The sequence below is a fragment of the Macrotis lagotis genome, chromosome 5 (assembly GCF_037893015.1).
Source record: "Macrotis lagotis isolate mMagLag1 chromosome 5, bilby.v1.9.chrom.fasta, whole genome shotgun sequence".
Classification (NCBI taxonomy): Eukaryota; Metazoa; Chordata; class Mammalia; order Peramelemorphia; family Peramelidae; genus Macrotis; species Macrotis lagotis.
This window is the reverse complement of record NC_133662.1, coordinates 191,867,445-191,939,533: the sequence shown is the minus strand read 5'-3', so window position 1 is coordinate 191,939,533 and position 72,089 is coordinate 191,867,445. Positions and strand designations below refer to the sequence as shown.

General features: G+C 37.6%; 2 protein-coding genes across 3 annotated transcripts; one reads left to right on the top strand and one right to left on the bottom strand.

Annotated features, from left to right (window-relative positions):
* The first annotated feature begins 17,004 nt into the window (after nucleotides 1–17,004).
* Nucleotides 17,005–20,682, top strand: CFAP126 (cilia and flagella associated protein 126). The gene is made up of 5 exons (XM_074188166.1): nucleotides 17,005–17,112; nucleotides 17,720–17,782; nucleotides 17,985–18,065; nucleotides 18,804–18,980; nucleotides 20,030–20,682. The coding sequence occupies exons 1-5, from the start codon at nucleotides 17,086–17,088 to the stop codon at nucleotides 20,411–20,413; spliced, it is 732 nt and encodes a 243-aa protein (XP_074044267.1). The 5' UTR covers nucleotides 17,005–17,085; the 3' UTR covers nucleotides 20,414–20,682.
* Nucleotides 20,683–21,838: 1,156 nt separating this feature from the next.
* On the bottom strand, nucleotides 21,839–65,224 carry SDHC (succinate dehydrogenase complex subunit C). 2 transcript variants are annotated; one of them, XM_074188167.1, is made up of 6 exons: nucleotides 65,150–65,224; nucleotides 48,890–48,946; nucleotides 35,585–35,686; nucleotides 33,497–33,558; nucleotides 25,707–25,870; nucleotides 21,839–23,367 (listed from the first exon to the last, which is right to left on the bottom strand). In XM_074188167.1, exons 1-6 carry the CDS (start codon nucleotides 65,167–65,169, stop codon nucleotides 23,263–23,265), a joined length of 510 nt encoding a protein of 169 aa, XP_074044268.1. In that variant the 5' UTR covers nucleotides 65,170–65,224; the 3' UTR covers nucleotides 21,839–23,262. The 2 variants fall into 2 exon arrangements, with proteins under 2 accessions (XP_074044268.1, XP_074044269.1); XM_074188168.1 differs by lacking the exons at nucleotides 48,890–48,946; nucleotides 65,150–65,224 and adding an exon at nucleotides 41,423–41,496.
* Nucleotides 65,225–72,089: the final 6,865 nt, after the last annotated feature.

Below are 72,089 nucleotides of genomic sequence, written 5' to 3'. Positions count from 1 at the left end.
TGATCTGGAGAAATTTTTAGGTACAGATTGGACTGGCTAAGACCTGATGTTCCATTCAATTCTTGAGAGTCTGTGATTCAATGTCAATCTAGTCTTTATTCATTTTTCTTAATAGTCTGTATGTGTGCATGTATTTATGGATACAACCACAATTTCTTGCTCACAGGGTTACCTTTCTCTGGGTTTATAAACTGTCTTTCTGATTGACTCTCCCTCAACCCATCTGGAATTGGGAAAAATCACTTCTCCCTTGGGATAAATTTCATCTTTTTCTTGTGTGGTTTTTGGCAAGGCAAAGGGGTTAAGTGATTTTCCCACACAGCTAGGTAATTAGTCTGAGGCCACATTTGAACTCAGGTTCTTCTTACTCTAGGGCTGGTGCTCTAACCACTGTACCACATAACTGCCCCAAACTTCATCCTTTTCAATCCCAAATGATGTACTTATATTTGGACACAGATCATGTTTAATAATGGTGAGGTACTTTAACAGCATTATTAGGGAAGTGATAACATGACTAGTAAGGGGAATGTGCAGGATCAGGGATGACAGGACAGGAGTGGGGGAGTGGGTCAGGGATACAACTACAAGGTGCTGCTGGTCTGTGGATATTTTTTCCAGGTCCTGTAGAATAGGGAAGACTTGACAAAATCTATGAACTGCTCAAGTTAATCTTCAGCTCAGAGTAAATTCTCTGATTTTGTTGGACTAGAGGTTCCAGAAATCTTTCTCAATAGTCTGGCACATAGTAGGGCCTAATAAATATTTATTGGTTTATTGACTGATGATGCCCCTCAAACCCTTAGCCCTGTCTTTTTTTTTTTTTAAGGTTTTTGCAAGGCAAATGGGGTTAAGTGGCTTGCCCAAGGCCACACAGCTAGGTAATTATTGTCTGAGACCGAATCTGAACCCAGGTCCTCCTGACTCCAAGGCCGGTGCTCTATCCACTACACCACCTAGCCGCCCCCCCCTTAGCCCTGTCTTAAGAGACATCCATAGGCCCCTCTATATGCTTCTTGTAGGGAGGAGAGGTGCAACCAAAATAGCTTAGTGTAGGCATAGATGTATAGATGACACCTGAAGTTATATAATTACAGCTACAATTAGCAGAGTTAGAGTCCAGTTGTTTTGTTTTTTTTTTACTGGCACTGCCCCCAGCTGTGGGCAATTATCCATTGTCTGTGTAAATGACTCAGCACCTTGCTTTGTTTAAAGGACCAGACCAGTCTCAGCCATAAGCAATGACACTATACAATTAAGGCACTTGATGCAATCATTGTAAGTGATCCAAATCCATTTTAGGCAGCAAGTATTATTTAGATCTTCTCCTTGAATACTGTTGTACAGATAATTAATGTCAGAAAGTATGCTTTGGAGGAGCTTGGGAAAGGTTAACTGCTTATTAACGAGTTTAAAGTATGAAGTCTTTCTGCTGCCCCTGAAGACCTCTCCCTCTCTATACAAGATACAAATGTTCCTTGTGCTGGCCTATGCTCCCTGGAAGGGATGTGTATGTTATCTTCGGTATTCCTTGACCCTTTAATAAGGATGAGTTAGGTGTAACTACCTTTTTCTTTTTTAACTATGTGACTGCCAGTAAGTCACTTAACCTCTCTGGGTCTATTTCCTATTCTGGAAAATGAAGACCTTCAGCTAGGATGTCCTCTTTAAAGTCCCTTCCAGTCCTAAATCTAGGAAGCTATGATTCAGGGCTAGTTAGAGAGAGCCTGGGGTTCACCCTTGGATTAGGCCTTTAAAAAGAGAAGGACTGGGGAAAGAGGGGCTACCGTTCAAAGGCTAACTTCCCCAGAAGCGGTAGTACAAGATTTCCTGGAGGAGGAACTACCCACAATGAAAGTCCTAGGTCAAGTCTCTGAGATACCGAGAAGGATTTTCTGGAACAGTCAGGATCTGAAGCCAAAGAGCATACAGGAACCTAGCCCTACTTTAGAACTGGGAGTTATGTAGATTAGGAGGTTTGGAATAAAAATGAAATCACTTCCCTACCAATGATAACTTCATGCTCCTTTTGGGAAAACCTTAACCAGAATAGACAGACCCCTAAATACTATATTGGTCCCTGGGAAGGCCAGGATGAGCTTGAAGGTGAGGGGTCAGCTCTAGCTACCCTGAATGTTTTTCTTTTTGCAAGGAGCTCTTTCATCCTAGGATGGTACTATATCTAGAAGACTACGTGAACAAATAAAAAGAAATTATTTTGAAAGAAGTTAGTTTCTATTGTAGTGGGATAGTCATTTGGGAATTTTTGAGGTCATCTAATGCTAGATAAGACTGAATATGCTAGAGGGGTCACTTGGACACAACCACAACTTCCTGCTCACAGATTTGTTCCTGGTTAAGTTTCTCTTGGTTCATAAACTTTAATCAGCTCTGCCTTACTCTATCCTGAACTGGGAACTGGGAAAAATCATTTCTCCCTTGGGAAAAGCCTCGTCTCTCTCAATCCCAAACAATGTACTTATATTTGGACACAAATCATATCTTAAAATAGTGATGCACTTTAACAGCATAAAACTCAAGCATTAAAACAAAGTATAAAAGAATTTACAATATGGGGGGTGGGGAATAGTTAGGTCCATTCTCTCTTCCCCTATCCCTTTCAGATCCACAGGGTAAAGGAAAAAGAAAAATGGTCTGATAGTTAGCTTCCTCAGCTATATTTAAGGAAGCAAGTTCAAGGAACAATAAGTTGTGATATGGACTTTGCTTCCACTTTGAGTTTTGCTTTCTTTCCTGCTTTCAGCTACAGGAGGCTAGTGTACCCAAGCTCCCTAGTGGACATACAGAAGCACCCAAGGAAGGACTTGTGTGTAGCTATAGCTTTCCCATTTTCTGGGCCTCCACATGGCTTCTCCATGGAAAGAAGTTCCTTCAAGGTCAAAAAGAACTTTAAACTTTGGGGAACTCAGTATAATGCCCATGTGCCGGCATATTCACATTTCCCACCCACCCACCCAATTTCCATAGCAACATCTCTGTGGGAGGTGCTATCTCCTGGGGTTGCAATGCAGTATCTTTGCAGAATAACTATTCACTTTACCAATTCTACACTGAGAAGGTTTTGGTCAGAAAGCAGGCCGTTTCCTTGTTCACTAAAATTAAAAAGCAGCTACCTCAGTATAACATAGCAGCAGAAGGTGGAGGGAAAAAAAGACTCAAGTAAGACACTGGATAATTTCATAAGAATAAATAAAGACACTGTTAACTTCTACCAAAAGCTGTTAAAACATTCATTTGTGTGTAAACATTCAACTCATACCTAATACAAATGTTTCTGTTCTTTCCAAAAGCAAGTAAAGAGAATTATGTAAAATTCTGCTCCTTCCTAGACTAGGCATATGTCTTCAAATCAAAGTTTTTAAAATGAAAGGGGAGGGCAGAGAGAGAGATAGGAACTTGGACAAAGAAAAAGGACTTTGATCATGCTCATAAGGGAGGCTCTTTGGGTAAGTACTGTATTAAGAAGGGGTCCCCACACCAATCCACATAGAAATCAATTAATCAGAGGTATAAACTAGGTGTGAACAAGGCCTAGACATCTCCATTGAATCAACAACCTATGAATCAAGTTGGGAAGCTAAAGGATGCTTCCAGATATTGGATGAAATCAAATGACCACGTAGGAAGTGTTTTAGGATTGAGGGAAGAATTGAACATGTTCTGTGTGGCTTAGATTAAAAATAACAAGTTGTTTCAGAATTTAGTGTTGCAGCAGCAGATCATCTTCAATGTAGAAAAGCTTTGATCAACCTCCTGAGAGAGGGCCCTGGTAGGGGAGGAAGAGAAAACTCCTTTCCTCCCTCACTCCTTTCTGCCACAATGACCAGAAGACCTTGCAAACTTTGCAAAGCCTAAAGACTTAGGACATCCCCTTGGCAATGGGAACAGAATGGGAGAATCTGTATCAGGAGCTAAAATGATGGACTGAATGAAACATTTATGCTTACTCTGTTCAAATCACGGGGTTAAGTGCTGGAGATACAAATAGGAAAGCAAGACATTGCTTGCTTGCTTCCAAGGAGCTCATATTCTGATGATGGAGGAAACATACAGGGAAAGTTTCAGCTGAGAGTTGGATGGAAAAATTCTATGGTCTTTAGGGGCCAGTGGCAAAGCTGATGAAAATGCTTCTCAAATGTCATTTCTACTGTTCATTTCTTATCAGTTTCTGATGTTGAACCATTTGATAGAACCAAAGACTTTGATATCAAGATGTCTCTCTGGGTCTTTTAGTTGCTCAAGTAGTTTCTAGCCTTCTCCTTAGGTGTTGCTCCCATGATGATTTCTTGGCACTGGACTACTTCCAAGATTCTTAGACTCAGAGTCCTGGGCTATACCTATTGGGGAGATAATAGCCAATGTTTTGACTTGCCTGGTCCAGGCCAGGAGGCATCCTGTATTTTCCTTGGACCCTTTGTTGAGGCTGGGTTGCCTGCCCTTTGGGTGGCAGTTGTTTGACAATTGGTGAAGATGATGGCTGGCCCCTTCTCCTCAGAAGTTGCTTCCTCAGATGATGGCTAGGCTGGAAGCAAGATTAGTGATCGGCCACCCCCACAGCTCCTGTGCCTATCTGCCTGTTGTGGCAGTTAGCCAGCAATTGGTGCTGGTGGTGATAAGCAAGGCAGGGCCTCTCTCCTCAGTGATATCTCTCCTTTATAAGGACTATAGGGAGAATGGATTGCAAGCAGGCCTCGTGACTGGTTTGCCATTTCCAAAGTTCTTGGGTGGTCTCTATTAGGGTCCAAGGGGAAATGATGGTCAACATGGTGATGGGAATTCTGTTTACTTGGTACATGCTCTCTCCTGTCTCTCTTTACTTGGTACATGCTCTCTCCTGTCTCTTTTTCATGGTGCCTTGATTTTTTATTTTTTTAGATTTTTGCAAGGCAAATGGGATTAAGTGATAGCTAGGTAATTAGTAAGTGTCCGAGGCCGGATTTGAACTCTGGGACTCCTGACTCCAGGGCCAGTGCTCTATCCACTGTGCCACCTAGCTGCACCACCTAGCTGCCCCTGCCTTGATGTTTTTTTTAAGGCAAATTAGATATCTGGAGGAAAGAGAACTTCAGGAAGGAAGGAGGGAGGGAGAGAGAAGGCCTGAAGAAGGTAAGATCTGAACTAGGTCTTTAGCCTAGCTCTGAAATAAAGGTTTTCTTTCTGGTTCAGAATAATATGAATAAAAACCTTATTGCATACATTGGCATTTTGCAAACAAATGCAAACTTGGCATTTTAAGAACTGTTTCTCCTGGTAACATAACACACATGTACCTTTCCACTCTCAGAAGCTGTCTTTCCTTACTCCTTACTCAAGAATATAGCAGGATTCCTGTTACTGAATTCTCAAACATCAAGTACCAGCTTTTCTTTTTTCTTCTTCCCAAAGCCCTTCCCACATCCTCTCCCTATGATGCAATAACCAGCACTAGAGGCAAATTTCTTGGGAAATAAAACTCTGGACTTCTCCCAATGAACCCTCACCCTCTGGGATAAATTCTAGGGAATATGTCCATTCCATTCTACATTACTCTTTGTCTGTGACTGCTCCAGTTGAGTGAGGTTTACAGTTAACACTCTAATAGTAACTCCTTTGATAGTAGTGGGATGAATATTTGTGAAGCAGAGTGCTGGATATATTATGATTATAAAAACTATGTAAGGGATCAAAGTCTTCCTTAGTGGGAAAAGTAAACTGATTTATCAACCTCAAGAAGTGGGTTGAATCAGCAACAGAATTAGAACAGAAATGAAAGGCTTTAATAGGGTATAAAATCAGGTTGTCTCTATCTTACAAACAAGGAGGGGCCAGAGGAGTGGGGCTTTGTAATAAAAATTGCTCAAAAAGATGAGAGGAATTGGACTAAAGAAAGACATCTTTAAGATGTTAGCCCAGAACGCTGTCAGCCATTTATGACTCATTTTGTGATAATGTAGAATATTTTCAAGGTTTATTTAACCAGGGCCCAAGACCTTGTTTTTCATATATTTTTATAATTATTTTAATATAATGTATTTCCTTGGTAATCCTTTGTATTTTGTGCCTTTAGAAACATTTTTCTGAGAAAACAATAGACTCAATCAACTAGGTCTGTGGCATAGAAATGTAGGAACTCTTACTTTAATGTGTTGATTTTTTTTGCTCTGGTGTAGTGGGTAAAGAGCTAATCTCAGAATGAGGAACACCTGGATTTAATTCACACTCACTGATTTATGTGACATCGGGCAAGTCATCTAACCTTTTTGTGCCTCTAGGCAATTCTCTTAAGGTTGGAAGTTGCAGAACAGAACTTTTTTTTAATTATAAAGATTTTATTTATTTTGAGTTTTACAATTTCCCCCCTAATCTTACTTCCCTCCCCCTACATTGTTTCCATGGTATAGACTGATCCAAATTGAATGTGATGAGAGAGAAATCATATCCTTGAGGAAGAAACATAAAGTATAAGAGATAGCAAGATCAGACCATAAGATATCAATTATTTTTCTAAGTTAAAAGTAATAGTCCTTGATCTTTGTTCAAACTCCACAGTTCTTTCTCCAGATACAGATGGTATTCTTCATAGCAGACAGCCCCAAATTGTCTGATTGTTGTACTGATGGAATGAACAAATCCATCAAGGATGATCATCACCCCCATGTTGCTGTTAGGGTATACAATGTTTTTCTGGTTCTACTCATTTCACTCAGCATCAGTTCATGCAAATCCCTCCAGGCTTCCCTGAATTCCCATCCCTCCTGGTTTCTAATAGAATAATTGTGTTCCATGACATACATATACCACAGTTTGCTAAGCCATTCCCCAAATGAAGGACATTTACTTGATTTTCAGTTCTTTGCCACCACAAACAGGGCTGCTCTGAATATTTTTGTACAAGTGATGTTTTTACCCTTTTTCATCATCTCTTCAGGGTATAGACCCAGTAGTGGTATTGCTGGGTCAAAGGGTATGCACATTTTTGTTGCCCTTTGGTCATAGTTCTAAATTTCTCTCCAGGGTGAGTTTACAGCTCCACCAACAGTGTAATAGTGTCCCAGATTTCCCACATCCCTTCCAACAATGATCATTATCCTTTCTGGTCATATTGACCAGTCTGAGAGGTGTGAGGTGGTACCTCAGAGAAGCTTTAATCTGCATTTCTCTGATAAGATTTAGAGTAATTTTTCATATGACTATGGATTGCTTTGATCTCCTCATCTGTAAATTGCCTTTGCATATCCTTTGACCATTTGTCAGTTGGGGAATGGCTTTTGTTTTTTAATTTGACTCAGTTCTTTGTATATTTTAGAAATGAGTCCTTTGTCAGAAACATTAGTTGTACAGTTTACTACATTTCTTTTGATCTTGGTTACATTGGTTTTATCTGTGCAAAAGCTTTTTGATGTAATGTAATCAAAATCATCTAGTTTATTTTTAGTGATGTTCTCCATCTCTTCCTTAGTCATAAACTGCTTCCCTTTCCATAGATCTGACAGGTAAACTACTCCTTGATCTAGTTTTCTTATAATATTTTTTATGTCTATATCCTATATCCATTTGGATCTTATATTGGTATATAGGGTGTGAGGTGTTGGTCTAATCTAAGTTTCTTCCATACTAACTTCCAATTTTCCCAGCAGTTTTTATTGAAGAGAGAGTTTTTATCCCAATGGCTGGACTCTTTGGGTTTATCAAACAGCAGATTGAGTGTCCAAGACCGGATTTGAACCCAGTTACTCCTGACTCCAAGGCCAGTGGTTTATCCACTATGCCACCTAGCTGCCCCTCTTCATTATCTTCTTAAGAAAATTCTAAAGGAAGAGATTGATGGAATGATGCTGGTAAACTGTCCAGATTTCACAGCCATACAATAAGTGAGATCAGCACAACAGCTCTGTAGACCTTCAGTTTGGTAGGCAATCTAATACCTCTTTTCTCCCACACTTTCCTTCAAAGCCTCCCAAACACTGAGTTAATTCTGGTAATGCATGTTTCAACCTCATTATCAATGTGTACATCCTTAAAAAGTCTACTGCCAAGGTAAGTGAACTTACCCACAGCATTTGAAATTTCTCCATTTCCTGTAACCAATAGTTCCACATATGGCTGTTGTGGTACTAGCTGGTGGGGCACCTGTGTTTTTTTGGTGTTAATTGTCAGACCAAAATTAGCATAGGCAGAACAGAATCAAACTAAGAAGAAAGAGCAAGAACAGCTGTTATAAATATTTTTTCCCAAAGCCAGGGCACATTTTTCCCTTGCACATCTCAGGTGTTTCAACCTTAAAGGACCATCTTAGTGAGATACATATGTAAGGAGTATATATATGGCAAAGGGCAGCTAGGAGGTGCAGTGGTTAGAACACAGGCCTGAGAGTCAGGAGGATTTGAGTTCAAATCCAGTTTCAGACACTTAATAATTACCTAGATGTGTGACCTTGGGCAAGTCATTTAATCCAACTCCTTGAAAAAAATCAAACTGGTGGAGTATATATGGCTAAAAAATCTCCCAACCCTGAGGATCCTCTTCTCCCTTAATGGAATCCCCAGGCATTAACTCAAGTATAGCTTTGTCTGGAGCTCTGAGAGAAGCTGGCCCTTTGTCCTTCAGGAAAGGGAATGATCCCTGAAACTGCTACCATACATAAAGATTTCATAACAAGGCAAGCCATACAGGTCTGCTTAAGAAAATTGTTAAAAGAACAATTATGAAATTAGTCAAAAGACATTATTCTGAGGAGTACATCAGCTTTACCAGCCAAAGGGATCCAAGACACAAAACAGGTGGAGAACTTCTGGTCTGAGTTCTCTAACCAGGTGGGAATATTGCTTATGCTTCCAAGCCTGGGTTTTTATTCATCAGACCATTCCTATTACACAATGAAATAAAAATAATCTGGTGTTTTGTTTCAAAGGTTCCTCTATATTATCTTCTTTCAAAGGGGAGAAGTGTGAGAAAAGCCCAGGAAAGAAGACTAAGTATAGAGCTGTATTACAGAGCTTTAAAGAACAGACTGAGGATTTTATATTTTATCCCAGAAGTTATAAGATAGGATAAAACACAAAATCACTATAAAATAGGAGGGCTGCTGAGTGGCACAGGGGAGATAATGCCAGATTAGAAGTCAGGAAGACTCATCTTTTTGAGTTGACTCTGGCCTTAGACAGCTATGTAACCGGGGCAAGTAATTTAATCCTATTTGCCTCAGTTTCTTTATCTATAAAATGAGATGAAGTATTTTTACCAAGAAAATCCCAAATAAGATCACAAAGAATGGGTATGATTGAACAACAAGAATAAGGAGATAAGAAATACTAAAGTTTTCCTTTGGACCATGGCAAAAAACACTGACTCTCTAGTTACAGGAGCTGGGCTCAAATTTTGCCACTGATAACTTATTACAGCTTTCCCTTCCTTTTTTAGCATAATTTCTTATCATCAATTTGTAGCTGAAATTTCTGCCCCAAAAAGAGTTGAACAAAATTACTTGTCCCTAAAAACTCTCTTCACCTCCTCCCCCAAACTTAACTGTGTTCTTGACTTCTTGCTATTTAAATGCTCATTATCTTTCACCACCTCCTCCCCAACATTTCTCTGAACCACATTATTGAATTTAATTGAAGTAAAAATTTTCAAGATCAAGCCTGAGAGATTTCATTTGGAGACCAGAAAAAGATTTTTTTCTCCTTGTTTTTCACTAGGGGGAGCCCCTGACTCAGAGGGAAAACAATGGAGCCCAACATAGAGTACAATGGAATTATTAATAATTAGTTTTCAGGCAACTGAGTTTGCAGATCAGGAAGTAAGGCGATGGGTTGGTGAATGCTAATGATATACAAAAAGACAGAATAGAGATAGAAGATCATTTAATGAATGACCCCCCCCCCCCAATGGACTTAAGTTGGTAGGGCTCCTAGAAGAGAAGCAAAGACCAAGCAAAGAATAAAATGGAAAGAACACTGGATATAATGATTCCTGAGTACAAATAGTGTACCTGAATAGAAATTCTAGACCTGTCCTCTAAGACTTAACCAACCATTTCTTATGGACCTTGCTTTCCTTACCTATAAAATAAATAGGTTGGATTTAGATGATACTAAGATGCTTTCATCTGAAAATTTTGTGACCCTGGAATGAGAGTAAAAGTTGTTTCTTCTTTTAAGCTTACTGAGTCATCCTGGCTTGGCGCCTAACCCTCAATGAGGCTATCTTCCCAACCTGGGATCATCCGCCAGGTACAGTCATATAATGCCTTTCAAAAAGAAGCCAGGGATAAGTGCCCTGAGGGCATGCTTGGCCCTATTACACTCATAAACTTCCTCTTTCCAGGGATACTAAAAAGAAATATTTCTCTCTAGACTTTCCATCTCCTGAGAGAAATACCTCTCTCTTTTTGTCTGCTTCAAATCAATTACTAATGATTCTTTAGGGTCAAGAGAAAAGGTTTATTGAAGAGAAGTTCAGGGAAAAAGTAACATGAGACAAAAATGAAAACAAAGAAAAATCAATATGAACCAGAACAATATTTCATTTGCTACAAAACTTTGGAGCAGTGATTTGTGAGAATGAGAAGCAGGATGATGGAAAGAACTGAAGGTGCAGAAAATGAGGAAGCTGCCACAATGGATTGAGAATCAGTGAGTGGACAAGAATTTATTAAATGCTTGCTATGGGTCAATCACTGTACTAAATTTAGCATTTACAATGAAAGGTAAAAAATCCCACAGGAAGTCCCAAACCAAGGTATCATGTCATCAAAGCACCTTCTGCAAGAGACAGGAAGCAGCATGCATTAAGCAGATCAATCACCACTGCTGGTTTGACCACTCTTTCCTCCCTACCTCCCCTGGGGGACCCTGAACCTAAAAGCCTTGAGAATGCTCTGCTTCAGTATCACTGTCCACAGCTACCATCTTGGAAAGCAACACCAGGGGAGATGAAGCCCACAGGTGTTCCATTCACATATGTTGAAGATTCAGAAAAGAAGTTCTTGTCACCAGTCTTTGATATCATCAAATGGTTCAAATATCAAAAAGAGATATAATTTTATTAATGGAAATGTCATTAAAGATGAATAAAACTGGCCTCAATTAGCATTTCCCATAGGGAAGGAAAAAATCAGAACCTATGTCTCTAAGAACCTGTTTTATTTTTCTTGAAAGCATTCCAAAAAGGAAAATCTGTTTGGATTTTTTATTTATTTATGTTTCTCTACAATGACATTATTCTTGGGAAGGGAGAGGAATTCAAATCAGCCACATTTCCATGATCTCAAATGAATGAACAGCCTTTGAGGAAGTTTTATGTCCTACTTTGGATATTATTGTTCCTTATGTTCTCAGGGATGGAGGAAACCTTGTTTTAAAAAGATGAATAAAAATGACAACAAAAATGAAATCTTATTCTAAGCATTTCTTTTTTTTATTCTAAGCATTTCAATAACTTTTTGTGCATCTCTACTTGGCTCTAAAATATGTATTGTTTTTTTTTCTTTTTTTCCCCAAAGCAAATGGGGTTAAGTGGCTTGCCCAAGGCCACACAGCTAGGTAATTATTAAGTGTCTGAGACTAGATTTGAACCCAGGTACTCCTGACTCCAAGGCCAGTGCTTTATCCACTATACCACCTAACCACCCCTGTATTGGTTTTTAAAAGATGCTTAAAAGACCAAAGATAAAAGGGTTTTCTTCTTCCCACCCCTTCTTTCCTTTTTTTTTTCTATGTCCCAGGAAATTGATGTTTTGGAATTTTGTTTGTTTTTTTTAAAGAAAAAAATTAACAGGCCTATCTGTGTACATATGAAACTTGTTGTCCCACAACAAACTGTAATTTCATTTTGCTGAATTGTTCTTTTTAAAAAAGAACTGAAAAATTATGTGTATCAATGTTTAAATATATTATGTTAGATTAAAAAAAAACCTTGGAGAGAGGAGAGCTAATCAACTGAGTTTCCAATTCTGCTGGCTTTGAGGCTTATTTCAGAAGAGAGAAAAGTTTTGGCTTTATTTTAACAATTTCCCAGAACGGAGAAAATACATTCACTAGAGTTCTTCTGAGCATTAAAATGAAGCAATAAAAGTTGTAGATACACTGGTTTGGATTATCAGACAGGAAAAGTTAGAAAGGAAATTGCCCCATAGGAGAGAGGAGCCAAGAGAGGAGCTGGAGGAAAAGTCACAGTCCAACAGAAGAGTGAAGCCTGGGGAAGTCTTACCTATACAAATATGGGGTAGGGAATAAAATAACAAACTCCTCTGCTTGTCTATTCCGCAAGTCACCATTTTCAGTTGTGTCTGATTTTTTGTGACACCATGTGGAGTTTTTTAGCAAAGATGTTGACATAATTTTCCATTCCTTCTTCAGCTCATTTTACAGATGAGGAAACTCAGGCAAACAGGGCTAAGTAACTTGCCCAGGGTCACACAGCTAGTGTCACTCATGAAGATGAATCTTCCTGATTCCAAGTGCAGTGCTGTATGTACTCTGCCATCTATCCACCCTAGTTCCCCAGGCAATATTATTTACAAAGAGGATATTCACTGTGAGTTCCCAAGAGCTCAAAAGCCCATGACATTCTCTCTTTTATTCCAGTCCTTTATGAAGGGGTGGCCTTTTGCTGTCTAATCTTTAGTCTACTTACCTAATGGTTCCTTCCTAGTTGCCTACAAAAACACCCAGGTCTCTTCCATCCTTACAAACGAACAGCCTGACTTGATCCTACCATCTCCTTAAGCTATCTTCCATTTTAAATCTCTTCCCATTGCTTCCACTTTCTCTCCTCTCATTTATCTCTTAACAAGTCTTTGAATTTTACTTTCAGTTCCAAAACATGTATAACTAGGCAAAACAAATTCCTACATTTTCTATTCCCTTCCCCCAAAGCTCCTCAATTTAAATCACGACCATTACCTCTTTATCTGGAATTGGATAGCATGTTTCATCACGAGGTTTTATATATATACATATATGATTCTATTAAATGCAATAAAATGTTAAGTTCTTTGAAGGCAAGAAATGATTTTGTTTTTGTTTTGTTTTGTTTTGTATCCTTAGATCTAGCACAGGGTCCGGCAATATTTTTTTTGTTTTTACCTGAACTGGACCAGTTATTTGTGCAGGGAGCTCCGATTGGGGCTCTAGGAAATTTAAGCCACTTTTCCAGGTTTATTCTCCTGCCCCCCCCCCCCCCCCATGTAGCAGGTCTTCCTGACTTTTAAGTCACTTCTCCAACCATTATCGGGTACACAGTATAAAAATTAATTTGATCCATATTAATTATTTGATGAATTAATTGATCCAAACACAGTTGGTGGGAATCCCAGGTGATACACAAGGTGCTTCAACAGCAGTTCAACACTGGGCTGTGGCCTGCCTTTTTTAAGTCTGCAAAAAGGATGAAAAAGCTTATCGGTGAACTTGCAAGAAAATGTAATTTTTAATTCTTTCCAGTAGGTGGTGGCCTATTCCAGTCTTCATTACACAGCAGTCCTTTGGACACAAAAGATTTTATGTACAATCCAGCTTCAAAGAGCTAAGGCTCCATCACTGCATTGAACTAGCACATCACATGGCTCAGGATTAGTAAAGCATAGAAATATCGATGGGCCACCCCCAACCCTGCTTGTCTGGAAAGATTTCCTAGCTTGGTGTCAACCATCTCTATTGATGTTATTACACAGGACACTTTGGTGACCACCAAGGCTTATTAGCCATACACAGTAAAATGCCTGGGAGGTTTTTAAGTGCTTGCCCATCACATCCCCCCAAAATTCCTTCTACAACCTCCCCAGGATGTGTGCAGGGTCTAATCTGTGTCAATTCTGGAGGTCAAAGACTTCACCAAATGGAAAGCAATGAAAGGTGGGAAAAGGTGATTCCTTTAACAGATGGGAGTACTCTCTTTTCCTCTCTCTCTCTCTCTCTCTCTCTCTCTCTCTCTCTCTCTCTCTCTTTATCCTTCTTCCTGTCTCTGTCTCTCTCTGCCCATCTCTCTTCTGTCTCTATCTCTCTGTCCCTCTGTCTGTCTCTTTCTCTCCGTCTCTCTCCCCCCTCCCCCCCAGGAATGGTAATCAGAAACTAGGTTATCAATGAGAACAGGAAGGACCAATGTTATGCTTTTTTCTTCCATAGTTATGGTGGGGAATAAATTGGGGCAGAGAACCATTATTTTTAGATGGCCTATAAACACTGTGACTGTTGGAATTCTTCAATGACCAGTGAATGATTATATTAATAAACCATATCAATATTGACATTCTTCCTTTAAATGAAACCAGAAGACAAAAGAAAATTATAGCTAAAGGGAAAGATAGCTCATAAGTTATCCTTCAAACATCAAATAAAGGAGTCAGCAGAGTTGTTTTTACCATTTCTCCAAAGAAAACAAAAGGCATCATTTCATAGGATGTCATCTCTTATTGCAGTGCTTTTATGAGAAGCATTTGAAAAAGACCATCAAGAAAATATTTGTAGAAAAAGCTTCTACATTTCTTGCAGAGGATGAGATAGGAAATGCTACAAAGAACTCAGTAAAACTTCCAAATTAATCCAGCATATACTGTTCTTTTAATTCTTGGTGACGTCATGATAGAGGTAGGCACAGGGTACAATAGTGAAAAATATACTGACTCATATGACTCAGGATTAAGAAATAAAAGAGGCTCATAGACTTAAAAGAAATCACCTATATATCATGAATATTTTCAAGAGGAGAATTTGGAGATAGTGAAAAGATGAGCATTGAGTAATATCATATAAAAAATTAAACTGACTATATCTGTTTTAACAGATAGGAAATGACTATTTACCAACATGGGAATAATTTTCAAGTTGGCTATGTACAGACAATTAATTCTTGTTAGAATACATGTAAAAATGAATGCCAAATTAAAAGAAAAAATACAAATGATATATTGCATTAAATTAAAGTAGCTTCAAAGGGACCTGAACAAAATCTTTTTTTAATGTTCTTTTATTTTTTCCAATTACATGCAAAGATAGCTTTCAACATTCATCTTTCTGTAAGCTTTTGAGTTCCACATTTTTCTACTTCCCTCCCTTCCCTCCCCCTTCCCCACGGCAGTGAGGAATCTGATATAGGTTAATCATGTACAATCATGCTGAACAAAATCTTGAGGCTAAAAGCTTGGAAATGGATGAAAGAACAAACATTTATATAAATTAGTACTATTTTCTATATTAATCCTATCTGAGAAAGAAGAAATCCTTAGTTGAGTGAAAGTAAAAAAAAAAAGCATGAGTCAATTCAAGTGACAGTGGTATATAAAACAGTAGAGTTAGGGGCTGGATTCATCATTTACCAATGCAGTCTGACATTGCAATTTATATCTTGGAGTTTCCCTAGAGGGTAAATGAGGAACAGGATTTCCTGACTTTAAAGTGAGCTCTCCATTCACCAAACCATGCTACCTCTCCAGAATGTTTGGTTAGGTGTATCTAACTCTTCACGACAATGTGGGCCATACTGTCCATGGGGTTTTCTTGGTGAAGACAGTAGAATGGTTTCATTCCTCAGTTTTATGTAGGGAGTGGTTAAGTGACTTAGCCAGGATCACACAGCTAGTACCTATCTGAGCTCATATTTGAACTCAGGTCTTTCTGGATCCAGGCCCAGTGCTCTATTGACTTTGCCACCTAGCTGCTCCCTCATCAAGAATAGCAGCCCACTAACAATGGCAGGAGTCTTCCAGGCAGTTCTACCCCTAAATGTCTGGCTATTGTCAAAAGGATGACCAAGGATTTTTTTTCAAGGGAGAATTCAAGTCTTTTTTTTTTTAAGTTTTTTTTGCAAGGCAAATGGGGTTAAGTGGCTTGCCCAAGGCCACACAGCTAGGTTAATTATTAAGTGTCTGAGACAGAATTTGAACCCAGGTACTCCTGACTCCAAGGCCGGTGCTTTATCCACTGCACCACCTAGCCGCCCGGAATTCAAGTCTTCTTAAAAAGAAGTGTGCATCACTTTTATCTCTTGAGATTATATATGAATGCTAACTCAGAAAGGAAAACAAGTTTACAATATACAAAAATCCGAACAAAGTCTTGAAAAAAAAGGTCTCAATTATGAAAACAGTTAAGTATAATTGTATATATGTTTTCTAGCAAGAAACAATATCAACCAAAATTCACCCGAGGGAAGATGACATTTGCAGTTCTAAAGAAGCAAACATTCTTATAAAGAAGTCACAGAAGCCTAAACTATGAAATAAGTTGTAGCAGTCAGTTTTAGGGGCCCTAAATCACACAGCTAAATTCCCAGTAATACTTCAGAGATAGGGAAAGTAGTCAAAGGTAGTAAAAAAAGTGCTCTGATTTCAACCTCTCTGGGTCTGGGTTTCCTCATCTGTAATAAGAGTAGGTTGGACTAGATTATGGGGTGGGATAAAACCAAAGAACCATATAGTTTTCAGTCCTATACTAGGTGTCTTGCTTTCCTGGCTCACAGGGGAGGCTACCACAGCCTGGGCAGTACCTCTGAGGACCTGGGCAGTGGGCTAGAAGATACTGCCTGAATTAACTTTTTGATATTCTGTGAGGATCCTGGGAAGGTTTCTCTGAAGACCTTTAGAGTCAAGTCACTTGATGAACCACAGCGGTTAAGACAGAAAAGATAACTTCATCCTGGATCTTGATTACTAGGCTGGTATGAGGGTTACATTATTTAAGAAGACAGAGGATTATGAACATAAAACAGCAAGAAACAGTGGAAACAAGATTACAGAAAGTAGATGGGATACCCAAACAAGAACATGGTACTAAGGAAAACTCAGACAAGAGGAGCAACTAGCTTAGAAAGAGGAGCAAGGCAGATTGACAGCAGGAAAACTGTTCAACCCAAACTCATATAAAATTAAGTCCAAAAGGGGTTTGTATTTATCTCATGTTCTTCCTTTTGTTTAATAGTCTGAGTCTAACTCCCCTGGGGAAAGGGAAGGGGGGGATGGGTTGGTAAGGGATTGGACAGTTGAGATGGGAGGCAAGGTCGATTCTGTTATCACTGGTTGATGGCACTAGAAGGCGTGTCTTCTGGGGTAGCTAGGTAACATATGTAAACAATAGCAACCACAGGATCATGGCTTCTAACTACAGTGCTAATCAGGTAACCTTTTTTTCCTTTTATTATTTTCCTTTCTCTTCATAATCCAATACAAATCAAATCCCCAAAGATAAGACAAACAGATGGACTCCCAAGACTGTGGGTACCCAGCCTACCTAGCTGCTCCCTCTTGGTGGGTGTTTGAAGGCAGGTTGGAAAGGGTCTGTGTTCTCCAGGGCTGAGACCTTAGGGTTAGATTTACACCTTAGGCACAGGGGCTTTCTTCTGTAGTTTTAATGAGGGGAGGGGGAAACTGCTTTCTAGTCTCAGTCCTATTACTATGATCCTGGATACACCATTTGTTTTATGTCTCAGTTTATTTCACAGGTGTAAAATGAAGGAACTGGGTCATCTTACCTCAAAATTTTTAAGATTTGATGCCCGGTATAGGTCTAGATTTTGAGGTTCTGGTGAGGTTTTTTGCCCCAGAAAATCTGTACACTACGTTTTTTTTGCATCTGGGGTCTTCTAGGCAGAGGGTAATATGACCAAATCAAGTAACAAATATTTACCAAGTACCTGTTTGCCAAACTTTATACTAAATACTAGGAATGTAATTACAAATTCAAAAGTGAGAATTCATGCCCTCAAGAAACTTATTTCTCCACAGTATGAAAATGCCTTTGCCTCAAAATATCTTCAGAATTGGTCCATAGCCAAAGACAACATAAAGGTACTTCTTCCTCTTCTCTCCCTCCCATTTTTTACCCCAGTGCATGAATTTCTATTTTTTTCATTCCCTTAACCAAGTGCTTCTTCAACCCTCTTCACGTCTCTTTGAGTTCTTCCTCATCTTTAATTCTTGTGAACTCTTCTAGTCAAATTTCATTTCTTCTTCTTCTGATTCTACTTCTACTTCCTGGTCTTTTCTCTAGCATCCCGAAACCCATGAAGGCTACACTCAGATCATCGCTAATGATCGTGGTCATCTGCTACCTTCAGTTCCCCGCTCCAAGGTATGGTACATTATTCCTAAGTAGCCTTCTACCTTCCCCAATTTACTATCCTAAGGACCAGTCTTATCTAAATTACACAATGAAATGTGTGCTAACCAACCCAATTAGTTATTCCAAGAAAAGAATCTTAAGTATAATTAGGGTTACCATCCAAGTGCCTGTAGAGCTTAAAGGTTAAAGAAACTGGAGAATCACTAAGGAGCTAAAGTGGGGATATTTATGAAGACATTGATTTAGGATGGGATGAGTTCTAATATGTTGAATCACTGTGAATTTAAACTTAAACCACTAGACACAAAAAGGAGGTAAAAACAAGTGATTGCCAAATTCCCCTAGATTCCACCAGTGTGTGTGTATTGTGTAAGGGATAAGATATTATGTGTCCATCTAGGGTGAAATTAAGGTTTCTTTTTTCTTTAAAAATGTAATTTAACTTTTTTTATTAATAAGTATTTCTCTCCATTCCATCTCCATTACCCCATTTGGGAAAAGTAAAAAAATAAAATTCTTGTAACAAATATATATTATCAAGCCAAACAAAATTGGTCATGCCAAAAAATGTCATCCTCCATTAAGTCTAGGTAGCACATTTCATCATGTCTTCTGGGATTAGTAACCTGGGCTTTCTAATGCTGAGATGGTGATGAGATGGGGAAAGGTGGGTGGGTGGGGGGTGTCAGAGGAAAGCTCCTGAATATAGCTAATGGTAAATGGCTAACTTTGTCCTTTTCCTTGCAGGCCAGTCCCTGGGGCACATTCATGGATACCTGGAAGATGCCTCTGCAGATACCACCAGCGCGTGTAGACTTGACTGGCCGAACTGCTGCTGCTGCTAACCGACTAGTAAACTGGGTGCAGAAAAATCCTGATCTGCTCAATGCATGCAACGGACTACGCCCAGAAATCAGGGGACATGTATTTAAGACTGATTCTTCTTAACCCATTCTTTTTCCACATCCTTGGGCCCAGCAGGGGGAGCCTTTAGACAATGTCCTCTCTATCTCCCAGTTCCAAATCCACTGAGCAGGGAGATCTCAGTACGAGGCTGGAGTCCTCCTGCCTTACAGCTTAGCTTAGACATGTGCACAATATAAAAAGTGTAAAGATAAACATGTTAGATAAGCAATGCCATGACTTCACAGTAGAGAGCAAATCCTCTGGGAAAGAGCTTACAAGCAGTGAGCTGGGCATCGGGGAACAGATATTTGCGAAAAAAGACTGGAAAGATTTGGTTGTAGAGGTCAGTAAGCGATTTGATTTTATTATGTAGGTAGTCACTGAAGATTTTTGAGAAAGGCAATATCATTGAAGCTTTGCATTAGAGGTCTGGCATGGCAGTTTTGTAAATGATTAAGGAAAAAAAAGTAGGCAAGGAGGCTGTGGCAAGAGATTCTTAGGTCTCAAAATAGTGATTGTGAAAATGAGATCTTGTGGAAGCACTCTAACCTTATAAAACCCAAGTCCAAGCCCTGATTCTACCACTTACTAGCTCTGTAAACTTTAAATGAAGTCCCAAAATAGTGATCATGGAAATGAAGGATGTGAGGGATATAGAGAATCATACTTTTAAAGACCTGAGTCCAAGTTCTGCCACCTACTAGCTTACTAACCTTGAGGAAGTCAGTTTCTCTGAACCTCAGTGATGGTACTAATGATGTCTAATGATTCAATTTAAATTTTAATATTCTTAGTCAAGGTGAGTAGATGATTATAATCTTCATTCAAATATGGACATTAGATAATCTTTGACATTGGATAGCTTGAGTTTGAGATGTCAGTACTTTCAGGAGAAACGGCCCAGTAGATAGTTACTAATAAGCGTTTGAAGCTTTAAGTAGAAGGGAGGCTGAAACAGGGTGGTGGAACCCCCTAAAAGGGACTGGCCTAAATCTCAAAGGAGAGTAGGTAGATCTCAAGGACTATAATTGATAAAAGATATCTGATCCTCTGTTGTCTTCCCACAGCCCCAACAGCCAAGACCAAGTGGAAGTGACCAGAGTCCAAAAACCCAGGAGAAGACTGCTACTCCACAGGCCATGCAAGAGAGTCCACATCCCTCTCTAGGTGTAAATGTCCCACCCTCAAGAGGCCTCCCTGATGCTTCCCCAGCCCCACCTTCACCCCCACCTCCAAATGTAATTTGCTCATGTTCATGCTCCTGCTCTTGCTCCAGCCCTTCAAAAACCTCACACAACAGTCCCAAGACTCCAGAGTCCAGCAATGGTCACAATGGTCATAATGAGCCTGAGGGCCAAATCCAAGAGAAGAATACAGAAAATTATGATGAGGCACCCCAAGAGGTGACAGGGGCAAAAACTCCATTAAGTCCCAAGGAGACAATGGAGTGAACCCAATTCTACTTCAGGAATGTAAAACAGGTTTATGTGGGGTGTGGATAAGGGAAAATTTTAAAAATAAAATATGAAATTTTCTTCTGATTAGGGATTTCCCATTCTCCTTTGTTTGCCATTTCTAATACAGGTGGGAGAAAGGAAGGGGTCTCAGGAGCACAGGGCTCTAGCCTTAAGTGGGTCAGGCTACAAAAGCACTAGATTCCAGAGGGAAAGACAATTTCACTTGCTCAAAAATTAAAAAATAAAAGACAAAAACCCCCAAATAGTTTTGGATTTCATTATTTAACCATACTGACCTTGGACTGAGAAGGCAAACTTCAGAGCCAGAAGTGTGATTTTAGGTCAAGGAGTGATTTAATATAAAAGTAATAATGATGTCCCTTTGTAACTAAATCAGGGGAGAAGATATATAAAAACTCAATCTGTTCCTGCAAAACTTATCTAAGGATGTAGATAGCACACATAAAGGAAAATGACTAATACTAAAGTCAGTATAAAATAATGCAAATACTGAATGGTCAGGAAAATGGTAAATAAAAGATAATAAAATACAGTAACATCACTCAACTCACACCTGGTAAAATGAATGCAGCAGTGCTTCATAGGCATTCACTCTAACAACAGATTGCATTTCAGTCCTAAGTTCTCATAAACTGAAGACAATTTTGTAAAGGGTCTTTTTTCTCAAGATACTATCTGGGGTGCTTATGGACCATATAAGGTGAGTCCTAACATTCATCACATGGCCAGTCTTCATATTTTTTTGAAGACATCTCAATCAAATGAAGTTAAAATCTACAAGTGTCAAGAATTCTAGTTGGGATGGTTCAAGGCAGACTTTCAGGAGGAACACCATAAAAAGTTGAGACTAAAAATGCTGTGGGAACAGACGTCCCCTGATAGTACCTCAGTCATATCACCTAATAACCATCTCCGAAGCCCTATCAAATCAGTAAACAGTAAGTACTTGGCTAAATACAATTATTTTACCCCGATGTCCTATCTGGCTAGTATCTCCAATCTTCCTTGGTCTATTTCTAAGCTCATTCATGAGCTCATGGTCATCAGAAAAAAGTCGTCTCAAAATAGTGAATTAGATGGAAACGGAAAGGGACCTATTTGTTAAAAAATATAGCATCTCTTGGCAAAGAATTGGAAATTGAGGGGATGTTCATCAATTAGGACAATTGTGGCAAAATACTATTATGCTGTAAGGAATTATGAATAGGATGGTTTCAGAAAAACCTGGACTTAAATGAAATGCAAAGTGAAATGAGTAGTACCAGAAAATTTTACATAGTAACATCAATACTGGAAGGATGATTAACTGTTAAAGACTTAGTTACTCTGATCAACGATTTCAAAGGATCCATAATGAAAAATGCTATCAGCAGAAAACTGATGAACTATGAATACAGATTGAAGCATACATATTTTTACTTTTATTTTTGTGGGCTTTTTCAGTATAATATAGAAATATAATTTGCTTGACTTCACAAGTATCCTTACCATCAAATTGACTTCTCAGGGCATTTAAGAAGGGAGGTAAAGGAGAGAATTCAGAACTCAAAATTTAAAAACAAATGATTACTATAAAAACTGTTTTACATGTAATTGGGAAATAATAAAAATACATGCAAAATTCAAGGACCTTGGACTATAGGAGCCTTATTTCCCAGATATATAAGGTGAAAATATCCCCATTATAATTGTCCATTTAGAGCTTCAGCTTTTCTTCTCCCAAAGTTTCATGTTCAGTGCTCACATTTTTCTACTCCTCTGGACATTTTCAACAATAATACCAGGGGAGAACCTAGTCAGTCTTCAATAGAATTTGGAGGCTTGGAGCAAACCAGAATCCTTTCCCCTTGCCCTTCAATACTTGGAGCTGGATGTAGCATGAGATTTAATGTCATGCTGTACCTTTTTTTTTCATATAATGTGAAACTCTTCACAGAACTAATGCTTTCCCAACAAGGGGTGTAGAGATAGATGGTACCTCCCCAGGCCTTATCCTTATCTCTAGATCTCAAAGAGGAAAATAGACAAGATAGGTGATTTTAATTTAATTACAGAAAAAGATATTATGAATTTTTATTGGAAAATTTGAAATTAAGAGGTTTTTTTCCCCTTGAAGTGCCAGGAAAAGAGAGAACTCCCAATGTGTTGAATCTTCTGAGTCCTTTCCTAGACCAGGAGAGCTGTCTGCCCTCTCCCCACAGAACCTCTGAAGCTTCTAGGAAGCCAACTCACCCTCCCTCCTTCTCTCCCTGCACCCACCCAGATAGGTTGGTTCTCTTTTTTCTCTAAGTGTGGGTGGTTTAGGACTCTGGGTCATTTCCAATGGGCAGCCTTGTCCTTTAAGCCAGCAGCCCACAGTCACTGGCACTTGAAGCCTTTCTCCCCAATCCTAAGGCAGAGGCCACAGAGCTGCCATTGTTTTTACTGCCTTAGGATGGAGCAGTCAACAGCTGACCCTTTAGCAAAACTCAAAGTCCAATGTGGAGAGATGCTAAGGAGGCCAGAGAAAAGAAGACAAACCCACAACAAGAAAGGTAGTTGGAGGGGGTGGGAGGGCAGGGAGAGCAGAAGAGGAAGAGTTTGGCAGTCTTATCAATCATGCAGTTTTTTTTTTTTTTAGGGAGAAGAGTGCTGGAAATTCTCCACAGCACAGCTCCAATACTCATGACCTAGGCTCTAGGGAGTTCTTCAAACATACTGAAATCTAAGCAAAACAGAAGGGTTCTATCTGGCCTGAGGAAAAGAGGAGCTGAAGAAAAGGGAGAAGGGAAACCAGATCTTTTATCTCCTTCATCAGGGGAGATGAGAGAGCTATTATCCCCTCACAGGGCTGCTAATCCCACAGAAGACAACACAGTGAGAACCAAAACAGCTACTCCAGACTGGTGGAGTTGAGGAATCTTCAGGCCCTTTCCCAGGTCCCACATCTATAAAGAAAAAGATAAAAAAAAAAGAAACTAAGCAATCAGAAGGATAAGTAAAATCAAAATATTGAAAACTGGTCACCACATCAAAACATCAACTAGAAACAATAATTACTGTAATTAAATACTGGCCAAGTTAGACAAACAGAAGCCAAATAGAAACCTAAGGTAAGTAGGGTCCTGATCATATCCTTATTGATGTTTGCCTTTGTTTCTGAAGAGGATCAGTGACATCACTGAGTATTGTCTTGACTCTTGAGTGAATTAAATTTAAGTTATGAAGTTGCACAAAGTCATCAGTTTCACTCTCTTCCAGAGTCAAGACAACAGTCAGGACAACTGGCAATGGCTCAGGACATGGGGAATGATCTTGGCATCATCTATGTATGATCAAGCTCTAAGTTTTCCACAGCATCAGTTGACTTCATATCCAAGAGACTAAATTATTCTCATCTGCCCATTCCACCAAGGAAAGTCTTCATATGCTTGAGGTAGGTATTCTTCCCTACCCCCACCCCCACCAATAGGTTTGAGTCCTATCAGTTACCCTCAACCTGGTTTTGCTCCTCTGCTGAGATTGTTTCACTGGGGTATGGCTACTGCACATGCTACAGCCTAGAGGCACAATTGAGAGTTGGGTGAAAGTTGGGTGAATCAGGTGGACAAACCAAAGGTGAATGAGCAACCCTGAAAAGGGTTCAGTAAGCCCTCACACCGGAGAGGTGAGTCCTCCCCTAATACATCATACTCTCCCATATGAACATATCATAAACCCAGACATATAGCAGAGCTCTTTTCCCATTCCCTCGAATGACTAGACACATATCCATCCTTTAGTAAGCCACCCTCAAAACCCCTTTGTGTTCCAAGCTGAACTTAGTGCCGCTCTATAACAGAACTACTCCATTACATGAAAACAAATATAAATTGATGATAAGGAGCCCCAGAGTACATGGACAGGGTGTTCTCCAAGGTAGGTAGGTAGGCACAGTCCTCTTAATAACAGAGGGATCATTCAATAAAGAAAAGCTGAAGAGGGCTCAGAAAAAAGGAACCAAGAAAGCACAGAAAGACTGCATTCATGTGGATATTCTAGGGCTTCGAAGCAGCAAAGGAAAACCTGGTCCCAAAACTTGGAGCTTGGAGCCAACAAAAGCAGGAAAAAGAATAGATTTTTTTTTAATATTTTTTTTTCAAGGCAATGGGGTTAAGTGGCTTGCCCAAGGCCACACGGCTAGGTAATTATTAAGTATCTGAGATCGGATTTGAACCCAGGTACTCCTGACTCCAAGGCCAGTGTTCTACTCACTGCGCCACCTAGCCACCCCCAAAGAATAAATTTTTAAAGGTTTAAGCAAAGCCCTTAGGCTCCTGACCTCTCTCACAAGTCAGAAACAAGGACAAAAAAACTTTGGACTTTCTTTAGGCCCAGAAGACAGATCAGAAAGCTGACCTAGTGGGAAAACCTGTTATTAGAAAAAAATGATCTCTCTAAGGGAAGGGGACATTGCTTCAGATCAAGATGAGCAAAGTTCTAGCAGAGGCTGAGGGACACAAACTGAAAAGTCCTTTTAAAAAAGTCTCTCGCTGGGGTGGCTAGGTGGTGCAGTGGAAAAAGCACCGGCCCTGGAGTCAGGAGTACCTGGGTTCAAATCCGATCTCAGATACTTAATAATTACCTAGCCGTGTGGCCTTGGGCAAGCCACTTAACCCTGTTTGCCTTGCAAAAACCTAAAAAAAAAAGTCTTTTGCTTCTCTGATGCTACACATCTCTCTGACTGAAAGGGACTAACTGAAATTTTACCACAAAATACTTGTCTTTTAGGGTTCTGCTGTGGTAGTTTCCTGAGAATAAACCAAGACAAAAATCAGTCTTAACAATGCTAATCAGGGCGTTACAATTGTCTTAAAAAAGGCAAAAAAGAACAAAAGATTTCAACAACGAATAAAAATTAATAGGTAAACTATTTGAGAAGATAGCACGAATGATCTGCTCAGAAGCAACAGTTGCTCAGGTAGCTGGTAACTTGTTTCCCAAAACATCAAATGGTTACAAGCAGGTTCATTGTAAAAATCTAAAGTGTTGAGTGCAGCCCAGAATAATTCTGATACCAGTACTCAAGGTCAGGCTTTCCCTGTTAAAGAAAATAAGTGTATCATAGCCAAAACAACACTGAATTAGCAGTCAGAAAACCCAACCCAAATCTCAGGTTCTCCTACGTGACCTCTGTGCCTCCATTTCCTTATCTGAGGAAGATGGACAAGATTCATTCAAAGGACACTCCTAAAAATAGGAATTTGTCCTCCCCATCTCCCCACATTCTCAAACCAAGCAAACTTACCAAGTGTCGGACTCCATTCCAGGTATGGTACATAAGTGGGAAGACAAGAGCAAACTTAGCCGTGTGAATCAGAGCTGGTCCTAGGGACAGGGCCTTTAAAAGTGCCAAGTGAGACTCAAAATTTCCAGGGAGAAATAAGGCTGTCAATCCAAAAAGGTATACTCCTGGGGGAGATAATCAAGCAATCCATCATTTCTTGCCAGTCTTACACCCAGTACAACTTCAAGTTAATTTCTCAAACATTTAGTATGGAATGTAACAGCTTCACCTCTAACTTTCTGAATCTAGATCTTTCTTCTCTCCCTGCCCACCCAAGCTGTCAGTATTCTTTCCTACCTTAAATTATCATTACATATTTGTAGATATGTATCTCAACAGAATAATTTAAATTGCTCACAGGGATAGACTAATATTTTTTGACGTTGTATTCCGAATGTCTAGCACAGGGTATCTTGAAAGGGCCTACATTTGCCTTATAATCCACACAAAAAAAAGTTTAGGCTTATCACCCTGAATAAAGGTCTAACTGTTCTTTATACTCCTAAAGACAAAATGATCAGAATCAAGACAGGAAAGGGATAAGTTAGACATGAAATTTTCTTACAGGGCAGCTGTGACATACTTAAATGAGCACTGAATCTTTTCTCTGAAGATCTTTAAGATTTAAGATCAAACATCTATTTGAGTTCAACCTTCTTGGAAAGAAAATGGATAGGATGACCTCTAAATGTAGAATCAAGTCCTTATCTCTATCATAACTGATATATTTCAAGGGAGTCTGAAGAAGTATGAGTAGAAATAGAGAGATCTAGAGAAAAGGATTTAATAAATAGGGGAAAAAAAAATAGAACCTGTGATTTCAATAGCATGAGAAAACTTCCTCTCCTAATGTAAAAAGGGCTTCCTAAAACACTGACAATTGAGGGGATTCTCTGGGGCCACATAAACTGTATATTTTAGGAATGGGACTTGCAATCAGGTCTCCCTGGGTTCCAAGGCTAATTCTCTAGCCACTATACAACAATGCCTCTTAAAAATGTACAAAAAAAAAAATCAGCTATGCCTTGGTAAAAAAAAAATCTTTATAACCACAATTAGAAAGGTAAGAGGGACCTTTATTTCAAAGAAATTTCCTAACGGTGGCCAAAGGACAATTTCTTTTTCTATGCCTGAATAACAACCAATGTCATATTTTTATTATATACAATTTTATCCTATCAAAAAATTTCACAATACCCATACTAGAAAGCCACTGTTCTTTCTTTTTCCCTCTAACAGTCCATAAGTTCCCATTAGCAGCTATCCTAAGCAATCTAGGGACAAATAAGAAAGACATTTCATTTTCCAGTCTACAAAAGGAAAAAGATTTTCTATTCCATTTCTACCATCCATATCCAGCGAGCATAACTCATTCTCCTCTCTTCTAGAAATCTCAGTTTTAAGCCCAGCACCACTGACCATGAGTTACTTTCACATTAATGGCAGCACTAGGATAGTTAAGTCTCTTAGGACCAAGTCAATGGATTCACAGCACTGAGAGTCACCAATTATTTAACAGTTTTTTCATGCAACTTATGTGTAAGGTTCTGTGCTAGAAATTGAGGAAAATACAAATATAAATAAAAGACAATCTGGTACCTTCAATCATTATACAATCCAAGAGAAAATTATAGCATCATATATATAAACTAGGTAGGTTTGTAATTGTTTGATGCTTTTGCTTGCATATGTGTATTGCTACTGTGTACTTGTAACATTCAAATACTCAATTTAAATTAAGACAAGAAATTTGAGCCAGAAACCCTACCTCCTACCATCAACCTCCACTGATCTAGGCTTCTCACCAAGATTTCTCTGAATTGCTTGGCCAATTTTGCCCTTCTGGGCAAGCATGACAAAAAATTGTGTCAACTAAGAGGTAAAGCACATTTGGAAGACCAACTGAGTCTTGCAAAGGCCTATAAAAATCTGTAAGAACTTAGCCACACAACAGACCACATGATTCATGAGTCACTTGGCCTTAAACATGTGCCTCTACACAGGGGCAGATGGAGTCTGAGGTGGCTGCACAAGTCTGTGCCAGAGACTTTCAGGCTAGATACAAGAGCAATTTTCTTACAAGAATTCCATAGGAGCAATACTTCTTTTTAATATCCTTTTCAAGGACACATGAAAGATCTATGGCTGTGCAATAAGAAAAGTGGATATCCTAAACTTGCTCTTGTTTCACTGATAGTGTTTAAAAGTCATTAGTACATACATACATACATACATATAAAACATGTATATGCATATGCATGATTTTATCTTTTTGAGTTCCTTCTACATGTCTGAGATTCAAAGACAAACTAACTCTTACATTTGACATGAGAAACTTAAGTAAGAGTTAATAAAACCAGATGACTGCCTAGGCTCTGATGTAGAAAGCTCAAGCTATTATCTTCTGCCCTTTCTACATATATAAGTTCTAAGATGAGAAAAAACAACTATCCTTCCAAACTCTAATTCCCATCCCTCATTCTATCTTATACCCCTCTTACATTCTTCACTCCTTACCCCCCCCCCCCCCTATAATTCTACAACCTACAAGTCAATATTTTTCTCCTGGAGGCTACCAAAGACAGAGCAAATTATTGGGTACTACAATTTCTTACTCAGGCAATCAGATATAAAGCAAATATTAAGTCCATAATAGAGTTACAGTCATCTAAATCTTGGCTCCAGTTCTTTTTAGGTTGTCTTTTTTTTTTTTTTTTTTGGTCAAAGCAATTGGGTTAAGTGGCTTGCCCAAGGCCACACAGCTAGGTAATTATTAAGTGTCTGATGGCAGATTTGAACTCAGGTACTCCTGACTCCAGGGTTGTTGCTTTATCCACTGCACCACCTAGCTGCCCTCAGATTTTCACTAGTTGTGTCATCCTGGGCAAGTCACTTCTCTTTGAGCCTTTGCTTCCCTTGGCTCCAGTTCTACTAGAACCTTCTGTCTATGCCTTAGTTTCCCTATCTGAGAGACTACAATAGTCTCTCCAGGGGATCTCTTCTACTTTCTGGAGTTAGCAATTTAAAAATCAACTGCTTTAGCAGTCACTCTATTCTTTTCAATTTATTTATTTATTTATTTATTATTATAATTTTTTGTTTTAAGACAATGGGGGTCAATTAAGAGTAACCTGCACCAATGTCACACAGCTAGGCAATTATTAAGTGTCTGAGGCCGGATTTGAACTCAGGTCCTCCTCATTCCAGAGCCGGTGCCCTATCCACTGTGCCACCTAGCAGTCATTTAAAAAAAACAACTTTTCAGGTATTCTCTCCTCAGAATCAGTCATTTTGATCTGGACTTTCAAAAAGGTAAAATGGATAGATAAAAATGGTATCTGTTCAGTCACATGTCTCTCTATTGACCTTTGCAGTGCTGTTTTGAAGTTGAAAAGTACTAGACCTAAAGAGTAGTATTCCACCTATCCAAGGGTACATATTTCCTACACATGACTGTAGATCTAGTTGTAATCTACATCCTCAGTGGTGACCTGAAGTCAACACTTGTAACAGATACTCTCTAGAAGTACAGAGCCCAGGCAGTAATTTGGCTATCTCATTTTAGTGTCACCTAGAGTAACACCACTACTGATCCCTGTAATCTAAGTCAAGATGCCTAAGACCTGGATAACTGCCTCTTCACAGACTCTGCTCCCTAGACCTTAAGGAACTTTATCAATGAACCTACTTAGCTTAGAAAGAAGAAACAGTTTACATTTCAATTAAGGCTTTGAAGAATATTCATATCATGGCACATTTCTAACTAAATTTTTAAAAGATGATTGAGCCCAGAGTGTCAAAATCAAGATTTTACAAGGATGAAATCTTTAATCTTTAATGAAAACCACCTTATTTATAGGGGGTATTATTTGGAGGTGAAGAGAAACGTTATGTGAGAAAATCTAGGGTTTTCTAGGTAGATGGGATTCCAAAGTCTTGCCCATATTCCCTTTAGAAATGATTAACAAAAAAATCCTAATACTTGGCCGTCTCTTATTTAGCTCTACCCTTGACATTCTTCAAACAAATGTAACAAAGCAAGAGTTTGATACCTTAAAAAAAATATTTAAGAGAAATGAAATCTAAGTTTTCTTTAATATTCTTCTGATTAGCTCAACAGATAAATTCTAAAAGGATAGGAATATGTAGTTCTCAAAAGAAAAAATATAAATCAGCAACATGAAGAAATGTGCCAAATTATTATTAAGAAAAATATACATTAAAACAAGTTTCTACCCCATACCCATTAGTTGGCACAGATGACAAGAGAAAAAATGGTAAATGTGGAAGGGGCTAAGAAAGAAGAATATGAATATACTTCTTGATGAAGTTGATAGAGTTTGAAATTAACCCAACAATCCTGGAAAATTATTTGAAACTATACTAGAAGGGGCAGCTAAGTAGCATAGTGGATAGGGCACTGGCCCTGGAGTCAAGAGGACTTGAGTTCAAATTTGGCCTCAGACATTTAATAATTACCTAGCTGTGTGACCTTGGGCAAGTCACTTAACCCCACTTCCTTGTAAAAAAAATTTTAAAAAAGGAGAAAAGAAAAGAAAAAAAAAAAAAAGAATGATCTTATATAACCAAAAATAATGGTTAGCAGCACTTTTTGTAGTATCAAAAAAACTGCAAAGTGTGTGCTTATTAGCTAGGAAATGAACAAAATCCAGTATATGAACATAACACTATTATTGTATAATCATAAAAAATAGTAAGAATTCTAAGACCATTAAGAAGGTTTGTATGAACTGATGCATAATTAAAGAACCAAGAGAAAAATTTTCATAAAAAACAGTGTTGGGAAGTAAGAGGCAGATCCCTCTTGGATACCGAATCTTAAGTTTATATATTCCTTTAGTGTTTAAATGATTAAAATTAGGAAAATAAAGCTGTCATAGGTATCCCAGGCAAATGCTACAGAAAAAGGGCCATTTCAATGAACTGCCTAAACCAGCTCTCTTGGCTCCACTGCAGTTAACCATCATTGAAAAGCCTTACTGAGTAGAAAAAGAGGTATCATTAAGTCCCTAAGTCATTTCCAGAAGTTTTCTATTTTACTCAGACTATCTCCTCCAAGCCTTTTGCAGACATTCCTGCCAATAGAACTGTAAGCATCAAAACAAGAAAAGCTGTCCAAAAGATAACTAAAGCTTTGAGTTGGCACACCTGACTCTTCTTTCCACTAAAGTGCTGTCAACATTAAGTAGTTTTTTTGATGGTGCAGTGGACAGAGCACTGGCTTTGGAAGCAGGAGGACGGGAGTTTGAATCAGCTTCTGACATTTATTAGCTATGTGACTTTGGGTAAGTCACTTAACCCTGATTGCCTCACATCTAGGGTAATCTCCTGTTATCCTGAATCATAAATGATCATTGGACCCAGATGACTCTGGAGGAGAAAGTGAGGCTAGTGACTTTGTATAGCATTCCCTCACTCAAATTCAATTCATGTGTTTGTCTTCGCATCAACCTTACTGATGTCATAGTCTTCTTTGAAAATGAAGGACAAGGGGCGGCTAGGTGGCACAATGGACAGAGCACCAGTCCTGGAGTCAGGAGTACCTGAGTTCAAATCTGGCCTCAGACACATAATAATTACCTAGCTGTGTGGCCTTAGGCAAGCCACTTAATCCCATTGCCTTGCAAAAATAAAAAAAAAAACAACTCAGTTTATCCTATTCTAGAAAACCAAGACTTGGGCTTCCTGAAGTAGGAAAAGATTTTTACAAGCATGCCCAATCACATTCTGAGGTGTACAAGTAGAATAATTACTGTCCAGAATTACTAAGGTTTCCAAACCATTCCACAGACTACAGAATTGTAAACTGTGTTCCAAAAAACTAAGGTCTTATACCATGAATCAAGTTCTCTGTCCTTCTACCCCTCTTGGTCCTTTCTCGCTCACTTACAACATATACACGAATAAGGAAAATACTATTAGAAAACAGTCAGGAAAGAAGCAAGAGTTGTTATTGTACTAGTAGGAAGTATCAAACTTTATAAAATCTGTGATTCTAGTTTAATCAGAGAAAAGGTAACTGCATCAGGTTTAAGTACTTGAAGCTTCAATCTTATACTGTTGAACCAATGCTAATGAAGTGAGCTAGGATAAGGGAACAGGGTCTATGTTGACAGAACAAAGATGCCAATATCAAGCTTTTGACCATATCCAAAGTCCAGGTATTCTCTTTCAGATAAAGAACTACAGGATTTCTTGAACAATCAACCATCTTATCAAGAACTACTTTCATTTAGGCTTCCCTCTACTGATTAAGGGACAGATAAGAACTTGGTTACTAACATAAAGCAGTGTCCACTTGATATATGTGACAACTAGAAGACTGTCAGTCTCAGCAGGTAATTTCAGTATTCACTTCTTTGACTAGCTTGGCAGTTCCTTCCTTGGCACAGGCTGTAGCCACCAGAGCAATTAGTCAGCACTCCAATAAAGAATTTTAAACAAGAAATATGAAACAATCCAGAAAAGCCCCTGAAGGCTGAAAAGGAAAGCAGGAGTGGCAACAACAAAACACTCCCCTTTATTTTCACTTACAACAATATGAAAAACAGTTCTGTCCAATTCCTTGATAGCTTTGTCTGGCACCAAAAAGCAGACTTCCGGATCAAGAGTCAAAAGAGAAAGTGTTGCATGCTGCACTTCAAGAGTTCCTATAGTGCCCATCTGTTCCACTCAATGGTGACTGAGGTGACAGGTAAAGAATGGGCTCTGCTCCTAGGCTAAATATCTCCAGGAGAAAAAGCCAGAAGGGCTCAATCTTAGTTCAAAGGATGTGATAGAACTGCTCTTTCAGCTGCGGCAATGCTCCTCCTAAGAAAAGGGGTTTTTCCCCTCCCCTTTGGTGAAGTAGGGAAGTGACCCTCTTTGTAAGGGAGGAAGGTGGCAGCCACAAGTGCTAAAGCAGCATCAAGGATGTTGGATAGGAAAAGAAGGAAGATGTGAATACTGTTCAAAGTCACAAAGTCATTTATACTGTAAAAAAAGGTCTTGGAACATTAATCTGAATAGCTGCCAGGCCCTCGCTGCAGCAGTGTTCTGACTGAACACATTTCTGTGGACAGTTCATTTGACCACACCTCCTCAAAGCACTTCTACCACTTCTTGGTTTACATCTGCCGCCAAAGCCCTTTCCTCTTCCAGACACATAAGAAATGTGACCTTTGCTCTAAGATGGTCCTGGCTGAGTGAAAAAATCAATGAGTGTCTCAAGGGGGACATTCAGGCTCCCCAAATCCCTTTATGATTGGAGACATTGTTGCCTGATAACATATCTCCTCTATCTGCTACAAATTCTGAAGGGTGATTGTCTTGAGTGAGGAAACGTGATGCAAGGACAGAGGGCTGGTTTTGGAGTCAGTGCTTGAGGATCAAACCCCAGCTCTGCTGCTTACTGTGACCTGGATAACTTTTGGGACAAGTCCTTTCACCTCTCTAGGCCTCAACTTCCTCACTTGTAAAATGTGGAGGTTACACTTCTAAGATTTCTTAGATACCTATTCTAAATGCTATGATTTTAATAATATTCCATAATACAAAGGCATTAATGTTTAACTGTCAAATTAGTTTGTTAAATGTTATAATAAGAAGACTAGAGGATGACAAAGTACGCTTAACAACAGGGCCAATGAAGAACCTCATCATTCTCTCTGAATAAAGATACTGAAACACAAAAGAGATTGAGACAGAAATCATCAGTATAGTCATGGATCTTCAGAGACTCAAATACAAACCTGCACTCAAGGCAACACCAGTGCCTCGGTGGGTAATGGACATCATCATAGGCAGAGACCAGCTGCAAAAATAAAACAAAATAAAAGCAATGAGTAGACTCTCCAGAGGATGATCCTGCATAAAACCCTTTACAGCCCCCTCCCTAAATACAAAGTTTATAAAACAAGTAACTGGGCTAGTCAAAAATATACATTAAGAATTGAATACACCAGATTCTAATGTCTTAATGTCTTCTACTTTCTGAGTTCTTGCACTAAAGGAATAGAGAATATAAGAAATCTTTCCTAGTCTGTGTTCATCTTTTATAGGTATTCTAAATTATTCCCCTACAAGCTGGAACATTAAATCTCTCATCTAATTACACTATAATCAACAATTCATTGTTATTTATTCAACCTATTTCTTCTCTACAAAGGTATCTATCTCTTGCTATTTAATAGATAACTCACCCTTTGTTGTCAAAACCCTTTATCTTTTTAGGTACTCAGCAGTTCTATTAAGTCTTTATCTTATCTCATTCTGAACAACTGGTTACTATCCTTTTTCTCAACTTGATACCCTAATCCTAATGAAAAATATACACAATGTTGTTTCAAGTTTCAACCCTTAAAGTCCAAAGAATAGTTCTTAATTATTCATTGTCCAAAGCTCTTCCAAAATGTAACAATTAACAATGACAAATGGCAAATCTGGTTTTTAATATCCCATTGGTCTTTACCTGGCAGGTGACAATGGAAGTCCCCTACCTCCCCTATTATTTCCTACATTCTGATATAGAGATTTAAGGTTGGGTAATCATGGAAGCAAACAGTAAATGGAAGATGCATCTCACAAGTCTAAAGCTATTCTGTATATGCCAGATTTTTCTGAGAAAAAATTCAAGGGCTTTGCATACAGGTTCAAGATCGCTGGGAGATTTTTTTTAAACCTCACTCCCCTCAAGGTCAACTTTTATTATTTTGAACATAGAAAGGAGTGTCTGATCTCTTGGGCACAGAGATTGTGGCCACCTATTGCCCTGATATTGTTTGAGCAGAATGGTTTATTTCTCCAACCAGAATTATTCCCGGAATCTGGCTCGAGGAAAATCTGAAGGGCTGAGGTATTTGTGGAGGTGGTTAAAGAATGGCCAGCTCCACAGGCAAGAATGCTAATAAGGAGGCTGCAATAGCCCTAGAGGTCTTGCTAGAACAGCAAAGAGAGAAGCAGCTCTTCTACAGATTGAGTTCTTTTGCTTCCACAGCCTTTATCAATTCATTGTCAGAGCTTGTCACTCTCCATGCCATGAAAAATAATTAATTTACTTCACTTACTGAGAGTAATTCAAATTGAAATAAAGCTTTGAACATTGCAGGTTCTCAGTTCATAAGTTAGCAACAACACAATAAAACTGAATGCTGTGAAATTATAATGACCAAAAGAACCAAATGTGAGAAGGCATCTCCCTTATTCACAAAGTTGGTAGACCATGGATATGGATACTATACATAATGACAGATTTTTGAATGTTTTGTTAAAGTTCAAAGCTTTGACAAACTTAAAAAATTATTTGTTATAAGGGATGGTTTTCAGAGAAGGAAAAAAGAACTGACATACTGAGAAATGGCATAAAAACAAAATTGTGAAGAAATATGTATTAGAAAAAAGATTTGGGGGAGGCCTTAGTGATTCAAGAACCTAGTGAAAAAAAGAGAAATCCCAGACTGTAATCTAGTTCCAAGAGAGAGGAATTATTTTACTATCAAGCAATTCAACTGCTTCCCTAACATCCCCCTAAATCCTATCCAAGGGTCTACTATCACAGCTATCCACAGTCAAAACATCTTTATTTAGCAAAATCTTGAAAACCAAGGGAAGAAAGTGTAATCGAAGGACAACAGCTGAGATACAGAACTAAGATAAGAGGGCGAGAATATATATCTATATATCTATATATATCTATATATCTATATATCTATATCTATCTATATCTATCTATCTATCTATCTATCCATCTATCTATATATATTTCCTTTCCTACAGGGAAAGACCTGAGGAGGTTGAACAATTATATCACTTTTAGAATTTATCCTAGAATTTCCTCCTACTTGTAAATGGTTATGTGAGGTGACAAAGGACGTTGTGAATTGATGTTCTTGTTCCAGAATTGTTCCATCTCTTCCTTAGCTGTTGTTCCCAGAGGGATAGCACTAGAATAAAACCAGAAGTAGTTAAGTGAACAAAAGTATTAAGATAAACCAAGAGTCCAACCAAATGCACTAAAATATAATAATAACAATATTTTATTATTAGATTATACATATATATTATATGTTGTTATATTATATATACGATAAATAACTGACACAAAGTATATGTTTTACAAAGTGTTTTACTTTTCAAAATATTTTTATGGTATTTTGTTTTTATGTAGCCTAAAATTGCCAGCATACTATCTTATATAACAATTTTTTAAGGAAAAAAAAGAAGAAAAGGAAAACTGTTCAGTTCATTGAAAATATATGAAAATATAATCTATGTCCTAAGCCCGGGGACATCCAACCTTTACAAAGGAGTTTTGTGGTTGCTGACTGCTAGCTTTACATTGTTTTAGTCACTATGTATCTTGTTTTCTTGGCTCTGCTTACTTTATTCTGCATCAGTTTATAAAAGTCGTTCTTCTCTGTATTTTTGTCATTTCTTATAGCACAGTACCTGTTTGTTTGACCATTATCCAATCAATGGGTATTTACTTTGTAGTTCTTTGCTACCACAAAAAATACTGCTATAAATATTCAAGTGTATAAGAGGACTTCCTTCTTAACAGGGATCTCTTTAGAGTATTGTATATTAGAGGAATCTCTCATCAAAGAGAATGGATATATCAGTCATTTTATTTGCATAATTCCAAACTGTTGTCCAAAATCATTGGCTTATACTAATTCACTATTCCATCAACAATGTATCTATCTTCCCATAATCCCTCTGATACTGACCATTCCCTATTATATCATTACTATTTCACTGGATATGAAGTGAAAATTTACACCTGGGTTTAAGAGGTGAAGTTGAGGGGGTAAAATCATGAGTTTTGAATGCCAAACAGAGGATCTTGGAGATTATAGGAAACCACTAGAGAGTAAATGGGGTAGGGTTGAGAAGAGTTATGTCTAGACCTTAGACATAAACTAGAGAACAGTGGAGAATATCTAGAGGAGGGAAAACTTGTATCAGGTAGGTCAACTAGCAATTTTCAGCAATGGTCAAAGTATGAGGTGATTGGGGGGTTGGCAGAAGTATGGTGGCAACATCAGAAAAGAGAAGGGAAAGTTCATGAGAGATGTTTCAGTGGTAAAATCATTAGATTGGATATGTAGGATGAGAGAGAGTAAGGAACAGATAATGATACCTATGTTGATAATCTGGATGACTGGAGAAATGGTGATGCTCTCTACAGTAAAAGGGAAGTTAGGAAGAAGGGAAAATTTAGGGGGAAGGATGAGTCCAATTTTAGACATTTTGAGTTTAAGGTACATGAAGACTTGAATATGGAAATTAGGAGAGAGGTTAAAGCTGGATAAGTAAATCTGAAAATCATTACAATAGAGATGATAATTGAATCTGTGGGAGTTAAAAAGATTACCAAGGGAAATTATATAGAGGGAGAAAAGCACCCAAGACAGAATCCAGGGAGACACCCACCTTTAGCAGATATGACCTAGGATAAAAAAGGGGCAAAGGAGACCAAAATAAAGAAAACCAAAATAAAGTGACATGGAAACCTAGACAGCACAAGGTAACAATGAGAAGATGACTGACAGTGTCAAAGGCTGCAAATAAAATAGAAAAGAGGCAGTAGATGGTGGGAATAATTCAAGGTTGGGGGTTGGTAAGGAAAAATCAGTGACCTGATTGAAGAGAATAGAACAAAGTAGAAATGAACTGGCTGATCAGAGTCAAGATGAAGGAGGAAAGAGAGTATTGCCATTGAAGGGATGATAGTTTATATAAGAACAGAGAGAATAAGGAATTACAAACAACAGGGCACTGGGTTGCAAGGCAGAGGGAGAGAATGACAATAGAAAGTAATCAGATAAGGAAATTTGAGAATTCATGTATAGGAAGTGGTACTTTTGTAGATGATGGTAAAATCAAGGCTATGACCATCTCTTTGTGGAGATAAAGTGGAGTGGAAGAAGTCATGGGAAGTAAATTGAGGAATTAAAAGGTTAGATTATTTGAGGAAATTATCTATGTGTAAAGTGATGTTCCCATGATGCACAAAGGAATTGGGAAGGAGAGAAAGAGTGTATTCCATACACCAAACTCACTGAAGTAGAAAGGGAAGTGTCCTAGAGGATGCTAAATAACAACTACTAGATTTTTGATTGAGTGGTAGATGTGGATTAAATGAACCTCAAAAAAAGAGAAGTTAGTGAGTAATGGTGGTAGAGGGAGAAATTGGAATAGAAAATGGGAAGTAAGGAGTATTCTAACTTCTCTAGTGTCAGGGAAATAAGTGAAGGTATAAGAAGTGTTGCAAAGGAGTCCAGAGAGTCTGTGTCTTCAGGAATGAGATAGTAGGCTCAGTGAGGATCAGAAGATGGAAATGGAAAAGTAAAACACGAAGTAAGTTTGTTACTTGTTCAGAGCAGGCATTCCAGTAAGAGAACATTGGAAGGGATAGACAGTTTTAGAATGAGGGATTGGGTTGAAGGGAATGGAAATAAGGGATTGAGAGATAAGAGATGGAACAAAAAATTAGAATGAAGATAGGAGGAGGTTCAGAATCACAGGCACCAGATATGACCAAGTAGAGGTTTGTTAATCACTAAGGAAATGGTTTTCTATACCAGGGATCAGCAAACTACAGTTGATGGGCCCAACCTGGCCTGCAAGTTAAGAATGATTTGTATTTAAATATATACAAAAACAGGCAACAAATCAAATTTGGTTCTTAGCTGTAGCCTGTCAATTCCTCAACTATACATACATATACCATAAAAATCTACAGACATATACAGTATGTTTTGCATATTTTTTTCTCTATATCTTGGATACTAAACATTTATATGAGAAATTTGAAAATTTTTTCTCCCATTCCACTGCTCCTTTCTTATCCTTAGATGCATTAATTTTATTTGTTTAGAAGCTTTTCAATGTCAAGTAATCAAAATTATTTTCTTTTGCAATTACCTTTATCTCTTGAGTAATACTATATCGGGATCCTACCCTTAGTTACAAAAGGGATATGAGCTGTTTTTCTAATTTTTAAAATGGTATGATCTTTAATTGGGGTTTAATATTCAGGTCATATATCTGAATTTATTATGGAATGCAATATAAGACATTGATCTAAGTTTAATTTCTGGCAGACTGTTTTCGGTAAAAAATGTTTTAAATATATTATTTCATTTGTGAACTGTCTAATTACCAAAAAGGACAAGCAAAGACATTTAAAGAGACCTGACTGCTGGAAGAATTACTATTGATTCCTCTGCAATATGGCCCAGATTTCTTAAGCTAAAGAATAAGACCCTTTTAAAAACAGCTGCTTATCTTTTCAATGAATTAAAAAACTCTTGTTACAAGCAAGATAGTACAAACCTTTTGTAATAGAGATTGGGAAAAAAGAGCTGGGATGGTGGTGCACAGCTTTAAGTTCTGCTACCAGGAAGGCTGAGGATGGTAGCTCTTTTGCCCTTGGGTGCTCTGAGCTGCAGTAGGCCAAGCCAATCAGCTGTCCATACTAAGGCCACAATCAATATGGTGAGATCCACTCATTTGGGGAATGGAAAAGGGAAGAGTTCATCAGGTTGGCTATGGAGGATCAAACTGGCACAGATCAGAAACTGAAGAGGTTAAAGTACTTATGTAATTAGTAGGACCATGGGCTCACAAATCACTTGGAGCCTGGATGAGAGGGGGAGATAGTCTTTTCCTGCCTCCAATGAAAAAAGATAATTTTTGTCAATGAAATTCACTTTTTCTTTAAGGCTACACCAAAACTGTTGTCAGAAGTCCAGGTGATCCTATAAGATCTTTATCACACCATAAAAATCATCCAAAAGATTGTTTGGGGGATTTTTTTATGTAACTGAGGTAGTGATAAACTCTAAAAAATATTCAAAGAAGCAGAACTGTTTCAGAATTCCTGAAACTCCCAATGGAGATATAACATCACAATAAAGGGTTATTCCATGCAAAATGTCATGAAACGTTAAGAAAGATATTCAAGAGATAGAGAAGAGTTAATTGGTTTGGAAACCTAAAAGATATAATCAAGGCTAGACTTGGAAACAAAGACTGTCACAGGAACATTTCATAGCCAATATAACAGAAGTGTGATTTCATGATGAAGAGTTTAAGAACATGTCAAAATGTTGTAAACTCATTGTCATATCATGTAAAATAGATGATTGTAGTTGTAGGACATAGTATAGATTTTTTAAAAATGAAGAAAGAAGGGGTAGCTAGGTGGTGCAGTGGATAGAGCACTGGAGGCAGGAGGACCTGAGTTCAAATCTGCCATTAGACACTTAATAATTGCCTAGCTCTGTGACCTTGGACAAGTCACTCAACCCCATTGCCATGCAAAAATCCCTTTGCCTTAAACAAAATTAAAAAAAAAATGAAAAAAGTTGAAAATGTTATTGTGCAATTCAATTTCATTCATAGTTAATCTGAACATCTTAAATTTTCTTGTTTCAGAGACCTCTTTGAAGTGAAAAGTTTTTTTTAAGGGTTTTTAAATGCAGGAAATAAAATACATAGGAGTACAAAGGAAAACAATTATGTTGAAATGCAATTTTCAAAGTACTAAAAGCAAAAACAAAAAACAACCCCCAAACCAAAAATCAAGTTTATGGATGAGGTTAAGAACCCTTGCTCTTCTAAACTTTCTAAATATAAAGTTCATTTTCATCTCCCCTTCTGTAACTGCCCCAAGGAGGAAGACGGGAGTACAATTCCTTCTTTAATTCTTTAATTCTCTCCAGAGCTGGTGCTCTATCCACTGCGCCACTGAGCTGCCCCGAGAGTCTTTTTCACTACATGTACCAACAAAACTACAAGAATCTTCCATAATTCACAATGTCCATGACATTAAAATATTTTTAGGAGATTTTAAGAAAACAAGAAAGTCCCTAAGTGTCATTTTCTATTTATTTCATGGCATTTTGGATTTTCTTTAAATGTGGAAGATGAATAAAGGGCACTTATAAACTAAGGGAATCCTTAAGAATGAGTAGTTTCTGCAAACCACAGGCCAATGAGTTCAACTTCAACCCCTGGAAAAATTCTAGAAGGAATCAATTAAATAGAAAGTTATTTTAAATATAAAGAATAACAAGAAAAAAATTGATAGAGGCACAGAATCGGTAGACCAAGAGATAATGTAGATACAGTTTAAGCTTTTAAAAATTGTTAAATAAGGTATTTCATGGTATTTTTATTGGAAAAAAAAATGGAGGTGATGACTGGATAATGAGTTGGATTCAGAAGTGGTTGAATAACATTTGGAAGGAAATCTTCAGTAGTATGCATCAGAGATCTGTGCTGTTTAACATTTTTAATCAATAGCCTGATTAAATGTACAGGTAACACAAGCTAGTAGGGATCTCTCTCTCTCTCTCTCTCACACACACACACACACACAGACGTTCGAAAAAAAAAATCTTGATTAAAACCCAAGAATAAATCTAAGATAAAATTCAATAAGGATAAATGTGAAGTCTAGCCTTTGGGCTTGAGACCAATTTCACTAGTAGAAATGATAATTATTAAGGCTAACATTAAATAGTGCTTACTATGTGCCAGATATTATGCTAAGCATTTTATAATTATTATCTCATTTGATTCTCACAACAACCCTGGGAGGTAGATACTATTATTATCTCCATTTAACAAAAGAGGAAACTCAAGCAAATAGAGATTAAATGACTTGCCTAGAGTCACCCAGTTAGTAAGTGTCTTGAGGTCAGATTTGAAACAGGTCTTCCTGATTCCAGGCTCAGGGTTCTATACACTGTATGACTTAAGTACCCTACATCAAGAAAAAGTAAGCATGGTTAGGGAGTAATTTACCCGAAAAAGATCTGGGAATTTTAATTACCAGCAAGGATGGGAAACTTTTTTCCTACCAAGGGCCAAAACTTAAAAATTAGCTTGCTATAACTGATCAAACTATTTCATTAACTCACCCCTAAAAAACTCCTAGATATATTGAATTTCAACTTCCATCTGCAGTTGCCTTGGCAGTATCAGACCAAATGATTTTGCAGGTCAGATATTCCCACCCTTGTCTAAAGGGTTAAAAGACATCCCACAGTATGTTATGGCAGACAAAATAACTGATGTAATGATTGTGGTTATTTTGAAAGATAAGATAAGGCAATGTTAATTCTGTTGTATTGTCTTTACTGGTCATACTACAATTAGACTATTATGTTCCATTCTGGGTACATTTTAAGGAAATCAATCAGGAGGGCAGCAAAAATGGTGAGTAGTCTCAAATCAATGCCACATGAATATAATCTGAAGGAACTGTAGAAGAGAATACTCATGGGGCCACATGATTGCTATCTTCAAGTCCCTCACAGAATCTCAGTTTGTTTGTTTTTTTTGTTTGTTTGTTTGTTTGTTTTTTAGATTTTTGCAAGGCAAATGGGGTTAAGTGGCTTGCCCAAGGCCACACAGCTAGGTAATTAAGTGTCTGAGACCAGATTTGAACCCAGGTACTCCTGACTCCAAGGCCGGTGCTTTATCCATTATGCCACCCAGCCGCCCCCCTCACAGAATCTCATATGGAAGAATTAGTTCTATTTAGATCCCAAAAGGCAGAAATCAGAAAAATGGATTAAAGTTACAAAAAGAGAAATTTAGACCTGAAGGAAAAACTTTTAAACAATCAGAGCTATGCCAAATTAGAACAGAAAATAGAGGGGATTCCTCACTGAGGGTCTTCAAGCAAAGGCTAAATGACTATTTGTCAAATATGTTTTCATGGGGCTTCTTTTTAGGGCACAGTATAAACCAGGGGTTAGCTGCTAAGGTCTCTTCTAAATATGAAATTCTTTTATTCTATAATTCTTAATAAGATCCATTGCTCAGTGAAAGAAATAATTATTATTCAGAGTTAAAGACACTTAAGCAGAAAATTTGGGAAATGTGAAAATTGATGTCACCTAACACTGAAGCAGAATTAAGAACAAAAAAGCTAAGCCCTGAATGAGAAATATGGCAGTAAAAGCTATTAATGAAGCTAGTCTAAATATCAATTTTCTCTATGTATGGAATAACAAAACATCCTGTGAGAAGTTGTTAATCATGGCAATGAGGAACTAGTTGCCGTATCCCAGAAAAAGAGGCAACTAAGAAAAAACCTTCAATTCCCTGACAGATGGAGACCTAAAACACTTTCAGATGTAAAGTCTGTGTGTGTGTGTGTGTGTGTGTGTGTGTGCACATCTGATAACAGATAAGTATACATCAGTGTTTGGACAAACACAACATTCACAGAAAGAGATGGGGAAATGAGACTTCAAGAAGTTAAAAATAATTGTTAACTAGAAAGGAAATTATTGAAATAGGAAGAAATAAAAAGTTATTAACTAAAAACTACTTGAAGAAGAGGACCTTTAAACAATCTAATTTCATCTTTCAGGGGAGTTCTGTAATGAGTTGACTTGAAGACCACATAGTAAGCACTATTTAATGTTAGCCTTAAGAATTATCATTTCTACTAGTGAAATTGGTCTCAAGCCCAAAGGCTAGACTTCACATTTATCCTTATTAAATTTTATCTTAGATTTATTCTTGGTTTTAATCAAGATTTTTTTTTCAAACCTCTGTGTGTGTTGTCTGTGTGTGTGTGTGTGTGTGTGTGTGTGTGTGTGTGTATACGTACGTACAACAGAGAGAACTGACCAAACTACTGGTTCTAGAGAGGGAAGGAAAAAAATCAATATTCTCTAAAAATAACCAGAGTAATTAGGAATCGGTTGTGAATTATTCCAGATGTCCACAGAGGCAAGCACCCACTTACAGTCTATATTCAGAGATGGAATAATTTTTTTCCTAAAACAACTATACCACACATTTCTTCACCAGGGAGATCCCACCCAATATCTCCTAATCCAACTCAGTTAAATGCAGGGTGCTGAGTCTGACAGATCAAAATGCCCTTTTCCAGATGCTATAGAACTTAGTCATCAGGTTACAATCCAATTTTACCCTTGCCTTTCAGTTCCCTTCATATTTAACCACCACCTTTCTAAAGTCTTCATACTCATATATCTTTTATTTCCTATTTATCTACCCTTACATTACCCAGTACCTTATGACAACACTAGGAGTCTGATCTAAAAAGGGTAGGTATTAAAGCTGGACCTATTACTCACTTACCAAATATATTTACTTTTATCTCAAAAATAAAGAACTACATTCAATGATTCTTGACAATTTTCCAATTTCTCTTTCACTGAATTAGGTTGAGATTTGTTCAATGAGTGGATTAATGTATGAATTGCTTGCATGTCTAGCATTGTATTGTATATAATACATCCCTTTTCAACCCCCTACAATTTCTACTATAGAAATCTAGTTGGAGAGAAAAGACATACATATATGAACAAAGAACAATTCCAAGGCATAAACAAGATTGTAACAGTACCACAGAAATCATGTTCATATTACCCTGCAGTATGCCTCTACCTCTATGGCCGACTCTCCTTTGATTGGTGAGTTCCACCCCAGAACCTTTATCTAAGGGAGTACTCTGGCCAAACTCTGAAAACATCTTCACTTTCCTACTTTTCTCTTCTCAACTCTTTTTTTAATAGACTATCAGCTCTGCCTCCCCCAATTAAAACATAAACTCCTTGATGATAAGAACTTAGCTAGCTATCTATCATGTATTTATAAATTTAAAATAAATGAACAGTCATTATGTGACAGTAATTAACTTTTATATAGTCCTTTAAAGTTTACAAAGCACATTACATATATCATCCAATTTGGTCCTCACCACAACATTATAAGGTAGGTAGTAGAATTATCATTATCTACATTTTACAGATGAAGAAATAGACTGACAAATGCTAACTGACTTGTGCTATAATGGCAGTGTCAGAGGTGATAAGATACATAAGCCCATGGTCATTCTGACTCTAAGTTCAGTAAACTATCCACAATATCATGCCATCTCTCCAAGGTACAAGGTTAGTAAATGAACTACTGAACCTGAGTCTTAAGTCTTAAAAATAAAATACAAGGGCGGCCAGGTGGCATAGTGGATAGAGCACTGGCCCTGGAGTCAGGAGTACCTGAGTTCAAAACTGGCCTCAGACACTTACTAATTGCCTAGCTGTATGACCTTGGGCAAGTCATTTAACCCCATTGCCTTGCCCCCCCCCAAATTAAAAAATAAAATACAGAATAATTAGTTTCTGAGGAAACTACATTCTAAGTTAAGGAAACTGTATGATTAAAGGCAAGGAAGAAAGAAGTAACAAAATCAATACAATTTTTCTGGCTAGAAGGACCAGAATGGAAGGTAATAGAAAATAAGGTTATATAAGGTAGACTTAATTGAATATCATGTGAATGAATTTGAATTTGGTCCAAATTCAAGCATCTCTATAGATTTTTGAGTAGGGAAGTAATGTGATTAAAACAATGTTTTAAGAAGATTAATCTGGTAACAATATGTACTATGTATTATAATAAGAAGAGTATGGAGGTCAAAAATGGTTGAAGAAATCAAGGAGGAAACTGAACAGAATATGCAAAAAAACTCCCTGACCACTTATGTAAGATATATAGTTATAGAATATGTATAGTGCTTTACAATCTACAAAGCATATTCAACTACCTCATTTAATCCTCAAATCAATCATATAAAGTACAAAGAGGAGAGTTATTATCTTTCAGTCTTTCTAAATGAGGAAATTGAGGTCCAGAGAGATTATGTAATTTGAGGGCAAGTTAAAGACAACATCAATATTACAAATTATTAAGAAAATAAAGTGAAATTGATAGCAGGTGACTATAGTTGAGAAGAGGTATTTGGTTTGGGGGAATGTGAGATGATGATTTTAGTTTTTACTATGCTGAATTTAAGACATACAAATGATAATATCCTATAGATAGTAGCAGAGCCCTAACTAGGATAAAAATGACTGAGTACTTTTGCCTGGGAGTTCCAAACTTTAAAAGACACTGTCAGCACCTTATACTCAGGACATAGTACCTGATTACTGTTATTCTGTTGTTTCAGTAGAGTCTGACTTTTCATGACCCCATTTGGGATTTTCTTGGCAAAGATACTGGAGTGGTTTGCCATTTCCTTTTTCAGCTCATTTTACAGATCAGGAAACTGATGCAAACAAGGTTAAATGACTTGCTAAGGGTCAAACAGCTAGTAAGTGTCTGCAGTCAGATCTGAATACACGAGGATGTTTCTTTCTATCTGCAGGTCTGGTACTCTATCCACTGCACCACTTAGCTGCTTTCAGCACTTGATTAGCAAGAATTAATTAAAATAGGAAGTGATCAGGCAACAGTATTTCAGGTATCTTCTCCAGTCCAGATTAATCCAGCTTCATTCTTCATGAAGCTCTTGCTGTGTTCTAGAGTGTCCCTTTCTCCATAAGGATCTGTGTTATGAGCTGAAGATCTGTTCAACCACAAATGAATTTCTCTTAACAAATTGATGGGGGGGGGGAGGAATAATAAAAGAAAGAAAAAAATGACAGACTGAATGAATCTTTCAGACTATTTGACCTGGGTACCAGGATAACTAGTTAGTTATGGCTTTGAGTAGTGGGAGCTATAAGAGTGAAGAAGATAAAAGATCAGAGCTAGAAATATAGATAATAGCTGAAGCCAAGAAAAGGAATGAGCTTTCTCCCTTCCTTCTTTATAGATATGCAAAACTATGGATAACACGAGAGATAAGAGATTATGGATATGAAATACTATGGACAATATTTTTCAATATGTTGGCTCTTTTTACTGAGTCTTTTTTTCCTTTTAGTTGTTCTTTGTTGCAAGAAAAGTATTTCAGAGGAGATGAGGAACACATTGAAAAATGTAGATAATACATATATAAAAGATACCAATAAAAATGTTATTTTTAAAAAAAGGAAGAAAGGGAATATAATCTGAAATAATGAATGTGGAAAGTCCAGGACTGAGCTCTGGGATTGTCCAAGGCTAAATCATAAAAGTTATCAAAGTAGCCACTAAAGGAGTTAAAAAGATAAAAGAAAATACTAGAATAGGAAGCAAGCATGGTTAATAAAACGAGCACTAGACTAATACTCAAGTAAATTCAATTTTTATTCCTAGGTTCACTACTTATAAAATATATTACCTCAGGCAAGATATTTAACCATTTAGGATCTCCATTTCCTTACCTATAAAATGGGAGACTGTGCTAAGAGCTGGAGTACAAAAATAAGTAAAAGACAGTCCCTGACCTTAAGGAGCTTAAAATCTAATGGAAGAGGCAACATACACACAAACACATACAAAGCAAGATATATATATAATAAATTGGAAATAATTAAAAGATGAAAGGTACTGGAATTAAGAGGGACTGGGAAATATTTCCCTATGGAAAGGGAATTTTCAGTTGAGGTCAATAGTTGGGAGTACTGCATTTCCAGGCATGGAGGACAGTCAGAGAAAAGTGCCCCATAGTATCAAAATAACTGGCAAGGCAGAGTCTGGTTCTCTACCTAGACCTCCCCAACACACACCCATACCTAAACCACAACACCCCCCCCCCCAAGTGATTCTTGACTTAGAGAAATATCAATAAATATGCTTGATAACCTAAAATATAAATAACTGGCAAATATGACTGTCAATAATTTTTCAGATCAATGAAAATGATTTTCAAAAAAAACCAGAACAGAGTACAGTCAACAACCTATAGTCAAATTCAATTGCTAGAAAAGAATTCAATGATTACAAACAGACAATGTGCTTTATTCATTCAACAAGTCTTGTCTGTGTGACCTTTTCTTTTTTGAACAGGAAAATAACACTGATTTAGTTTACCTAGCTTTTGACAAAGTCTCTCATGTTTCTCTTGAGGCCTAAATGGAGAAGTGTGTGTTAGACAATAATGGGGGAATTCAGAACTGGTTGAATGCCTGGATTCAAAAAATCAAAATCAAATCAAACAATTCAAATCCAAATAGTCATTAGTATTATCAACTTGCAAGATGGTCCCTAGTGGAATGCCCAATTAACTGGATGCATTGTGCTATGTTTAACATTTTAGCAGTAACATCAATTAAGATATAAATAACATGCTTATCAATATTGCAGGTGGCAATGGTAGGAGGTAGAGCAAACATCCTAGATGATGGGGTTAGGATCTTAAAGGAACTCAAAAGGGCTAAAACACTGGGTCAAATTTACTAAAATGAAATTTAATAACATGCACTGACAGTAGGAATTGGATGATTTTGCTCAAATCCTATCTGACATTATTTGTGACACCCTAATGTAGTTCAAGAAACTTCCTAAGATTTATTCGCTTTCAAAACTGATTATTCTAACCTGAGGAAATCATAGATCCTTCCTAGATTTTGAGTAACTGTACAGTTTTACACTTGTGTCCAAAGAAATCTATTTCATAAGTAAGGGGGAAAACATAGTTGTAATTTTCATGAAAAAAGATCTGAAGGTTTTAGGGGTCTGCAAAATAAATGATTCAATAGTATTAATTAAATTGCACTAAGGCTAGGAAGAAAACAGATTTCAATATCTACACACCACATCACATCTCTCTGTTCTAAGGTGCCACATTTTAGGAAGGTCATTTATAGACTAAAGAGCATCCAGATGGTCAACCAGAATGATGAAAATCCATAATATAATGCCATCAGGATCAGCTGAACTAGAGATATTCAACCTGGAGAATGGAAATCCCAAGAGGGCATGGTAGGTTTCTTCATGGGAAAGAGGAATTAAACTTAGAATCATCATAAATTCTATTTGGTCTGAAAGTGAGAACAAGGAATAATGGTTGAAAGTTGGAGAAAGATTTATTATTTAAGCATGATATAAGAAAAGACTTCCTAACGATCAGAACTATGCCAAAATGGAATGGATAGTCTCAGAAAGTCACATTCCCCCCCCCCTCAGAGGAGGAGGTCTTCAAATAAAAAGCCAGATAACCACTAGTTGGATGTGCTGTCAAATAGATTCGAATGAACTGCTTCTTCAGTCACTTCCAATAGTTATTATTTATATAACAATTTAAGAACTGCTTTACATTTATTATACCATTTGCTGTAATTTCAAAATTCTATGATTTGAAACTCTTCTTATAATTATTTAACTAACTTTAAATCATTCTATCTGCTCTAATAATTCCAAAAGACTCAAACACTTACTTTCTGACACAGAGCCTGGGGCTCAGGTGGGCACGGAGGCAATGACGGCCAGTATATCTGCAAGATAAAAAAATAACCAATCAGTCAAAATGATTTACTGAGTATCTCTAAAACATATGACATTATATTAGGCCAACAGAAGAAGTAAAAATAAAACAAACAAAAAAGAGCCTGAGAAGACACAGGCTCTAATTTAAAAAATTGAGAATAATTATAAACAATATTTATTATATGTAAAACCACAAATGAATAGTTAAGACAAAAAGTAAAGGAATAAGACTGTTTACATGATTTTAATCATGAGGAAGTAAGTTTTAAGTCAGGTATAAGATAAAATGATTTGGAAAATGAGAACATGCTGAGTGGGGAAAACAATACAGAGGACACATGTATAAAATAGCAACAAGTGCCTTGGCTCCAGCAAAGTAAGTGCAATTTCAACAAGTATTTATGAAATACTTCTTCTCTGTAATATGTAATGCAGTACTGTAAGAAATAAAAAGACATATAATATTAAAAGAAACAGGAGTGTGAATTGTCACAAAAATCTTTCATCCTTTTATTTCTATTTTTTTTAACCTTACGGATTAAAAAAAAATTATTGTGTTAACTGATGCAGTTTGATCCTTCAGGTACTCCTAAATTCCAGTCCTTCTAATGTTAAAAACATAATCCCTATTCTCATAGTATTAAAAAAATGCAGTGTTTGTTAGGTGAAGGTTGGGAGAGTGGGAGTAATGGAACATATACATATATATGTGTATACACACACACAAATTAACAATAAAAATCTATTATGCTAAAAGGTGGGGGGAGGGAGGGAGGGAGGGAGGGAGAGAGAGAGAGAGAGAGAGAGAGAGAGAGAGAGAGAGAGAGAGAGAGAGAAAGAGAGAGAGAAGAAAGGAGGGGAGAAGGGGAGAGAAAGGGAAAAAGAAGTAGTTAAGGAAAGCACTTTTAAGCTCTTAAACAGGGAAAAAACATGATAAAAAATAGTTTATAAGAAAAACTGAAGTACTTAAGAGTGTCAAATCCCTCCTGATATAATAAATGCTTATTGACTGATTGATATAAAGACATCTGGAGAAATACTGGGGTGGAGGAGGAAAAAATGTATGTAAAAGATTTCTCCTACCAACACAGAAAAATGTTTGAGGAGGGAAGAATAAATTTCCTATTTGAGCACTCATCATTTCTGAGACAGATTAGTACTGGGATTACTTCTTTTGGAAAGGCAGTACAAAAAATTATTTATAGCAGTACTTTTCCTGGTTAAAAAAAAAAATAAAGTGGGTGCCCATCAATTGGGAGAGTGGCTAAAATTAAACAATAGGAAAGCAATGGAATATTGTTGTACTATGAATTTTTAAATGAAGTGATATCGAAGAAAATAAGTAGAACCAGAAGAAGTCTCCATGGTGACCAAAATGACATAAAGGAAAACAGCACTGAATGACTTTAAATCAGAATTTTTTGGTCAAGGAATGTAATACTCAGTCATGAATTCAGAAAACTAATGGTGAAATATACCCCACCCTCTAGAAAGAATGTCATGGACAAGAGGTATGAAATGAGCCCTACTTTAACAGACATGACACCAACAGGTTAATTTGTTTTGCTCTGATAATTATTAGAGACAAAGGAGGCTTTCTGGTGGAAAGAAATGGCAGTAATAACCAAAAAAGCATCAATAAAACTTTTTTTTAAAGGAAAAAAAAGGATTATAAGAAATTAAAAGTTGAAAGGGTTCATATAGGTCATCAAGTCAATCCTCCTCTTTTTATAGAAAAGAAAACTGAGGTACAGAAAAGTTAAGTAATTTGCCTGTGGTACCACAGACAGTAAATGTCAGAAGTAGGACCTGAAACTACCAAATCTCCTAGTCTCCAAAACCAGCATCCTGTCCACTATCCCATACTACATCTGTACACAATATTTGAGTCCTCAGCTCTACCATTTATTACATGAGTGACCATGGACAAAGTCACCTCAGTTCTCTGAGTCTGTTTCTTCACATGCAAAATGAGAATTACAATTTTTAATGGAAATATTCTTATTCTTATTATTATTGGATCAAGCATAAAACCATCTCCAGAAAACTACAAAGTCATCACATCCAGATAAGAAATTAAAATCCATTTCTTTTTGTATATTAAGACGTGATTTTTTTTCCCCCAACTCTGGTCACATAAGGATAAGATGGCTTTGAAAAGTACTCCAAGGCAGAAACAAGCAAAGTCCAAACACTAAACACAAATAATGGGAAGAACATACAGGATTCCCAGACTATTTCCTTCTCATGAATATCTAATATACCAATATTTCCCTAACTTTCTTGAAACATTAGAATTTGAAAAATAAGATCCAATCAACATTTCTCTTTCTGGAGATCTTTCTTTGCTCCAGCTATAAGGGCAAGAGGTGAACAATGACATTATGCACCAAAGACTCTCAGGAAAAAAGAAGTGGGAACAAATCTTTTTAAATCAATTGAAGTAATTGTAACTCTAAAGTTGCAGGGCACGCATTCCTCACACCAGGCTGGGCCTGGTCATTCAGTCACCCAGTGAAAGTTTGCTGATGTGGGTTGGAATCTATGGAGGTCTCTGTCTTGTGCTATTGTTTCCACCAAACAAATAGCAATGTTAACTTTTCACAAGGCCCTTACAGAAACAACTGGTCACACAAATCCCACAACCACTAATTTTCACATGAAATACAAGTACAAATCCCTGTCCATATTTCTTTTGTGATATGTTTTGGGTTGCATGACAGTATGACAAGAAGGATGACTTATTAGTTAAGCAACTTCACTCCTCAACTACTATTCAAGCGAACAATCAGCAGGTGTTTTATCAAGTATCTACCATGATAGGCCCTATGCTAGGTGCTGGAGATACAAGAAGAATGAAACAATCTTACTTCCCATGAGTTTATAATCTAAAGGGCAAGTACACACAAAAATATACTTGGCACAAACATGAAGCAACGAAATAATACATACACAAAATATAGTTAAATACAAGGTAGTTGGGCATAAGGGTCCTAGCAGTTTGGAGAAGGGGAGGATCAGCCAAGACTTCATACAGAAGGTACTGAGTTGCACCATAAAGAAGAGGATTCTATGAGAGCATGCTAAAGAGAGAATACATTATGGACATGGAGGAGAGCAGATCCAAAGGCAAGGGGTGCAGGGGGAGGGGATCAGGCAAGGGAGTATCATCAGTAAGGAAGAGAAAGAAGTAGATAGTTTAGTTCCAAGAGACAATTTCAGGTGAGCCTGGAAAAGAAGGTTGGGGTCAAGCTACACAAAGGGCTTTTTATTTTATTCTAAAGGCAATAGAAAGTCACTTGAGTGACAATATTTAGGCTTATACATAACTGGACTTGCCATACCAGGAAAAATGATTACTGGATTTGTCTTCCATTAAGGAAAGGTTCAACAGTTTGATGTATCATCTTCTTGCAGGCTGTTGGTGGGGCAGCTAGATGATACAGTAGGTAGAGTACCAGCCCTGAAGTCAGGAGGACTGAGTTCAAATTTGGCCTCAGAACACTTACCAGCAATATGACCTTAGACAAGTCTCTTAACTCTGATTGCCTCACATGTGGGGCCATCTCCAGTCATCCTGATCCATAATCAGTCACTGAACCCATGGCTCTGAAGGAAAAAGTGAGGCTGGTGACTTAACACAACACTGCCTCACTCAAACCCAATTCATGTATTGTCATGGCATCACCTCCCTGGTGTCATGGATTTCTTCAATAAAAGCTATCAGGGAATTAGATGGCACAGTGGATAGAGCATCAGCCCTGGAGTCAGGAGGACTGGAGTTCAAATTCAGTCTCAGACATCTAATGATTGCCTAGCTGTGTGACCTTGGGCCTGTCACTTAAACCCACTGCCTTTAATAAATAAAATTTTTAAAAAAATTAAAAAAAACACAAAAGACATCATCATCATCATCATCATCATCATCATCGTCATCATTTTAGTTGCAGTAAGGCAGGAATGGAGGTTGATGATAAGGGCCTGAACTAAGAGGTAGCAGCGTTAGCAGATAAAATGAGTCAGATGCAAAAGGAGATGTGAAAGTCAAATGTGGCAACTGACTGAATATATGAGGCAAGTCAGGAGTCTAGGCCAACACTGAGATTCCAAACTTGACACGAAAGAATAGGGATTCCTTTGACAAAAATAAGGAAGTTTAAAAGAAGGGAGGATTTAGGGGAAAAGATGAAAAATTGAAATGGACTATGCAGTCTGAAATATCCAACAAGTGATTGGTGATATGGGCCTAGATATATAGGACTGGGAGACATCTGCACAGAGACCATAGCTAAATCTGTGGCAGGCAATGTGATTATCAAGAGAAAGAAAACAGAAGAGGATGCAGCTCAGAAAGAACCTTGATGAATACCCCACTGTTAGGAGGTTTGATGTGAATGAGAAGAAGCAAAAGAAAACCGAGAACACAAGTTCATCCATGTCAGAAGCAAATTAAGAGAGTGGCACAAAAATCCAGACAGTAGAGAGTATCCAGGAGGAGACATCAGTCAACAGAGTCAAATGCAGGGCAGCTAGGTGGTGCAGTGGATCGAGCATTGGCCCTGGAGTCAGGAGCACCTGAGTTCAAATGCGGCCTCAGACACTTAATAATTACCTGGCTGTGTGGCCTTGGGCAAGACACTTAACCCCATTGCCTTGCAAAAAAAAAAAAGTCAAATGCAGCATACAGTTTGAAAAGGATTAGGACTCACAGAAGAGACCATCAGTTTTGATAATAAGATCATTGATAATCTCAGAGAGAGCAGTTAGAGGTGAATATCAGATTGCAAAGGTCATGAGGAAAGGAAGTAATGAGTACAAACAACTTTTTCAAGGAGTTTGGTTGGGAAAGAAAGAAGGGGTATAAGAAGATAATGTGAAAAGATGCTAGAATCTAATGAAATTTTTGTGGGATGGAGAAAACTTTTGTAAAGATGGAGAAAACATGTCTGAAGGCTGTGGTGTTAAAGATTCAAGGTGCAGTTGAAGGGAAAGACTGAGCATTCAATCTACTGAAGGAGATAGGAGGATAAGAGTAACTGGCCTTGGCAAGTGTCTGTTTTTCTGAAATAGGTGGAAAGGAGGAGAGTAAAGTGATGTCAAAGGGTTTAATACAGAACAATGAGAATTTATACAGTTTATACAATAACAACATTGTAATGAAAAACAAATTTGGAAGACTTAAGAACTCTGACCAATACAATAACTTGTCATAATTCCCCAGTACCAATAAGGAAACATGCTACCCATCTCCTAGTTGAGAAGTGATGAACTCAAGATGAAGAATGAGACATATATTTTTGGACATGGTCAATGTAGTAATGTGTTTTACTTGATTATACATAGTCATTACAAGAGTTTTGCTTTTCTTTTTTCTTCAATGTAAAAGAGGTGAGAAAAAGAAAATAAATGCTTATCAATAGAAAAAATATTTTTTTAAAAGATTAGACAATAGAAATTACAAAGATGACGAATAGAAAGAAGTATGGAAAGACTTACATGAGCCATGTGAAGTAAGCAGTCAGGAAAACAACGATGACAATACAAGATAAATGGAAAGAACAACTACCCAAAAATGATGGAAATTGTTTATAGATGTGGAATACTTTATATACCATTAGATTTTAAAAATAAAGTGATTGGTTTTACTAATTTTGGGGGAGGTCTTATCCCTGTAAAAACAAAAGTCTTTGTTAAAAGAGATGACTCTCCAATGTGGAACTATGCCCAAAGGGCTAAAACTAGTGCCACTGCTAGGTCTATATTCCAGAAAAGATGAAATATGGGAAGAAAAGAATCTAAAAGTGTTGGGATATTTATATCAGCTCTTTTCTGCTGCAGGGTCTGAAGAATGAGGGGATGCCCAGCAGTTGGGGAATGGCTGAACAAACTGTATGTATGAGATGAAATGCTGGTCTATTATAGGCAAAGATGAGCTGGATAATCTCAGTAAAAAAACTTACATGAGCAGATGCAATGGGCAAATACAGTACTGCAGGATGATCAGCTGTGAATGATCTACCTTTTCTCAGCAAAGACAACTCTGAAGGACTTATGATAAAGAATGCTATCCATCCCAAAGACAGATCTGATGGTTTCTGAATACAGATTGAAGCAAGTATTTCAGTTTATTTTTCTTTAGGTTTTTTTTGTTTGTTTGTTTTGGGGGGGTGATATTTAATTTTACAACATGACCATTGTAGTAATGTTTTTCATGACCTCATATTTTTTACCTATTATTAAGTAACTTGCTTTCTCAATGGGATCAAATGGAATGGGAAGAAGGGAGAAAATTTGGAACTTAAGGTTAAAATGAATGTTGAAACTTGTTTTTGCATGTAACTAGGGAAAAAATAAAATAAAATAAAAGAGATGGCTCTCTAGGAGAGGAGGGATATGGGAGAAAATAAAGTAAGAAAGGAAAGATATCAATGAAACCTATTTTTAAAAAAAGGGATGAGTTCAAGAAATGAAAGAGGCCATAAGTTTATATACTACTTATAAGTCTTAAAATTAATCATCATACATCTTTATGCAGGAAGAAAATTATTTCTGAAAATAGTAAATAATAAAATGAGGGGGCAGTTAGGTGGCACAGTGGATAGAGCACTGGCCCTGGAGTCAGGAGTACCTGAGTTCAAATCCAGGCTCAGACACTTAATAATTACCTAGCTGTGTGGCCTTGGGCAAGCCACTTAACCCCACTGCCTTGCAAAAGCCTAAAAAAAAAATGAGAACTCCATACTTAAAGAAGCATAAGGTATACTAAGGTTTACTAAGAAGAGGAGAGAAAATTTAGGCAATTATAATAGATAATTAGATTCTCATAATTAGATTCCTGCTTTGGGCTCTCAAACAGAAGACAGCTAAGGGCAGCTTTTGTTAGTATTATCCCTTGGCAAGAGATTAATACTTGTTAAGCAAAGATAGGTGAATTCATGAAAGAGCAGAAATAATGGAGACAAGTCAACAAAAGGAAAACATATAGCTAACCAATTTGCCCCATAAGCTCATCACAAAAACTAGAGAAATATGAGGATCTACACAGAGAATTTTGAAGTAATCTACAGAGTACCAATTAACAACCATACATCTCAAAGTGCAGGTTGAAGAGACGAAGGAATGCTTCTCTTCTCACGATGTTATTGAGGAGAATCAAACTGTTCCTTAAATCTCTGGAGGAAGTGTTTCCAAAAAAAGGAAGAGGAAAAGAAGAAAAAAATCTGAAAAGGCAAAGAAAAATCTTAACCAGTGATACAACTTAAGTACTTACTATGAACCAGTACTGTGGATACAAGGAAAGGCAAAAACTGTCCCTGTTTCCAAGGCTCACAGTTTAATGCAGAAGACTGCAGGCAAATAGGGACATATGAGACATGAAAGATAAAGTAGAGACATTGCAGGGAAAGGTCCAAACAGTAAGGCAAACTGGGAAAGGTTGCTTGTAGAAGGTGGAATTTTAGTTGAGACATGAAGGAAGACAGGGAAGCCAGGATGTAAAGGTGAGGAAAGTGAGAATTCCAGGCCCAGGGACCACCAGGGAAAATGTCCAGAGGCAGGAGATAAGAGTGTCTGGTTCAAGTAATCGCAAATAGGCCATAGCAAAAATACTATCCGGAGGGAAGTGAGATATAAGAGAAACAAAAAACTAGGAACATCAGAATATACCAGGAAAGGCTTTAAAAGACAAAAAAAAAACCACTTATCTTATTTTCATCATGGTTAGACTTACACCTTAGGAAGATCAATTTGATAGCTAAGTGAAAAATAGACTTAAGTGTGGTGAACCCAGAAGCAGGGAGGTCAATCTAGCAGTGTACTGGTGCTGCTGATACAAGTCTAAGATGCTAGAGGCCAGCATCTGGGTAGTGGAAGTGCCAGTGTCAGGAGAAAAGATGTTACAGAGGTAAAACTGACAGGACTGGCAACACACTGGAAGGGGGCTGGGGGAGTAAAAGTGACATATAAAGAGATCTGCTATAAATGAAGGGATACTCATTAATAAATACAGGAACAAATAGGAATTAAACACTTTGAAGAACATTTAGATGACAATCAACAAAGGGAAAACCCAAAACAAAATTGATATGGGAGGATAATAAAGAACGGAAGGAAGAAATGGACAAGAATTGGAGAAACAAATTTAACAGGGAAGTATGATATAGTAGCCTTGTATGAATTTTAAATATATATATATATATGGACAACAGCTATGGTTGACCTTGCCAAAAGCATAACTGATGATAAATTCCTAATTTGTTTTCTTGCTATTTTCATTCTTCAAAAGTTAGACACATGGAGCTGTTTCAAACCTGATTTTGACCTATGAGAATGAAAAAAATAACAAAAAACTTGGGGAGGTATGACTATTCCATCTTGCTATAGGAGAGGAATATACCTCATAGTTTTTGATAAAACAGATTACCAAAAATTTTAAGGAAAGTATGTGTAGGATACAATGGTCTAAAATTACTGAGGAAGTCAACAGAAGAAAGGATTGGAATTCTTCAAGGATAAATTTTTTTTTAAACTATTATACAAGTAATTCATAAAAGATGCTATTTAAAGAGATCAATGTTCATAAACACAGGACTTATCAATTAATGAGATTTTTAAAAAGACACTGACTAATGATGAAAGTAAGGACTCATAAAGGAGAATACAATAGAATGAATAATCCCATAATAACAGTGTCAAGAATACTAAATCCTAGTATGAGTTGAGAATCACAAAAAGGTGGGGGATTTTCATTTGGGATTTTTTTTTTAAATCTATGTTGAAGGTAAAGAGATCCCAGAAAGGAGAGGGGTGAGGGATGACACAATATATAGTATGACTTGAATTATTTATTCTGCCTTCTCTACCTGTTTTTCATCTATATCAGAAAATAATCCTGATTGTGAAGAAAAGGAAAAAAGTGGTTAACCAGCTGTTGAAACCAGAAATAAATAAGGAAATGATAAAAGAACATACAGTTGACCACAAATCAGCAGGGCCCAGAAACTATTCCAGGATGCTGAAAGAACTAGGAGACACTAATGCTGAGTCACTATCTATGGTCTTTGAAAGCTCAGGTTGAATGGGAGAGGCGCCATCAAGTTCAGAGGAGATCCAAGGTTCCAATTGCTTAAAAATGACAAATTTCTAGACCATATTATTAAAGAGATGATTTGTGAGCATTAATTCAAGGAACTGGGGAGCATTAAAAACTATCATAACTTTTTCAGGAATCAGTCATGCTAAACTAATCTCATTTTTTTAATTGATAAGATTGATTGTTAGATCAGAGGATTTTTAGGGATATATGGACATAGTCTACCCATGTGTCAGCAAAGTCTTCAATAAAGTCTCTCATGCTATCCTAGTGGATAAGATGTATAGATGTCAACAATATTAGCAGTGAGGTAATTTAAAACTATCTGAGGGGTACCCAAATAGTGGTTGTCAACAGAACAGTTATCAACCCAGTATGAGATCTATAGCAGAAATGTCCTAGAAATCTATTTTTAAAGAATTATTTATTTATTTTGAATTTTACAATTTCCCCCTTAATCTTGCTTCCCTTCCCCCACCCCCCACAGAAGGCAGTCTGTTAGCCAGGAATCCCTTCTTGACTGCAATGCTTAACATTTTATAAATTATGTGATTACAATAGTTTCTTTTTTTATTTTATTTTTTAGTTTTTTTAGTTTTTTGCAAGGCAAATGGGGTTAAGTGGCTTGCCCAAGGCCACACAGCTAGGTAATTATTAAGTGTCTGAGATTGGATTTGAACCCAGGTACTCCTGACTCCAGGGCCGGTGCTTTATCTATTGCGCCACCTAGCCGCCCCGATTATAATAGTTTCTAATGATATTGAGGAAGGAGAGAATGAGCAAGTGAATGAAATCTGGCCTCAGAGTCAGAAAAATCTGGGTTCAAAAGTCACTTCTCTCAGGGCTCTAGACCAGTGGTGTTGAACTCAAATAGTAATTGATCCCAGCTGCTGTAAACTGACCTAGAAAAACGACAAATAGCATTATCTATTTTGTATTGCCTTTCTATTTATTTTGTTAAATGTTTCTCAATTACATTTTAATCTGTTAGGAATTTTACACCTCTGTTCTAGGCGATGCACTATGACTATCAAATGCAGACAAAGTGCAGGACTACTTTGGTGTTGGAAATTTCTTTATCTAGGAATTCCCTTTAACCATGAAATTAGAGATCTAGTCCCTGTCTCAGACCCTGACCCTGTAAAGGGATGGAGGGTTAGTTAACATGTGAGATAACAAGATAGACACAAAAAAAGAATGACTTAGTCAACATGAGTGCTGAAAGGGGGGAGGGGAACACACTGCTCAGCTCTCAAATAATTACTTCAGCAAAAAGCCTGAAAAACAATCAAGAAATCCAAAAAGAAACTATAGTAACAAGAACAAGTACTACCACAGAACTACACAAAAAAAACTAACCAGATGCCCAATACCAATAAGGGGGACCCAATAAAAAGAATACCAGTAGCCTGCTTCCCAGTTCATCTGAGATGGGTCACAAATACATGTAGAGTGCAAGATTCTGCCTTCAGAGGCAGCAAAAAACAGGAGACTCCCGCAAGAAAGGCCTAGGATGATCAGAAAGTGCCAGGGCAGGAACCTGAAAAGCCCTGTAGAACAGCAGTGACCAGTGAAGTAAAGCCTGAGTGCAAGTCCAGAAGCTCCATGTTCCCCCAACCCCACCCATTCATCTGTTTAAAGACAGCAGAGATGGCCTTTAAGATTAAGTGCTCTGAACCTCAAAGATCCAAAGGGGCCTAAAAGTAAAATAAAAGCTCTGGAAGAAAGAATTAGAATTATAAAATCTTTTCTAAATAAAGAATTTCTAAAAACGAGACTAGAACAAACAAATCAATGACCCCATGAGCTAGCAAAAGTAATAAATCACATCAAAGGATTGAAAAAATAAAATTTACACATCAGAAGTACCCGCCACCTTGGTGACCTCTTTTTCTAGATATATCTAGCTCCCTTCTGAACTCCCATTTAAGAAGGCCAGCCACATCTCATTCCTCTCCAAGCTTCATTCAGAGCTTTCTCAACCAAGATTCCAGCAATTGGTACCTTCCATGTGTCACATCATTCTTTCAGGTCCTTTTATTTGTTGTCTTTCTTGATTCAAATGTAAGCTCCTCGACAGCAAAGACTGTCTTTCTTTTGCCTGTATTTGTATTCCAGCTCTGCCTGGAACACAGCAAACAATTAATAAATGTTTACTGACTGACTGAAATTCATTCAATAGGATAGGACAAGTATAGAGAGTGGGCAAAGGTAGGTGTCTCAAGCCCAAAAGCAGCCTCTCCAGTAGACTACAGCTGACACTGCTTCTTCCAGGTCTGAAAACCAATTCATCAAAGGTTCCTGAGACCTTCCTATTTCCTTTACTTTCTGTGATTTCCCCTTCCCCAACCCCCATGCTTACAATTCTCCCTTGAAAGGTTAACATGTCAAAAATAAAGTCAAAAATAAGAAAAAAGGAAAAACAAACTAAATGTCATCCTTATTCAGTAGGGCTATATGTAAGGAACCTCAGAAGCCAAAAAGTCTAAATATATATCTAAATAAAGATGGCATTAAGTGTTTTGTTGGGTTTCATTTTAGTTAGCTCTCCCAGATTTGTACAAATCTGTATATCTGATAAGCATCTATGTCTTTATCTAAGTTATTAACAAAGATGATAAAAACCATAGAACAAATCACTGATACCAGAGGCATTTGACTAGCCATCATAACATGGAATCAATATCTTACATTCAAGACATGGAACTTAACCATTTGACCAATTGCTAAATGGTCAAAGGTAGTTTTCAAAGGAGGAAATATGATCAAGGATAAGCATTTCATAAAATGCTCCAAAATCACTATTTTTTAAAGAAATGCAAATAAAATAACTTTGAGATTCCAATTTACACCACCTTATTGGCAAACATGACAAAATTACAATTGCCACAGGAAATATGGAAAATTAAAACACGCTAAGACATTGCTGGTAAAGCTGTGAACACTATCTGATGTTCTGTGCTGAAAGCAATTTGAAACTTTGCCTACAAAGTCACTAAACTGCAATTCCTTTGACCTGGGGATACTACTTCTAAACCTATGCCTCAAAGAGAGTAAAGAAAAAGGACTGTATGTACAAAAATATTTATAGCAGTCAAATAATTATAGCAAAGAACTAGAAACTACGGGAGTACACATCTATTAGAATGGCCAAACAAATTACAACATATGAATGCAATGTCATTTTTTTAAAGTTACATTTATTTAAGGCAATGGGATTAAGTGACTTGCCCAAGGTCACCCAGCTAGGCATTTATTAAGTGTCTGAGGCCAGGTTTGAACTCAGGTTCTACTGACTCCATGGCCAGTGCTCTTTCTACTGTGTCACCTAGCTGCCTGAATGAAATGTAATATTATTGTACTATAAGAAATGATGAAAAGAATGGTTTAAGAGAATGCTGAGAAGGCATGAACAGATGCACAGTTAAGTAAGCTGAACCCAAAGAATCAATTCATGTAATATGTTTTTAATTTTTTTTTTTAAAGAATTCTGATCAATGAAATGACAAGTCATGATTCCAGAGGACCAATGAGTAAGCATACGACCAATCTCCTGACAGAGAAGTGATGGACTCAATGTGAAGAATGAGATGTATATTTTTTGGACATGGTCAATACGAGAATTCATTTTTCTTGACTATACTTATTTGTTACAGTGATTTTGGTGTTTTTTTTTGTCTTTTTATTTACTTTCACTGGGGAGGGTGGGAGAGAGACCTAGGTTAGTCAAGGTGAGAAAAAAAAAGAGGGTCACATAAACATTTTAAAATGTACAGAAGAGAACAGAAGGAAGATTCCTTGGAAAATCTGCTCTGTATATGGAAATGCTTGCTTATTTGTCATTTAAGTTAAGAATTTAAAAATAAAAAGTTCTAAACCAATAACTACTACTCTTTAGTTCCAACTTAATTCAATTCCAAATTCATCTAACCATATAATCTAGCCCACATCCCTCCATTTTTTCCTCAAGAATAGCATGACTTTGTCAAAAGCTTTACTAAAATCTAGGTAAACCAGATCTATGCCAATCCCCAGATCTGCTTACTAGTAACCCTGTTAAAAAAGGAAATTAGGTTAGTATTGCATGACCTGGTTTTTTTTTAACAAGTTTTTACTGGCATGACCTGTTTTTTTTTAAATTCTCGACTGCCTTGAAATATACCTGCATTTCCCTTTTCCTTTAAACAAATAAATAAACTGGACTAACTACCATCTATCTTTTCTCAAATTTCTGGAAAAAGCCATCCATCCATATTCAAAGCCTACATTTCCTCTCTTCTCACTCTCTTCTAAACCCTTGGCAACTTTGGTTTCTCTCTTTATAATTTAAAATGAAATAACTCTTTCCAAAGTTACCAATTATTTCTTAATTGAAATAAACAACATGTTAAAAAAAAAACACTGTTGATTCTTTGTGATGACCCTTTCTTGTCCACTAACCACTCCTGTAAAAATACATTTTAAAATTTTGCTAGAAAATGAAATTATGCTCACTATCATTTTGCACAATCCATTATCTGACCTGCTTTAAAAATCAGGACATAGGGGTACAGTGGATAGAGCATGGCTCTGGAGTCAGGAGTACCTGAGTTCAAATCTGACCTCAGACACTTAATAATTACCTAGTTGTGTGGCCTTGGGCAAGCCACTTAACCCCATTTGCCTTGCAAAAACAAAACAAAAAGAAATCAGGACATTTACCCCCCAATTCTATAGTACTTCTTCCTTGACAGGTCACGATCTTTCAAAAGTCACCGATGAAGGTTCAGCAATAACATTTCATTTAAATATGGTAATCTGAATTCAAAGGGAGTCTAGAGATTCTCTACCTTTCTTACTTATCTTAGATTTCAATAGCCTTTTGACTATTTTTTGCTATCCTTTCTTTGATCACTCACCTTGGTATAGAAGCAAAATTAATAGTTGAACAACTCTGCCTTCTCTAGTCATCTATTATCATTGTCCTAAATACCACAGACAGCAGTTCTATCCTTTTTCTGAGCCTCTTTTCTTCAATAAATCTAAAAGAAAAATACCATCCTTTTTGTACTTTAGTTTTATCTCACCAGTCTCTGCTCAGAGAGCTTTAGCACCCTTTTCCTTATTCTTAGAAAACAATGTCTCCCTTTTGTATTCACCTTCAATTACCTCCCGTTATTTGCATCTTTTAACTTTTAAACATCTAATTTCTTTAGTGAAACTAAATGATTATCAGTGGATCCCACATGCATTTTTTGACAACTCTCTCTTCTTCTTCACCTGAACTGTTGTGGTTCAGTGGATAGAGCAGTAGCCCTGGAGTCAAGAGAATGAGTTGAATCCAGCCTCAGACACTTGACTCTCTTTTTTTTTTCAAGGCAATGGGGTTAAGTGGCTTGCCCAAGGCCAAACGGGGCCACACAGGTAGGTAATTATCAAGCGTCTGAGGTCGGATTTGAAATCAGGTACTCCTGACTCCAAGGCTGGCGCTCTATCCACTGCGCCACCTAGCCGTCCAGACACTTGACTCTTACAAGCTATGTGGGTAAGTCACATCACCCTGATTGTCTCACATCTAGGACCATCTCCAGTCATTCTGACTCATATCTGGCCACTGGACCTAGATGGCTCTGAAGAAGTGAGGCTTGTGACTTAGCATAGCCCTCCTCACTCAAATCCAATTCACCTCCCAGAAGCTGTGGTCTTCTTTGAAAATGAAGGACAAACATTAGCAACCTGAGTTGTTACTCAAGTCTTTTGAGTATTGCCATCCCTTCTGCATTGACTCAGTGCCTCACCTAGTAATATATAATAGGTTTATACAAGATTTACACAATAACTGCCATCATGAAGCTTACTGGCAAATGAAAGAACAAAGATCACTGGCACTAAATTAATTTTATTTATGAACTACATAAAGCGGATGATATGGCCAGGAGACTGTTGCTGCTAGTGTGCTTCAGGCTTCTAAATACTATGGTTGAAATCCTCAAATTGAACTGTCTGGAAGCAATAAGCCTACTGACCAGAGTATTAAGGCCAAAGTTCCCTGGTACTATAATAGTTATAATGGGAAAAAGAATTAATACTGTGGCACAACAGATAACTGCCACACAGCTCAAATCAAGCAGTGAAACCACCCATCACACAAAAAGTTGCCATTTTCTATAAGAGAAAAAAAAATTAAAGAGGGAAAGATAATTTTTTTCTTTGAAAAAAAAATCAAAGACTCTTATGATTGTTTTTACACGGACTACCGGTTGGAAAGTTAATGTTTAAGTGACAAAATGAGTTCAGTACCTACCCAGGGAAGACCTGGGTTCAAATGTAACCTGAGACATTTACTAGCTATGGGACCTTGAGCAAGTCAAAAAGAATTTGAGGATATCAAGAGATTGATTGATCAATACTTCAATATCATCATTAAAGTAATATTTCCCCCAAACCTGTCAAGGTCATCACACCTCTGCACAGATGGTCCCAAGGCCCACGCCTCCAACTTTCCAGAAAGCAGCAATGTCGGCTGAATTATTTCCAGCTAGATATCCGAATATTCTCATTCCATCCATGTTTACTGGCTTAAATGAATGTGTTTCTTCAAGCTGTTCTGTCTCCCTTCCCCTCCCACCTGGATTCCTTGTCCCACCTGTTTCAACCTCTCTTCATCCCTCCTGCCACCGCGTTCCTTCCTCAAGTTTTTACCAGATTGTGTGTTCAGTGCCATCTCACCATGGAATTCAAGAGTTTATTAAAGGCCTGCATTGCGGCTGCCAACATAAAAAGGAACCCCCCAAAAGCCCCCCGCCCTCGAGTCGCTGACGAGGGATCGGGGAGGGTGCTCTACGCCCGCAGCCACGTCCACTGTCAGGTTTATTAGTAAAGGAGGCAAAGGGTGGCCAAGGCCTGTAGCCGAATCTCTGTACGAGTGACAGGTGAAGAAGGCGTGACCTTTGAACCTCGCGGGGGCGCGCTCACGGCGGGCGGGGGGGGGGGAGGTCGGCGCGCGGTCCGGGCCCTTTTAGCTCCTTTCGAGAGACCCCGCCGCGGGCAAGAACGCAGAGCTCGCAGCCCGCCCCGGCCCGTCCCTTCCTCGCCCCCTCCCTCTCCGGGAATCCGCTCCCAGTGCCCGGGCTAAAGTCACCTCAATAACAGAGCAGCCATCTTGCGGACCTCAAGCGGGCGGAAGTGACGCCCAGGCGGCCGCGCTCTCGCGATGCGCGGGAGCCCCTGGTCACGTGGGGGCGCCCTGGTCACGTGGGAATCTGGTTGCCCTTAAGGAGGTCTTGTGACTTCTACGGAAGTCACTCACTCGCACCCCCCCTTAGACTGAGTTCAAAGGTTAAGCTGGCCCGGCCTAATCTTTCTTTTCTTTTTTCTTTTTGGTAATTATTAGGTGTCTGAATCCGGATTTGAACTCGGGGCCTCTTGACTCCGAGGCCGGTGCTCTATCCACTGCGCCACCCAGCCACCTTCCACCCCCATCCCCCGGCCCACTTTTGCATCCTTTCTGTACAGTCCTAAGACCCTCAGAGACTAATCTGCGCTTTTGACAGATGAGGAAACTGAGGCCCAGCGAGAAGTGGGGGTGCCCAGGGGGGAGAGTCAGGAGGACCCGAGTTCCGATGCTTCCATCCCCAGCTCACTTGGAAGGAGGGGGGCAGGGGATGAGCAAGAGTGGGAGCATTCACAAGTAATGTCTTTGAGGAAGGGGTGACCTTTGAACCTCGAGGGACGAGTCGCGGATGCCACCTAAGAACTTCCCTGGAAAGTTGTGTTAGATGGATTGGTGGCTTACTGTCTATTTTTGTAAGGCCTGGAAGTATCAGAAAAAAAAGGAATAGTGGGAAGCAGGCAGAACCGCGCCTCAACCCCAAACAACAAGCTCCCAAGAGAGCTCCCCTCCTCTCCTTTCTGTTTCCTTGAACAGCAGGCCCGCCTTTCTGCCCCAAACCCCTCTAAAGTGCCTTGTTTTTATACTCTGTGGGTACCGGAACCTTTCAGTAAGGTAAAGATGGTTTGTTTTGAGGGATGAGGAAGATGTCCTTGGTGATTTATGGGTAAAGAGACCTGAGAGTGATAATCATTAACTCAATGATTATCAAGGGATAATCATTAACTCAATCATTATCTCAATTGGGAGGAGAAGGGGAATTATGCAATAATTTTCCCCTCCTCCCAAAGTCCCACACTCTTGAGGTTTAGGAAGAAGGAAGGAAGGAAGGAAAAAGGAAAGGAAGGCATAATGAAAAGAATATTCCCTGGACTGCATCCTATCTCTGCCAGCTTCCTAGCTAGGTCCCTGTGAGTAAAAAAAAAAAAAAAAAAAAAAACCAAAAAAAAAAAACCTTAACTTGTCTGGAACTCAGTTTCAGCAAAATAAAAGGATTGGTCTTATCTCTAATCCTTTTTAACTGAAATGATATATGAATTCTCTGACACACATAGCTCAAAAAATTAGAAAAGACTTCCTCATAATGAACTGAAGTCCACATCTCTGTAAATTCTATCCTTAAGTCCTAGGTCTGGACTGCACAAAATTAATCTAATCATATTCCATACAAAATCACAAATTTTTAGAGTGGGATGAAAACTCTTCAAATATTTGAAGACATTTGTAATGTCTCCTTGCTTTCTGTTCTCCATGCAAAACACCCTTTGGGGCAGCTAGGTGGTGCAATGGATAGAACCTGGCCCTGGAGTCAGGTGTCTGTTCAAATCCAACCTCAAACACTTAATTACCTAGCCATGTGGCCTTGGGCAAGCCACTTAACCCCACTGCCTTGCAAAAAAAAACAAACCAAAAAAAACTCCCTCTCTGTTCTTGTGAACATTCTTCATAGCTCACCATCCAGATCCCCCACTTCTGGATTTGCCTCAGTTTGTTAATGTCCCCCTTAAAATGTGGCTCCCAAACCCTACTCAGTTGTTCAGTTGTCCAAGTACCTTCTGATTAGGAAAGAGTATTTCTAATAATATATTAAAGACCACTGAATCTTCACAAGTTTCAGAGGCAGAGTTAGACACATTTTAGAGATGAGAAAACTTGCAATACTTAGGGTGAATGATCCTATTGGAGTCACAAAGAAAGTAAGTGGTGCAGTTGAGAGCCCAGGTTCTCCTGCCAGCACTTACTTCGATTCACCAGTTAATCAATAACATTTATTAAGCTCCTATTATGCACTAGATAGATACTGGAAATACAAAGAAAAACAAAAAATTCCTGAAGCCAAAAAACAATCTAAGGTAGAAGTTAAAATTCAAACAACTATATACAAACAAGTTATTTCAGGAAAATAGGAAATAATCAACAGAGGAAAAGCACTAGAATTGAGAGGAATTGGGAAAGGTTTCCTGTAGAAGTTGGGATTTTAAATGGGATTTGAAAGAAATGAGGAAAATCTTGAGACAGAGATGAGAAAGTTAGATTTTCCAGACTTGGGGGACTAGCAAAAAATGCTAGAGATGGAGCGTCTTGTTTGAGGAACATCAACATGATTGGAAAAGGATGTCTCTGGTGTTTAAGGTATAAGAGTACTAGAGATGGATGGAAGAGAAATTATGAATAGAGAGAATTATGTATTTGATCCTGGAGGTAATAGAGAGCCTCTGAAGTTTACTATTCAGGAAGATGACATAGTTAGACTTGTGCTTTAGGAAAATCTCTTTGGATATTGAATGGAGGATGGAGTCTAGTGAGGCAAGCAGACTCACCAGCAGGCTATTGCCATAGTCCAGGTTCAAGGTGATGATGCTTATACTGGAGTGAAGACTATGTCAGAGTAGAAAAGGGGGAGTATAGGAGAGATGTTGCAAAGGACAGGCCTTAGCATCAATTGGATAAGGGGGTGTGAGAGATATGTTACCTAAGATGCAAATTTGGAGAACTGGAAGGAAGGGGAATTTAGGGAAGGCAGGAGAGTTTGGGGAAAAACATGAAGTTCATGGGGCAGCTAGGTGGCACAGTGGATAAAGCACTGGCCTTGGAGTCAGGAGTACCTGGGTTCAAATCCAGTCTCAGACACTTAATAATTACCTAGCTGTGTGGCCTTGGGCAAGCCACTTGACCCCATTTGCCTTGCAAAAAAACCCCTAAAAAACCCCATTAAGTTCAGTTTTGGATACGCTGAATTTATGATGTAATATAGCTATTGGAGTTACAAGATTGAAGGTCAAAAGAGAAGTTAAAACTAGATAAGAAGATGTAGTATAGAGATAATAATTGAATCCATGGGAGCTGATGAGATAATTAAATGAAATATTATAAATGGAAAAAAGAAGAAAACCCAGAACAGAGCTCTGTGGAACATCCATGCTTAGCAGGTATAACCTGGAAGAAGATCCGACAAAGGAAACTAAGAAGGAACAGTCAAATAGGTAAGATGAGAATGACAAGAGAAAGGAGCATATAAAAAGGAAGATGATCAACACCATGATGCATCTATGTTTCTAGAAATGTCAGAAAGATTTACAGGTTCTGATGATCTCACAATTTGATGGATTTGGGCAAGGTAGTTTCCATAAAATATGATGAACCTTGATAAATGAATGGAATTGTTAAAATATTAATGAATCTGTCTCAGAGATTGCAACCCATCCATGTTCTCACACATATATCCTCAATAAAGGAACTAGCCGAAGGTCTTTTTAAAAAACATTTCATGATTTATGTTCTCAGTACTTAATAATCCTTTACTCTCACATCCTTTTCCAATCATACATTTGTCTCATCCCAAACCTTAAATCTCTGCTTGCCTACAAGCAGATATAAGATATCCAGAACCAATTATTAAATTTTCAGTGTGAGTATTTATACCTCAGAAAGGCAAACATTACAAATCAGATCTTGATTGATTGTGCTATTGATTGCCTAGACTTAAGAAAGTGATTAAATTTAAAAATATAAATATATAAAATATATTTTTATTATTTTTGTATAATATATGTACATTTTCCCTGGAGAGCTGATTATTAAATATTTACCATCAAAACCTTGCACAGGGGCAGCTAGGTGGCACAGTGAATAGAGCACTGGCCCTGGAGTCAGGAGAACCCTAGTTCAAATCCAGTCTCAGACACTTAATAATGACCTAGCTGTGTGACCTTGGGCAAGTCACTTTAAAAAATCCTGCACAAAGGTCACAAAATATGTTACAATTAACCATGTATTTCTCCTCTGCTCTTTGGCTCACCCACAATTGATTTGTTTAAACATATATTTTGTGATCTAAATTACTATTGATTAGAGAAATGCAAATTAAAACACCTCTGAGGTACCACCTCACTTTGACTAATAATACAGCAAAGGAAAATGATAAAGGTTGGAGGGGTGAGAAAACTGAAACACCAATGCATTGTTGGTGGAGTTGTGAACTGATCCAACCATTCTGGAGAACAGTTTGGAACTATATCCAACAGGCTATAAAGCTGTGCACACTATTTTATCCAGCAACACAGCTAGATCTGTATCACAAAGAGATTTTTTTGAAAAGGAAAAGAACCTATTTGTACAAAAATATTTATGGCAGCTCTTTTTGTGATGGCATAGAATAGTACATTAAGGGAATTGACCATCAGTTGGGGAATGACTGAATAAGTTGTTGGTATCTGGTTAGTATATGATTGCAGTGTAATATCCTTGATAAGAAGTGACAAGCAGAGAGATTTCAGAAAAAAATGAAAAGACTTATATAAACTGATACAAAGTGAAGTAAACAGGAACAGGGAATCACTATACACAGTAACAACAATACTGTACAATTAAAAACTGAATCACTTTGCTATCATCAGCAATAAAATGATCTAAGAAAATGCCAAAGAACTCATGATGAAAAATGTTATCTTCTTCTAGAGAAAGAACTGGCTGTCCAAATATACAAATGCATGCTATTTTTAATTATCTTTCTTTATATTTTTCTTTTGTTTGATTTTTTGTGCACAAAATGATTGCACATGTATAACCTATATCCAGTTGCTTTACCATCTCATCAAGGGAAGAGGGAGAGGAGGGATAGAATTTGGAATTCAAAACTTTAAAAAATGAATGTTAAAAAGTTGTTTTTACATGTAATTGGGAGAAAATAAAATATTATTTCAAAAAATATATATTTGAATTTTTCATATTCATTAATCTGAACAGTATAAAAATGAAAAATTTTATAAATTATATTAGGAAGTTATAATTTATATTGTTGAAGGAATTACTATAGAATTATTTAAATAATAAGCCTTTTAAATAAAACAAAACTATTTTCTAGAACTCAGCTATTGAATCAAAAGAGGTATATTTATATTCTTTAAGTATTGAAACATGCCTGGACTTGGAGTCAGGAGAGACCTGGGCTCAAGTCCATCTATGATTCTAATTTTATGATCCTGGTCATGCCACTTAACTCTCTTTGAGTTTAACACTTAACACTCTATGAGTTTCAATTTCTCCATTGGTAGAATGGAGATTAAAAATACCAGTAATACAACATGAGATAATGTAAGTAAAGTGTTTTGCAAATCTTAAAATGTTTGCTGGCTGTTATATTGTTGGGGAAATTATCTGAGGTTACAAAATTTGATCTGCCAAAGAATAACAAACCTAGTTTTCTGTGTGGATATAGGAACTAAATCCCATGTTTACAACTTAACCTAAAATCTAAAATCCAGCAACTATGGAAAGAGTATTGAGCTTGGAATCAGAAAGACCTCAGACTGCCATAAATACTAAATACCACTTTACCTTGAGCAAGTCACAACCTTTTTTAGCCTGTTTGCTCATCTGAAAATAGAGATATAAGAGGTATCTTGGTGTGGTGGGTATAGAGCTAGCTTTGTACCTACCTGTATTGAAGTCCTAAATGACCCTGAGTGTGTCACTTAACCTCTCAGTGCTCTAGGCTACCTTCGAAGATTACGAGTTACAGAGAAGGTGCCAATGAAATCACTAACCCCATTCTTAAAAAAGGTATGACACCTATTTCACAAGAGGGTCAAATGATATACACACATACACACACACACACACATTTTACAAACTTCAAAGTACAATTTAAATGTTAGATATTACATATCTAACATAGTATGGAGCTTTACACAGTGATTAATCAGTTTTTTTATCATCATTATTATTATCATCACTTCAATGCTATGTCCTGGGCAAGAAAATCATCATAAAGTACCTTACCTACCTCTAATTAGTTCTCATCTGCAATAATTTTCAAATGACAAAAAGGTTAAGAGAGAGAGGCTGACATGCTAGAAAATGATCAGGATTCAAAAAGGATCTCAAGTCAGACCACTGGGCCAAATATAATAAGATAAATTCCATGAAGACAAATGTAAAGTTTTATACATGGGTTCAAAAAATAAATTTCCATAGTGAATCTCCAGAGAACATGCCCAGTAAGAGCCAAAATTAATTTCTGTACTCCCAGGGTCCATTGTCTGCCTTCACCTTCACCTTTAGCCATATTTCCTACCATCTTCCAGGGTAGGTAAAGACCTCTTCTTAGTGCTTCAAACACTGAGAGGTTAGAGGACTTTCCCATGGTCAATCAGCCAGTATATTTCAGAGATGAAGCTTGAACTCAGGTTCTTCCTAGCTTTGAGGCCAGTATGTAAGATATCTCATTGGTATATCCATCTACAAATACCTATATGTGCATAGATAGATAGATAGATAGATAGATAGATAGATAGATAGATATTAACCCTTGATAGTTTACTTGTGTCCATTTCAGGGCTAAGAAAGACAGTTACTGAATTAAGTCTGACACAAATTCTAATATAACACTCATTTCATATAACAAAGTGTAGCACTTTGAAGTAAATAGAAAACACAATCTGCTTTAGTGATCTATATTAGAAGAAATGGAGACGTTTTAGGTTAAGAACTAGGGAAATATGGATACCAGAACTGTTCTAGGATTCTGAGACAAATGTAATTTACTTGATTCTTGACAGATGAGAATTTGTTTACTAAGTGGGATCTTTCCTAGAGTAGAACCAGTAGCTAAACCAAAAATTTGAAGGAAAAAAAAGGTTTGGGAAGAAAGAAGAAGTGAGAGGTGAAAGAACGGATTTCAGAAGTGTAA

Excerpts from the sequence above, each read along its gene's own strand:
- CFAP126 (XM_074188166.1), top strand. The coding sequence starts at position 17,086 with ATGGCTTCTAACTACAGTGCTAATCAG. Across the intron at positions 17,783-17,984 it reads TAGCCAAAGACAACATAAAG|CATCCCGAAACCCATGAAGG; the intron begins GTACTTCTTCCT and ends TCTTTTCTCTAG. Across the intron at positions 18,066-18,803 it reads CTTCAGTTCCCCGCTCCAAG|GCCAGTCCCTGGGGCACATT; the intron begins GTATGGTACATT and ends TTTTCCTTGCAG.
- SDHC (XM_074188167.1), bottom strand. The coding sequence starts at position 65,169 with ATGGCTGCTCTGTTATTGAG. Across the intron at positions 25,871-33,496 it reads TGGTGTTGCCTTGAGTGCAG|GAGTATACCTTTTTGGATTG; the intron begins GTTTGTATTTGA and ends TATCTCCCCCAG. Across the intron at positions 23,368-25,706 it reads GGAATGGAGTCCGACACTTG|ATGTGGGACCTGGGAAAGGG; the intron begins GTAAGTTTGCTT and ends TTTTCTTTATAG.